Raw genomic sequence first — 71,241 nt, 5'->3', positions numbered from 1 at the left:
GGTGGTTCTCTTGTTGCTTGGAAGACGAAGAAACAGGTCGTAGTTTCCCGTTCGAGTGTTGAGGCTGAGTTGCGGGCTATGGCTTTGTTGATTGCTGAGGTGACTTGGTTACGGTGGTTGCTTGCAGATTTTGGGGTCTCGTTACGACACCCACTCCACTTTTGTCCGACGATACAGGTGCTATCAGTATTGCACGTGATCCGGTCAAGCATGAGCTGACCAAGCATATCGGTGTTGATGCTTTTTACACACGTGCATGATGACCCACAAGTATAGGGGGTGTATCGTAGTATTTTCGATAAATAAGAGTGTCGAACCCAACGAGGAGCAGAAGGTGTTGACAAGCAGTTTCGATGAAGGATTCACTGTAAATGCTCACAGACAAGTGTTCAGGGGGTTTTAATATAGCAGATGAATAAAGTACAAGTAAGTAAAATGCGAGAGTAATAATTGCAGCGAGTGGCCCAATCCTTTTTAGCACAAAGGACAAGCCGGTTTGTTTACTTATAATGACCAAACGTTCTTGAGGACACACGGGAATTTAGTCTAGTGCTTTCGCTTCATATAGCTGATTAATCTTCATTGTTTTGATAAGTGTTATGTGGGTGAACCTATGCTAATGCACCGCCCTTCCTAGGACTAATATATACTTGTGATTATACCCCTTGCAAGCATCCGCAAATACAAGAAAGTAATTAAGATAAATCTAACCACAGCCTTAAACTCGAGATCCTGCTATCCCTCCCGCATCGATATACCAACGGGGGTTCGGGTTTCGTCACTCCCGGCAACCCCGCAATTAGCAAACGAATACAAGATGTATTCCCCTAGGCCCATAAATGGTGAAGTATCATGTAGTCGACGTTCACATGACACCACTAGAAGAATAACACCACAACTTAAATATCATAACATTGAATACTAACCAACATAATTCACTACTAACATTTAGACTTCACCCATGTCCTCAAGAACTAAACGAACTACTCACGAGACATAATATGGAACATGATCAGAGGTGATATGATGATGAATAACAATCTGAACATAAACCTTGGTTCAATGGTTTCACTCAATAGCATCAATAACAAGTAGAAATCAATACCGGGAGAGTTTCCCGTATCAAACAATCAAGATCCAACCCTAATTGTTACAGCGGTGACGAGGTGCAGAGGTGGAGATGGCGGTGATGATGATGGAGATGATGGTGATGATGATCCCAATGATGTCCAGCTCGATGGCGGTGACGATGGTGTCGATTTCCCCCTCCGGGAGGGAATTTCCCCGGCGGATTTCAGCCTGCCGGAGAGCTCTTTTCTCTCTGGTGTTTTCCGCCCCGTGATGCGTGCAATCGACACGTCCGTTGGGAACCCCAAGAGGAAGGTGTGATGCGTACAGTAGCAAGTTTTCCCTCAGAAAGAAACCAAGGTTTATCGAACCAGGAGGAGCCAAGAAGCACGTCAAAGATTGATGGCGGCGGGATGTAGTGCGGCGCAACACCAGGGATTCCGGCGCCAACGTGGAACCTGCAAAACACAACCAAAGTACTTTGCCCCAACGTAACAGTGAGGTTGTCAATCTCACCGGCTTGCTGTAACAAAGGATTAGATGTATAGTGTGGATGATGATTGTTTGCAGAAAACAGTAGAACAAGTATTGCAGTAGATTGTATTCGATGTAAAAGAATAGACCGGGGTCCACAGTTCACTAGAGGTGTCTCTCCCATAAGATAAATAGCATGTTGGGTGAACAAATTACAGTCGGGCAATTGACAAATAGAGAGGGCATGACCATGCACATACATGATATGATGAGTATAGTGAGATTTAATTGGGCATTACGACAAAGTACATAGACCGCTATCCAGACATGCATCTATGCCTAAAAAGTCCACCTTCGAGGTTATCATCCGAACCCCTTCCAGTATTAAGTTGCAAACAACAGACAATTGCATTAAGTATGGTGCGTAATGTAATCAATAACTACATCCTCGGACATAGCATCAATGTTTTATCCCTAGTGGCAACAGCACATCCACAACCTTGAAACTTTCTGTCACTGTCCCAGATTTAATGGAGGCATGAACCCACTATCGAGCATAAATACTCCCTCTTGGAGTTAAGAGTAAAAACTTGGCCGAGCCTCTACTAATAACGGAGAGCATGCAAGATCATAAACAACACATAGGTAATAGATTGATAATCAACATAACATAATATTCTCTATCCATCGGATCCCGACAAACACAACATATAGCATTACAGATAGATGATCTTGATCATGTTAGGCAGCTCACAAGATCTGACAATGAAGCACATAAGGAGAAGACGACCATCTAGCTACTGCTATGGACCCATAGTCCAGGGGTGAACTACTCACTCATCACTCCGGAGGCGACCATGGCGGTGAAGAGTCCTCCGGGAGATGATTCCCCTCTCCGGCAGGGTGCCGGAGGCGATCTCCTGAATCCCCGAGATGGGATTGGCGGCGGCGGCGTCTGCGGAAGGTTTTCCGTATCGTGGCTCTCGGTACTGGGGGTTTCGCGACGAAGACTATATGTAGGCGGAAGGGCAAGTCAGGGGGCCACACGAGGGCCCCACACAACAGGCCGGCGCGGCCAAGGCTTGGGCCACGCCGCCCTAGTGTGGTGCCACCTCGTGGCCCCACTTCGTAAGTCCTCCGGTCTTCTGGAAGCTTCGTGGAAAAATAGGCCCCTGGGCGTTGATTTCGTCCAATTCCGAGAATATTTCCTTACTAGGATTTACTGAAACCAAAAACAGCAGAAAACAACGAATCGGCTCTTCGGCATCTCGTTAATAGGTTAGTGCCGGAAAATACATAAATATGACATAAAGTATGCATAAGACATGTAGATATCATCAATAATGTGGCATGGAACATAAGAAATTATCGATACGTCGGAGACGTATCAGCATCCCCAAGCTTAGTTCCTGCTCGTCCCGAGCAGGTGTAAACGATAACAAAGATAATTTCGGAGTGACATGCCATCATAACCTTGATCATACTATTGTAAGCATATATAATGAATGCAGCGATCAAAACAATGGTAATGACATGAGTAAACAAATGAATCATAAAGCAAAGACTTTTCATGAATAGTACTTTCAAGACAAGCATCAATAAGTCTTGCATAAGAGTTAACTCATAAAGCAATAAATCAAAGTAAAGGTATTGAAGCAACACAAAGGAAGATTAAGTTTCAGCGGTTGCTTTCAACTTATAACATGTATATCTCATGGATATTGTCAATGTAAAGTAATATAACAAGTGCAATATGCAAGTATGTAGGAATCAATGCACAGCTTCACACAAGTGTTTGCTTCTTGAGGTGGAAAGAGATAGGTGAACTGACTCAACATAAAAGTAAAAGAAAGGCCCTTCGCAGAGGAAGCATTGATTGCTATATTTGTGCTAGAGCTTTGGTTTTGAAAACAAGAAACAATTTTGTCAACGGTAGTAATAAAGCATATGTATCATGTAAATTATATCTTACAAGTTGTAAGCCTCATGCATAGTATACTAATAGTGCCCGCACCTTGTCCTAATTAGCTCGGATTACCGGGATTATCATCGCAATACACATGTTTTAACCAAGTGTCACAAAGGGGTACCTCTATGCCGCCTGTACAAAGGTCTAAGGAGAAAGCTCGCATTTGGATTTCTCGCTTTTGATTATTCTCAACTTAGACATCCATACCGGGACAACATAGACAACATATAATGGACTCCTCTTTAATGCATAAGCATTTAGCAACAATTAATGTTCTCATATGAGATTGAGGATATATGTCCAAAACTGAAACTTCCACCATGGATCATGGCTTTAGTTAGCGGCCCAATGTTCTTCTCTAACATTATGCATGCTCTAACCATTAAATGAGTGGTAAATCTCCCTTACTTCGGACAAGACGAACATGCATAGCAACTCACATGATATTCAACAAAGAGTAGTTGATGGCGTCCCCGAGGAACATGGTTATCGCACAACAAGCAACTTAATAAGAGATAAAGTGCATAAGTACATATTCAATACCACAATAGTTTTTAAGCTATTTGTCCCATGAGCTATATATTGCAAAGGTAAAGAATGGAAATTTTAAAGGTAGCACTCAAGCAATTTACTTTGGAATGGCGGAGAAATACCATGTAGTAGGTAGGTATGGTGGACACAAATGGCATAGTGGTTGGCTCAAGGATTTTGGATGCATGAGAAGTATTCCCTCTCGATACAAGGTTTAGGCTAGCAAGGTTATTTGAAACAAACACAAGGATGAACCGGTGCAGCAAAACTCACATAAAAGACATATTGTAAACATTATAAGACTCTACACCGTCTTCCTTATTGTTCAAACTCAATACTAGAAATTATCTAGACTTTAGAGAGACCAATTATGCAAACCAAATTTTAGCAAGCTCTATGCATTTTTTCATTAATGGGTGCAAAGTATATGATGCAAGAGCTTAAACATGAGCACAACAATTGCCAAGTATCAAATTATTCAAGACATTTTAGAATTACTACATGTAGCATTTCCCGATTCCAACCATATAACAATTTAACGAAGAAGATTCAACCTTCGCCATGAATACTATGAGTAAAGCCTAAGGACATATTTGTCCATATGCAACAGCGGAGCGTGTCTCTCTCCCACACAATAAATGCTAGAATCCATTTTATTCAAACAAAAACAAAAAACAAAAACAAACCGTCGCTCCAAGCAAAGCACATAAGATGTGATGGAATAAAAATATAGTTTCAGGGGAGGAACCTGATAATGTTGTCGATGAAGAAGGGGATGCCTTGGGCATCCCCAAGCTTAGACGCTTGAGTCTTCTTAAAATATGCAGGGGTGAACCACCGGGGCATCCCCAAGCTTAGAGCTTTCACTCTCCTTGATCATATCGTATCATCTCCCTCTCTTGATCCTTGAAAACTTCCTCCACACCAAACTCAAAACAACTCATTAGAGGGTTAGTGCACCATCAAAATTTACATGTTCAGAGGTGAAATAATCATTCTTAACACTTCTGGACATTGCACAAAGCTACTGAAAGTCAATGGAATAGAAAAATCCATCAAGCATATCAAAACAGGCAATGCGAAATAAAAGGCAGAATCTGTCAAAACAGAACAGTTCGTAAAGACGAATTTTATTGAGGCACCAAACTTGCTCAGATGAAAATGCTCAAATTGAATGAAATTTGCGTACATATCTGAAGATCACTCACGTAAATTGGCATAATTTTCTGAGTTACCTACAGAGAATTAGGCCCAGATTCGTGACAGCAAAGAAATCTGTTTCTGCGTAGTAATCCAAATCTAGTATGAACCTTACTATCAACGACTTTGCTTGGCACAACAATGCACAAAACTAAGATAAGGAGAGGTTGCTACAGTAGTAACAACTTCTAAGACTCAAAAATAAAATAAAAGTACTGTAGTAAAAACATGGGTTGTCTCCCATAAGCGCTTTTCTTTAACGCCTTTCAGCTAGGCGCAGAAAGTGTGTATCAAGTGTTATCAAGAGACGATGCATCGACAGCGGGGTTTGGAGTTTTCTCAACCATGCATAGTATTTTGGATACATAGGTTTCAGCGGCTCCCTTTTCATTAGTCTTGGGCTTGCTACTCTCATCAAACAAATTTTCGGGAACAAGCCAAGCATAATTATCATCTAGAGCTTCATGCATCGCTAGGAGCTTACATGGTATTGGTGCTTTAATCTCCCCACCATCATTACCACTATTAGTGTACTTAATTCTATCCATATCCATTTTTTCAAGTGTTCTTTTAAAATCGGTGATCGTACTCAAGCCTCTCATGCTTACTAAAAACTTTTCTAGCTTCTTTAGCTATATCCGCAAATTCTCGCACTAAGACTTTTAGAACAAAATCTCTCTTCTCTCCCCGCTCCATATCGGAAAGTGTAAGAAACATGTGTTGTATCATGGGGTTGAGACTAATAAATCTAGCTTCCATCATGCGTACCAAACAAACAGAGGCATCTTCATAAGTAGGGACAGCTTTTGCAAGGGGTATATCTTTAAGATCTTCATGCATACTAACATGGGTGAAAAATTCTTCTATATTATCTCTTCCAATTATAGACCCTTGTCCCATAGGTATATCTTTTACAGTAAAATTAAAAGGAAACATGTTGAAATAAGTAAAGCAAATGCAAGTAACTAATTTTTTGTGTTTTTGATATAGAGTGCAAGACAGTAAATAAAGTAAAGCTAGCAACTAATTTTTTTATGTTTTGATATAATGCAGCAAACAAAGTAGTAAATAAAATAAAGCAAGACAAAAACAAAGTAAAGAGATTGGATTGTGGAGACTCCCCTTGCAGCGTGTCTTGATCTCCCCGGCAACGGCGCCAGAAAAGTAGCTTGATGCGTGCAATCGACACGTCCGTTGGGAACCCCAAGAGGAAGGTGTGATGCGTACGGTAGCAAGTTTTCCCTCGAGAAAGAAACCAAGGTTTATCGAACCGGGAGGAGCCAAGAAGCACGTCGAAGGTTGATGGCGGCGGGATGTAGTGCGGCGCAACACCGGGGAGTCCGGCGCCAACGTGGAACGTGCACAACACAACCAAAGTACTTTGCCCCAACGTAACGGTGGAGGTTGTCAATCTCACCGGCTTGTCTGTAACAAAGGATTAGATGTATAGTGTGGATGATGATTGTTTGCGAGAAAACGAGTAGAACAAGTATTGCGGTAGATTGTATTCGATGTAAAAGAATAGACCGGGGTCCACGGTTCACTAGAGGTGTCTCTCCCATAAGATAAATAGCATGTTGGGTGAACAAATTACGGTCGGGCAATTGACAAATAGAGAGGGCATGACCATGCACATACATGATATGATGAGTATAGTGAGATTTAATTGGGCATTACGACAAAGTACATAGACCGCTATCCAGCATGCATCTATGCCTAAAAAGTCCACCTTCGGAGTTATCATCCGAACCCCTTCCAGTATTAAGTTGCAAACAACAGACAATTGCATTAAGTATGGTGCGTAATGTAATCAATAACTACATCCTCGGACATAGCATCAATGTTTTATCCCTAGTGGCAACAGCACATCCACAACCTTATAACTTTCTGTCACTGTCCCAGATTTAATGGAGGCATGAACCCACTATCGAGCATAAATACTCCCTCTTGGAGTTAAGAGTAAAAACTTGGCCAGAGCCTCTACTAATAACGGGGAGCATGCAAGATCATAAACAACACATAGGTAATAGATTGATAATCAACATAACATAATATTCTCTATCCATCGGATCCCGACAAACACAACATATAGCATTACAGATAGATGATCTTGATCATGTTAGGCAGCTCACAAGATCCGACAATGAAGCACATAAGGAGAAGACGACCATCTAGCTACTGCTATGGACCCATAGTCCAGGGGTGAACTACTCACTCATCACTCCGGAGGCGACCATGGCGGTGAAGAGTCCTCCGGGAGATGATTCCCCTCTCCGGCGAGGGTGCCGGAGGCGATCTCCCGAATCCCCCGAGATGGGATTGGCGGCGGCGGCGTCTGCGGAAGGTTTTCCGTATCGTGGCTCTCGGTACTGGGGGTTTCGCGACGAATACTATATGTAGGCGGAAGGGCAAGTCAGGGGGCCACACGAGGGCCCCACACAACAGGCTGGCGCAGCCAAGGCTTGGGCCGCGCCGCCCTAGTGTGGCGCCACCTCGTGGCCCCACTTCGTAAGTCCTCCGGTCTTCTGGAAGCTTCGTGGAAAAATAGGCCCCTGGGCGTTGATTTCGTCCAATTCCGAGAATATTTCCTTACTAGGATTTACGAAACCAAAAACAGCGAGAAAACGACAGAACGGCTCTTCGGCATCTCGTTAATAGGTTAGTGCCGGAAAATGCATAAATATGCCATAAAGTATGCATAAGACATGTAGATATCATCAATAATGTGGCATGGAACATAAGAAATTATCGATACGTCAGAGACGTATCACCCCGCAGAGGCGGCTGTGACTCTTCGCGATTATTCTCTGGAGCTTAGGTTTCCGGGACGAAGAAGTACGCGAAGGAGAGGAGGCTAGAGGGGGCTGTGGGCCCCCTCCCCACAAGGCGGCGCGGCCAGGGCAGGGCCCGCGCCGGCCTATGGGGGGCCCATGGCGGCCCTCCTCGGCTCCTCCTTTTGGCTCTCTCCGTCTTCTGGAAAAATAAGATTTTCCGTGTAATTTCCGTCAATTGCTGATCTTCCGAAATATTGCATTCTGACGGTGCTTTTTCCAGCAGAATCCTGACTCCGGTGCGCGATTCTCCAATAATCATGAAACATGCAAAATAGATGAAATAACATAAGTATCATCTCTAAATATGAAATATATCAATGAATAACAGTAAATTATGATACAAAATAGTGATGCAAAATGGACGTATCAACTCCCCCCAAGCTTAGACTTCGCTTGTCCCCAAGCGAAACTGAGCTCAGTAAACAAGACCACATGTTTATGGAGTGAAGAGTCGATAAATAAAATACGGACAAGAAGCTTCATATTAATTCACACAAGACATTCTAGTGAACAACTTCCCAATATGATTCAACTTGAAACAAGTAAAAGGAAATCACAAATAAAGGTGCATAGGAAATCATAATTGGTGATGGCAAACTTTGTTCTTGGTCAAAGAACAGTTAACAGATTGTACTTATCTATCAAGCAGCGCTCTTATATTAAAGCTTATATGGCAAAACTTGCATACTCAATCATAATAATCTCCTCATAATCATTGATAACCTTCAAAGCTATATTCATTCAGATAAAACTTGTACTGAACAAGGAAGAATAAAAGGCATGATTAAGTAGATCACAGTATAATTGGTTTGATCACAACAACTCAACTGCTTGCTTAAGATAAAGGGAAATAGGTTTACTGACTCAACATAAAGTAAAAGATAGGCCCTTCGCAGAGGGAAGCAGGGATTAAATCATGTGCTAGAGCCTTTTAAGTTTTGAAATCATATAGAGAGCATAAAAGTAAGGTTTTGAGAGGTGTTTGTTGTTGTCAACGAATGGTAGTGGGTACTCTAACCCCTTGCCAAACAGACTTCCAAAGAGCTGCTCCCATGAAGGACGTTATCTCTACCAGCAAGGTAGATCATCCCTTTTCTCTTTTGTTTACACATGTACTTTAGTTTATTTAAGGATGACACTCCTCCCAACCTTTGCTTTCTCAAGCCATGGCTAACTGATACGTCTCAAACGTATCTATAATTTCTTATGTTCCATGCTACTTTTATGATGATACTCACATGTTTTATACACATTATATGTCATTATTATGCATTTTCCGGCACTAACCTATTGACGAGATGCCGAAGAGCCGATTCGTTGTTTTCTCGCTATTTTTGGTTTCAGAAATCCTAGTAAGGAAATATTCTCGGAATTGGACGAAATCAACGCCCAGGGTCCTATTTTTCCACGAAGCTTTCAGAAGACCGGAGAAGTAACGAAGTGGGGCCACGAGGTGGCCATACAATAGGGCGGCGCGGCCTGGGCCTTGGCCGCGCGGCCCTGCTGTGTGGGCCCCTCGTGATGCCCCTTGACCTGCCCTTCCGCCTACTTAAAGCCTTCGTCGCGAAAACCCCAGTACCGAGAGCCACGATACGGAAAACCTTCCAGAGACACCGCCGCCGCCAATCCCATCTCGAGGGATTCAGGAGATCGCCTCCGGCACCCTGCCGGAGAGGGAATCATCTCCCGGAGGTCTCTTCATCGCCATGATCGCCTCCGGATCGATGTGTGAGTAGTTCACCCCTGGACTATGGGTCCATAGCAGTAGCTAGATGGTCGTCTTCTCCTCATTGTGCTATCATGTTAGATCTTGTGAGCTGCCTATCATGATCAAGATCATCTATTTGTAATGCTACATGTCGTGTTTGTTGGGATCCGATGAATATTGAATACTATGTCAAGTTGATTATCAATCTATCATATATGTTATTTATGTTCTTGCATGCTCTCCGTTGCTAGTAGAGGCTCTGGCCAAGTTGATACTTGTGACTCCAAGAGGGAGTATTTATGCTCGATAGTGGGTTCATGCCTCCATTAAATCTGGGACGATGGACGAAAAGTTCTAAGGTTGTGGATGTGCTTGTTGCTACTAGGAATAAAACATCGATGCTTTGTCTAAGGATATTTGTGTTGATTACATTACGCACCATACTTAATGCAATTGTCTCGTTGTTTACAACTTAATACCGGAGGGGGTTCGGATGATAACTCTGAAGGTGGACTTTTTAGGCATAGATGCATGCTTGGATAGCGGTCTATGTACTTTGTCGTAATGCCCTGATTAAATCTCATAGTACTCATCATGATATATGTATGTGCATTGTTATGCCTTCTTTATTTGTCAATTGCCCAACTGTAATTTGTTCACCCAACATCTGTTTATCTTATGGGAGAGACACCACTAGTGAACTGTGGACCCTGGTCCTATTCTTTACATCTGAAGTACAATCTACTGCAATTGTTCTTTAATGTTCTTCGCAAACAATCATCATCATCCACACTATACATCTAATCCTTTGTTTTCAGCAAGCCGGTGAGATTGACAACCTCACTGTTACGTTGGGGCAAAGTACTGTGATTGTGTTGTGCAGGTTTCATGTTGGCGCCGGAATCCCTGGTGTTGCGCCGCACTACACTCCGCCGCCATCAACCTTCAACGTGCTTCTTGGCTCCTACTGGTTCGATAACCTTGGTTTCTTAGTGAGGGAAAACTTGCTACTGTGCGCATCACACCTTCCTCTTGGGGTTCCCAACGGATGTGTCATCTACGCGCAATCACTAACCGAATCCTCGGGTGCCTTCCAACATTTCACATACCATGGAGGAGTGTCTATTGCAAAATTAAGTTGCTTACTGATGAATCAGAGCAAAACATGTGAAGAGGATTATTAATGAGAGTTAATTAATTGGGGCTGGGAATCCCGTTGCCAGCTCTTTTTGTAAAATTATAGGATAAGTGGATGAAGCCAGTAGTCCATTAGTGAAAGCTGCTCAACAAGATTGAAAGATAAAACACCACATACTTCCTCATGAGCTATAAAACATTGACACAGATAAGAGGTAATAACTTTTGAATTGTTTAAAGGTAGCACATGAAGTATTTACTTAGAATGGCAGAAAATACCACATAATAGGTAGTTATGGTGGACACTGATGGCATAGGTTTGGTCTAAGGGTTTGGATGCACGAGAAGCATTCCCTCTCAGTACAGGTCTTTGGCTAGCAAAGTTGATTAGCAAGCATAAGAGTTGAGGGAAACAAACAAATATACATGTGATAGAAACAATCATGCATCTTCCTTATAAGCACAAACAATTTTAACTTCAGAATACTAAGCTAGGAACTAACAAGAAAGATAATAACATATCTACATGTACTTCCTCTTTTCTACTTAAACTCAAAGTGTTGTTGCTATTGACCAATGCTAAGTTTGCCAAAACCAAATAGATTTACTCAATGCTCCCAAAGTGATACCAATACTAACAACAAGATCAATCATATAATAGAGATTGCAAACTAAAATAAGATGTGCAATATGTAAATGATAAGACTTCTCATTAATATTCCATATCGATAACTCACACCAAGGGATACATAGACAACCAACTAAAGGAGAGATACCTCCACACTGCAACCCATCTTATATGATAACTTCCCTTCTCATGATATGACACTACTTGATAGTAAAAAAAGTAAAAGATAGTGATGATGTGATACCGCGGCACCCCCCAAGCTTGGAACAAACCAAGGGGGTGCCAATACCGATGATGAATTACTCCTTTGGCGGCGATAAATTCTTCCCATCATCAGACTTCCAAGGAAGAGGCTCTCCATCAACAAACGACATCTTGGTCTCAGGAATCCTGAAACTAGCAGCATAGCTTATGTGTTTAAACTTGTTTTCATACTCACAGTTTTGATTTTGAACATCATAGAGTTGAGCTTGGAGTTTGTTGGTGGTGTCGTGAAGTGAGAGGATATCGTTCCACAGCTTTGCAGTCTCCTTCTCGTGTTCATCAATAAGTTCAGACACGATCTTGTGGAAGATGTCCACTTCACGCTCAGCTATCTTCTTATAGTTAAAGACCTCTTGTTCCACCTTCTCCATCCTGTCTTCCAAGCTTCCTTCTCCCTTAGGACCCCGGACATCTTCAATCTGCAACTCTCCATCTACGAGCAGCAATTCCTTGGGGTGCATCTTCAACTCGCTCATGTACGGGTTGACGACGTCCTCAAGGAAGCTGTCCTTCGGAGTTCCCGACGAAGACATGGTGTCTCGAGATCAAACAGATCCTGGCAGAAAACAGCTCGAAACAAAACGCGACGAGAAAACGATATACGGACCTCCAGGGGTCCGGGGGATTATATAGCAGAAATTTTCACGACAAAAGGAAAGTACCAGGTCAAACCAGAGTCGGAGCGGGAAAGCGAGGGGCCCTCCTCATAGGGTGGCGCGGCCAGGCTGGGGCCCGCGCCGGCCTATGGGGGCACGCCCTCGCGCGTCTCCTCCACTCCGTTTCGATCTCGTAATTTTTCATATTTTCCAAAAATAGCAAAAACATAGTTCGGAAAGTTAAACGCGGACTTTTTATTACCGATCATCGTTACCTATTCAAAGTCGAGCTCTGCAGAACTGTCAATTTGGCCTTTGATGAAAGCTTCCGGAGTTACCACTTGAATTACATTAACATCTTCATTATAAGAATCACCAGAGATATAATGCTTGAGTCTTTGTCCATTCACCACTTGTGTGGCATTGCCTTGCAGAGAACTAATTTTAATTGCTCCTGAATGATACACCTCCACAATGACATATGGTCCTTCCCATTTTGAGAGTAATTTCCCTGCAAAAAATCTGAGACGAGACCAATACAATAGGACTTTATCTCCAACATTAAATTCTCTTTTGATAATTCTTCTATCATGCCATTTCTTAACTTTCTCTTTAAAGAGTTTAGCATTTTCATATGCTTCACTTCTCCATTCATCTAGAGAACTCAATTGTAGCAATCTCTTCTTACCGGCAAGTTTAGGATCTTTATTTAGTTCTCTTACTGACCCGAGTAAGCTTTGTGCTCTAGTTCTAAAGGTAAATGACAAGCTTTCCCATAAACCATTTTATACGGTGACATACCCATGGGATTTTTATAAGCAGTTCTATAAGCCCATAGTGCTTCCTTCAATTTAATAGCCCAGTTCTTTCTAGATTTATTAACGAGTCTTTTGCAAGATAGATTTAATCTCTCTATTTGATAATTCTACTTGCCCACTAGTTTGAGGATGATAAGCGGAAGCAATTCTATGATTAATACCATATTTAGCAAGAGTTTTTCTAAAACCACCATGAATAAAATGAGAACCTCCATCAGTCATAAGATATCTAGGAACTCCAAATCTAGGAAAAATAATATCTAAAAGCATTCTTAAAGAGGTCTCACCATCAGCACTTTTTGTAGGTATGGCTTCCACCCATTTAGTAACATAATCAACAGCGACAAGAATATGAGTGTTACCTTCTGAAGAAGGGAAAGAACCCATGAAGTCAAATCCCCAACAATCAAATGGTTCAATAACAAGAGTATAATTCATAGGCATTTCATTGCGTCTGGAGATATTACCAACCCTTTGACATTCATCACAACATAAAATAAACTTTCTTGCATCTTTGAAGAGAGTTGGCCAATAGAAACCTGATTGTAGAACCTTTTGCGCGGTTCTATCTCCGGCGTGATGTCCTCCATAAACACTACCATGACACTTACTCAATATCTCTTGTTGTTCATATTCGGGAACACATCTTCGCAGAATACCATCCACTCCTTCTTTATATAAGTGTGGGTCATCCCAAAAATAATGCCTCCAATCATAAAAGAATTTCCTCCTTTGCTGAGCTGAAAAAGTTGGAGGCAAGTACTTGGAAACAATAAAGTTAGCATAATCAGCGTACCAAGGACTATCTCGCGAGCTCACCTTTATTACAGCCAATTGTTCATTTGGAAAACTATCATTAACAGGAACAGAATCATAAGTAATATTTTCCAATCTAGACAAATTATCAGCAACAGGATTATCAGCACCTTTCCTATCTATAATATGTAAATCAAATTCTTGTAAAAGAAGCACCCATCTAATAAGCCTTGGCTTAGCATCTTTCTTTGCCATATGGTATCTAATTGCAGCATGGTCAGTATGAATCGTAACTTTTGAATCAACAATATAGGATCTAAACTTGTCACAAGCAAAGACTACAGCTAATAATTCCTTTTCAGTTGTAGCATAATTTATTTGAGCAGCATCAAGAGTTTTGCTAGCATAATGAATAACATTCAATTTTTTATCTACTCGCTGTCCAAGAACAGCGCCTACAGCAAAATCACTAGCATCACACATAATCTCAAAAGGTAAATTCCAATCAGGAGGTAAAATAGTGATGCAAAATGGACGTATCAGTGCACAGGTACAGGATGATGTTGTTGCGGTTCATTATGTGCCTTCAGATTTGCAGTTGGCGGATTTCTTTACGAAGGCACAGACTCGAGCGCATCATGATTTCTTACTCTCCAAACTCAGTGTTGTTGATCCACCATGAGTTTGAGGGGGGGGGGGGGGGGGTGTTAGATGTCTATATCTGTATACTGTATTTTCCCATATGTTAGAGGGCTTTCTGCATATGTGCACCTGTACATGTACTATATATATATATATATATATGTGGCCTTTGGCCCTCATGGAATATAAGCTGTCTATTCCTAACAGTGCTTTGCTTCAAGTGGTGAAGAAATGCCTAGGGACTTCGCCTGAATGAAAACATCAGTGTGTCTTGAAATTTCACTGTGTAGTAGACTCATATCCCTGCTGTAGCGGAGGTTGCGCTTGTTCTCTTCTTCCAGGCCGCATCTGCATCAAGTTCTGTGTTTACGCAGGAATGCCCCAAAACGGCTGCCCGCAAAAACAGCTTATAATCCAGTTCCTTTGAGCTAGCTTATTTTCACCATTAAGCTGTCCAAAAGCTCCAAAAGAACTGGCCCATACTCCCGGGCGAGGCCAACTCCGGTAGCGTTGCCGGCCGGAGAGGAGATTGATTGATCGAAGAGGTGCCACCTTTCATGTACACAACTTGCCACTGCAAAAAAAAAAATCCCTTCTCCGATGGATTTTTCGCACGGTACAAGTTGTAGTTGCTTGCAAAAGTTTTTTGCTCTGTATATACTGCTTTCACGACTACTAGATAAGAAGACGGATAATTATGCGCCTTGACTGAGTCTATACCGACACATATTGGTGCCGTGGTTGGTATAAAAAAAGAGCGATGCTTATTAATTCCGGGCTGGGGAACGAAGGCATAAATATTTGGGCCGTGCATCATTAGCATTGTTAAAAGTTGGTCCACGCTAAAAGAAAGTCAACCACATCGTGTTTCCTTCCATACATTGCTCGCTGACTAGTGTGTCCAACCATTGGCGCACTCTATTACTATCGAATATTTATGGCAAAGTTATCAGTACTCATCCTCTTCGACAATGTTCATCTCGTCCGCCGGACCTACAGTCGCCGGCCATCAGCAGAGTCAGTGATCGAGCCATGCCGGTGGAGAGGCATATTGCAAGGAAAAAAAAATCTATTTTCAACTATTATGTTAAACCACCGAGTCTAACCAAGTTTTATAGGCTCCGAGACAAAATATGTTAACACCCTGCATCATCTCTGATTAATTATGTTACTTAATTTAATCTTTTAGGGTGTTTGTTATGTTTCGTGTTAGATTATTGTTTTGCTAACACATTTTAATGGTGATCAAACTATTTATGGAGCTTCACACTCATAGCACATTTATACTAAACACTTTTATCTCTTCACAATTGATATTGCCACTGAATGAATGTCTTTTTTTATTAATATACCTCGCAATAACACATTAAATACAAGTGTAAGCAACAAACCTAGCAATGTAATCATGCTCATGTGTACTAAGGTACACATTTGACATAAAATTCTATCATTAGGCATTACAAATAAATTTTGTTTTGCTAAAGCAAAGCTACATATCATACAAAAAATGTGTACTTTTCTGTTTAGTTTGTTTCGCGAAATCTTTTGGTTCTAAATTTAACATCGAATGTAGCAAACTTATAAGTATCACATTTTTCTACGAATTAATTCTTGTCCATGAATGCATTACAATGCATTTGTATACATATTTGTCCCTGCTTTGTTAAATATCTACAAACAAGTAAAGTGCTCTAGAGCGTATAATAAAACAAACAATGTGGTAAAATTTTGTAGGATGTAAGAGTGCCAAGTTGAATTGTAGCTGAATTGTGAATTCTTGAATTGAAAGTTCCAACAAGCATGTTGCCCTTTTAAAGTTCTTAATAGGTGAATTCTAAACTAGTTCATGAATATTCTAAATGGAAATATACAATTAAGATATTTCCAAGCGTTCTGGTTGGTTCCTGTGCCATGTGGAATTTCTGAAGTAATTACGGTGTCCGTAGTCAGTTTCGTCTTTGTAAGTGATTGGAATCGCACGTCATCGATCGCGGATTAGTGTTTCACACGCTAAGTGTTGTGAATTTAATTCATATTTAAACTAAAACCACGATAATTGTAGAAAGGAAGCCGATTCTGACTCTCATCTGAAGGCGGATCTCCCACTTTGGTCAGAAAAGTCTGATGTTCTGTGAAATGGAATAAACAGTTGAAAGGGATCCATGCTTCGAATTCGCGAGGAGGTTTAGTGTTTAGGGTTCTTTGTAAGTGATTGGAATCGCACGTCATCGATCGCGGCTTAGTGTTTCACACGCTAAGTGTTGTGAATTTAATTCATATTTAAACTAAAACCACGATAATTGTAGAAAGGAAGCCGATTCTGAATCTCATCTGAAGGCGGATCTCCCACTTTGGTCAGAAAAGTCTGATGTTATGTGAAATGGAATAAACAGTTGAAAGGGATCCATGGTACCTCAGGAACGATGTTTTCGCGTACGTAATCATTAGCGAGAGCAACAGTGACGGTGACGCCCAGGTAGCTGTGGTGTGGATCGCATCGACGATGCACTAGTGACTAGTGTCAGAGAAACGCCATGTAGTATATGTTGTCTCTGCCCGACTCCAAACTCCAAAGCGTCGCGGTGCTGTTCTCTACACGCCGCCGTCGCCGCCGCAACGCAAGCTGTGGCCTTGCTTGCCAGTTGCCACCTTTGTGGATGGAGCAGCGGTGCTGTCGCCGGAAGATGAACGCCCAGACGTCGGCGGCCGGAGAGGAGACCGATCGATCCAACGCAGGCGTGTCGCCGCCACCTTTCCTGAAATCGCAAGGACAGACGCAATCCTCATGTCGCCCCATATATCGCGCCTCCACCCACGCTCCAATCGTCCGTGGGCTCCACCTCGCGTTCCTGGCTCGCCACGTCCGCCGGCCCAGGTGGGACCGGCGTGCCACGTCGGAGCGCTCCTGTCCGTCCATGCCGGATCCGACGGGCCTCCGTAGCCGCCTGTGGAGACGATAACGATAGCTTCGACGGAGCTAGCCTTTCCTTTTCGATTTGTTTTCCCCTTGAGTGGCTGCCAACCTCTTGGTCATGCTTCCAAGCTTCGTCCTCCTCCAACTGATCGTCGAGTCAGAGTAGACGAGCAAGGAACATATCGGTGACTTGGCTTTCTTCCCAAGGATCCACGCACGGCGGTATCGATCTTCACCGCCGCATCCAGGCTATATAAGCTTAGCTTGTCTCCATCCATCCATTCATCCCAGACTAGCTCATCACTTGGACGGGAAGAAACAAACCCATTGTAGCCTAGCTAGCTTTCTCTACGTACATAGCCTCACCGATCGATCGCACGATCTAGCAGCTGGTACAACGATTTACCAGATTCATCGATCGACACATACACAGGCATGGGCGCCGCCGCGTACTACTTCAGGTGCTTTGGACGAGGCTGCGTGCACCCTGCTGCACTTAACCAGCGCAAAGGTACAATTAATGCTACTGCACCCTCTCAGTTTGTCATGTGTGTAGTTTTTTTTTTTTTGCGAACAATGGAGCTTCATTAATCAAGTAACAGAGTTACAATCCTTTGACAGGATATCAGCTAGAAAAGGTGGTATATAACTTTTCCTAATTTTGGGCTGCATGTTTTGTTAGTACCAGTTAGTAGTTACAGAATAACAATCACAACAAGTAGTTTAAGTGACAAATTAACTAACAATCCGAATGATACCAATGGCAAGTAACGTTACTTATCCTCATATCCTTGGTTTAATTTGCTTGTCAAATACGTATAAATTTAGATAGTTTAAGAACACTACTTTTGGTTCGAAATATTTGTCGCAGATTTAGGCAAAAATGTAGGCTACAATATGTCTAGATTCATTGAACATGCAATAATTATTTTAGGGCTTGGAGGGAGGCGAAGCTCAAAATGGAGGCAGAGTTACACGTAACCCTTTGTTTTCAAACACTTATAATTTGTATTTTCAATTTTCAAAAAATATGAAACAAAATTCTATAAGGTAGACAATGATGTATACTACAAATGTGCAAAATTCCAATGCGGAGTACTTTGTATTCTCGGCTACACTAAAATGAAAATATCTGATAAATTTTAAAGATGAACAGTGCACATTTCAACGCTATATAGTTTTTCACAATTTGTGTTTTTTCTTGTATATCCTAGAATATAAAGTAGTTCATTTTGAGATTTTACAGGTTCGTAGTATACATCATTGGCTACATATACCTCTAAGATTTGTGTAGATATTTTTGAAAATTTAAAATACAAATTTTATGTGTTTAAAAATAAAATGCTACGTGTAGCTTGATTACCATTTGTCCACTCTTTCTTTAAAAAAAGAAAGATACTATTCACTACCGTACCCGTACTGCCATACATACAATTTCATTCTGTACTCCCTCTGTCCCTTTTATTTGACTAGAATATTTAGTCAATTAAAAAGGACCGAAAGGAGTAGTGCCTGCCTATATGGGAAAACCAAACACATGCGGGTGTGCCTGTAGATGTCGGAGCCAGCAGCCAGCCAGAGCCAAACCGGTAGCGTATGCCGGCGCTTTTATGCGTGTCGGAGCACGGCAATATCTCGACAAAGCAAGCCGCAATTGACGAGGATAATCCATTTGCTGGGTGTCGCTTCGCTTCTTCGACACCTCTGCATGCGTGAATGATATACTTCAATCATCATTTCCCCGTTCCTTAGCTGGTTTAATTAACCATACGATACGTACTTATATAGACTTGCACGAGCGTACTTCGAATTGACGAAAGATTTGAACTTGTTCGCCGGCCGGCCGTGGTTAGATCAAGAGATGGCCGCTGGCAACATGCTCTCCAAGTGTTTCGGGGCATGCATGCGGTGTCTTCCTCAACCTCAAGGTAGCCGGCGATCGAGCTCGATCTCTTGCTCGCGTAGTGTCCCATGCATGTATACATCGTCGTGTCTTGATTTCCATTTGGTTCCCGATCGTGTATGCTCATCGTTTGGGATATGCAGGAGGCGCTCATCATGATAATCCCAAGAGGAGGACACAGCTCCAGAGCACGCCGTCGACGTCGTCGGCGTCGTCGTCGAGCCTGGACTTCCGGGAGGAGTACACCAGCGCGTTCCGCACCGAGTCCTACAACGACTTCTGGGCGCGCGTCCTCGACATCACGCTTGCGCACGGCGACGCCCTCGTCCCCAGACCAGCAACCCGGAGCGGCGGCGGCACCGCCTCCTCCAAGCGCCTTTCCTCCTACCGCCTCTTCGCCGAGCACCTCCTCGAGCCGGACCAGGCCGCGGCCGCGGCGGTGCTCGCGTCCGCGCGCAACCGCCCCGACGTGCACGGCCTCCTCGCCGCCTACTACCACGAGACGGCCGGCGCGTCCTTCCTCTGCAGCCACTTCCTCCGCGACATCGAGCAGATCCGCCTCCGCTACCGCCCGCTCAAGAACGCGCTCCGCGGCAGGCTCGGCGCCGGCCTCGCCGACGTCTCCGCCGCGCTCGGCAAGCCCTTCACCGCGCTCGCCGCCACGCAGGGCAGGCTCGGGGACGCGCGGCTCAGCTCCGCTGACCTTCTCAAAGGCCTCGACTCCGGCAGGAAGGCCGCGCGCCGCAGGATCAGGACCCTCGCGCGGCTCAGACAGGTGCTGTCGGTGTCCTTCGTCGCAGTCGTCGCCGCCGTGGCCGTCGTCGGCGCGTGCGTCGGCGTGCACGTCTTGGCCGCGTTCGCGGCGTTCCCGATGATGTCGCCGGCGTGGCTTGGGCTCTTCTCGGGGAGGTCAGCACGACGCGCCCTGGTGCAGCTGGAGGCGGCGGCCAAGGGCACCTATATCCTGAACCGGGACATGGACACCATCAGCCGGCTGGTGGAGCGGGTGCGGGACGAAGGGGAGTACATGCTGGCGCTGCTGCAGCTGTGCGTCGCCGAGGAGGACGCCGGCGGGAAGGGGAGGCTGGTGCAGGAGGTGCTCAGGCAGCTGTGCAAGAACGAGGAGAGCTTCAGGCAGCAGCTGGACGAGCTGGAGGAGCACCTCTTCCTCTGCTTCATGACCATCAACAAGGCCAGGACCATGGTCATCAAGTTCATGCCTACTGCCGCAGACCGGTGATCGCTGATCATGATTCAGGAAGAAGAACAAAGTTTCTTCTTCTTCTTCTAGGACACACATGACACATAGTCAAGTCTATGTACATAACACGTAGTGCTTTGCATTCTTTAGCCCGTGTACATAATACGTACCATTCTTTTTCGCAATACAGAAAAAAACAAAAAAAGGTAAATTAGGATTACTTGGCCTTTTTGATATAGATTTGTTATTGTACATACACACTGCATATTGCAGCATTTGATTGAATTAATAATCTAGTTTAATGATTTCGTCCATCTGCATCTTCTGAATCTTACTACAGGAAATATAAAAAAATATGATGGATTAGGATTTCAGCTGGCCTTTTGGTTGGTTTGTTTGTAGATACACGCTGCACATTGCAGAATCTGAAGTAATAATCTAGTTTTCAGTATATAATAATCTAGTTTTCAGTATATGTTCTGAAGCTAACACAACAGCCACTACTCCACCACAAAAAAAGTTCGGTACCAAGTTGTAAGCGGTTGCAGAACAAATGATTGAATGTGAAGAGCCTCGATTGAGGTTTTATAATTTTGACCAATTTGAGTACGAAGTTGGTAATACAAGTAAGCAACAACAACAATGGTGGATAAAAAAAAAATACATATTTCAGCAAAACTTGAACAACTGCTAGGAGAACATCTGGTTGCCAGGAATCAGGCAAAATTGAGTAATGGGCCATCATCCAGTGCAGTGAGGAGTCAAATTAAAACGGTGAAACTCTACCTTCAGGCCATTTTCTCTCCACCCGGCCCATCTTCGACGGCGGCCAGATGATGTGGGTCACCCTCCCCTTTATTAGACCTAAAGGGATCTGGAAGACACAAAAAACACCATCAAAAATAGAATAAGTAATATCGATGCAACAAACAACAGAACAAGATTAAAGAGAAGCCTGAGTGCAATAATTAAGCTTGCAAGAATACCATGTAATGTAAATATAACATCGGTTTTCCATATCTATCATAGTACTTTGTTTGACCAAATGCATCATCTGCTTACTGTAGAGCATCCAAAACTAGCAACCTTTCAAGAATGCAGCAACATACATAAGAAGACAATATAACAACTTAACATGTGTCTGCCCTCTAGTGCATTGATGTACTGGTGTGTTGGGATATAGTTTTTCATAACTACAAATTTTTTGCTTTAATCTTTTTTTCTTCTTCTCCTTGTTGTCTACTTCATTGCTGGTTCACTGTGTTCCAATAGGTAGACGCCGAGACTACCGAATCATGATACTATGGTGGGCTAATACTTATACTGTATTAATTGCACATACAAAACCATATTAATATCTTAGGCACTCATTTTACTTTTAAGGAATGACATACTATACCAATTTGTAAAAAAGGGTCAGGATGTTGGGACTTTAAACAAAATTTCAAATATTATACGAAAAAGGCAAGCCCCCAAATTGTTCGCTTCACTACCAGTATTGACACCTGACAAGTGGCCTCTTTAGTCCTCAGATTCATATGATAGTACTGAGAATACAGCAAAACCCCGTCTTGCAACAAGCTTCTACGTTCTATCCATCAATACTAGTCTATAACACTGGAGATATTGATATGTTTCATTCAGACAACCAGATTTGAACATTTATTAGTTTTTTTTTTTTTTGACAAAAGGCTAGCAGCAGCTTTCGATGATTGATAGGAAAAAAATACAAGAAAAAAAGGCAAAAGGAAATAATCACAAATAGAAGAAAATTTACAACATGGGGCATGTTAGGCCGGGGTCCTCAAGAGAAGGATAGTGGCTGCAGACCACCAAGCGATCATCTTGGACTTAGTCAGATTTTAGAGGTGTGTGAATCGGCCGATAAATGGAGGTCTTGCCAACCGCATACCAGTTTGAGGCCTCATCCATCAGACAATGAAAAACTGTCATGGCCGACATGTTCCCGCCATTAAAGATCCGATTGTTGCATTCTTTCCAGATACTCCACCAAACAAGCTGAGTGACGAGTTCCAAGCGCAGGGACGTTGCTTGGAAAAGGCGTTTCAGCCGGCCATCCACCAGTCCAGGAGCGATGAAGTGGAAGTAAGTGGTGGCATCACAGCTGGCAGGTTGGACCCTTGCAGTGCCCAGCTCCAAACTGAGGCAGCTACAGGACATGCAGCCAGAAGGTGCACATCGTCTTCAGCCGCAACGCCCATAGCGAGCAAACCAACTAGTGCGGTGCCCCTTGACCAGGTTTGTCCGCCGTGAGACATTTCCCCGTGACCATCGAACAAAGAGAAAATACAGCATTTAAGCGGATCATCTGATTTCCAGATGATCTTGTCGAAGCTGAAATGCTGGCATCCCTCGAATTGGATTGTTGCATAAGCCGACGCCACGGAGTATATGCTGGAAGTGGTCCACCTCCAAGTAACCGTGTCCAGCGTTGCTGGCACAAGGGTGATCGTTGAGACCGCCTCAAATAAAGCTGCAAACTGCTGGACAACCATGGGCGTGAGCGTGGAGCGGAAATGGCGCGTCCACCTCAAGACCTCCAAAGCATCCCTTAAACATATATTCTTCCACGTGCAGCAGCAAAACAGGACCGGGAAGGCGGTGTAAAAACTGAGCCCACACAGCCAAAGCTCCTTCCAGAAACTGATTCTAGCCCCGTCCCAGACGTCGAAGATCACCGATGCGTTGAAGAGGGCCCTTGATGCCATCACATGGCTTTCCAGAAACATATAAAGCAAGCAACACACGTTGTCCACTTCTTCCTTGAAGGGGTTTCATGAAGATGACCGCGTCGTCCGCAAACAGCGAGACACGAAACAGGAGGTGCAGGTCACCAATTGGCTGAAGAATGGCAGTTGATAGGAAAATGAAGATGGAGTAACTTACTGGGCCAAATGACCTTGAATCCCAGCTTCGATCAGCATTATCACCTTCAACCCAGCAATGCCCTGCTGGGACCTTAATAATTTTTTGAGACACAGGGATCCGTATCCACTCACCAGGCAAGGCAATCAATCTCTTCACGAAATCCTTCTTGTGATCACTAGGGCATCTACAAACAGAAGGGTCAAGGAATAACCAAACAAGTTTGAAGGCACAGTTGAGCTTTCCGTGTAATGCCAGGGGGGGCACTCACTTGAAGATAATGACATCACCCCGGGAGAATTTGTACTTGTCGAGGCAGCCTCGCTCCGCGAACACGACATCACCTGGTTCGAGCAACCTGGTCAGCACGAAATCGTTGGATACCGATTGCGGAGTAAAGTTCCAACAAGTCCAATCTGTACACGCATGCTTTTGTTGCTCTTATGCAGAAACTGAATCTGCAAAATACCTCGGAAGAAGCTATCGGCGGCGGTGAGGGTGGGGTGCATCGAATCCCCCTTTGTGGTGACTATGGTCAGGTAGCGATCGGAAATGGTGAGACCAATTACGGCCCCCGTCGCTAACGTCTTGGCAGTCGACCAAATCTGAATGCCTGTTCCCATATCCGATTTTTTTCTGATGTGCAAACACTGAAGAAATGCAGAAAAAAAAAGTGCAGAGATATATAATGCATCAGTACGGCAAAGATTTGCAGCTAATCCAGTGGACCCTGCAGGCAAGAACTAGTCTAAATGGAACCAAACCTAGGTTTCTCACGGCTCAGATTAGGGGAAACTGATACAGTCCATCGAGGCTTACCAGGAAATGCTTGCTCCTCCCGTCCGGCGGATTCGGAGGTCGTAGCGTAGAGGCTGGCGGCGGCGCTTAGGCCCAAAGAGAACGGCGGGATTTGGCGGCGGCGGAGGTTTTGAGTCGTCGGGCGTTGGAAAACCACAGAGGTAAATCTCATTAGGAAACCGGAGCCGGCAAAGGAGCGCTCATCGCCAGCCGTCAGATTGCGTAATCGACGGCCCAGATTGAACAGCGGGTCCGAGGACGCCTCTTCTGTAGTTGGTTTTAGGCAGGCCATCTCCGACACGCATCCAAACCCTCGCTGCCACTCCCACCGTCGGCGGCGGCTACAGACCACCCCGCCCCGCCGCCGCGCCGCGTTCGACGGCTCGCTGTTGTGCCGCGGCTGGACCCTGCCCTCCCGCTCCGGTAAGCCCCTCTCCCTCCTCCTCATCCCAATCCCCTCCTCTCCCGGGCTGCGCGCGTGCTCCGTCGCCCGCCCAAGCTGTAAGCTCCAATCCGACCCAATGCGACCACGAAATCTCCCCTGTAGTCCGCCCTCGTCGTGCCCTAGAGCTGCCGCCGTGCCGTAGCTTAGCGTCACCGCTGCCCCCGTCCAGTCCAGTCTTGGACATTGATTTTGGGGGCGCGAGCTCTTTAGACATCCGGTGAATTGTTACTTCACGAATTTGGGGGGCGTGCCTGGCAGGCACAGACATTTAGATCCGTCCCTGTCTGCTCTCCGCTCCGTGTTTCTGTTCCAGGAAATTTGTCGGGTTGAGTTATTGAAGAACACTATAGTAAGCTAATAAGCAATTTTCGATGACCACACTTGTTAATTAACACGATTTGGAGTATAACTAAATAAAAGCTCTTTCCTCCATTGACTCATGGCTTTAACTTTTGTTTTTGGTGGTATGTCATGCAATTGTTTCTTACCAATTTTGGTGCTACCCAGTTGATAACTGTACAAGGCTCTGATTTTAACAAACGTTTTACTCCAGTACTGCAATTCTAATTCATCTACTAGTTATGTTCAGTCTTGCTGAACTTGTTAGCGTAATTTAAGGATCACACCTTTGTTGTTGGACTTTCAAAGTGCGTTTTCAAAGCTTATTCTATGTACTACTGCTGAATGCCCGGCAAAACAAATATATGTATATATTTGCAATACCTTGTATCGTTTATTTTCTTGATCCTATGCTCCCTTGTCTGATATCATGTATGTTCCCTAAGGCTATCATGTACGCTAAATATGGCATGTTTGGCTATTTCTTGGTGCAGTGCAATCTGAAGTTTCAAACCAAAGTGTCTAGATTCAATTTGTATTATTAGGAAGAGAGGCAACAAAGGTTGCAGTTGCCTGATGGATGGGTCTAAGGGTAATGCTGAAGAAGACGCCTATCATGTGACAGGAGACTTACGATCGCCAAAAATCCCGAGGATAAGTCCTGATGGTTCCAAGGACAGGGAGTTTGATAGGAGGGGGAGAGAGGACAAGAATGATTGGGACTCTTCAAGAAGTGAAACTTCTGCAGATAGGGCTGATACAAGGAGCAGGAGGTCAGGTAGCACGGAGAATGTCAATGAGAGGAGAGGATCTGCTGTGGAAGAAAACATCGGCGAAGATAGGATTTCAGTGGATCAGAGTCATCAAACTGGATTACATTTGGTAAAGGATGGTGAAGCTGGACAGCATGACTTGAGGATGGTTGGTGTGGAAAACAAAGAGACACCACCCAAATTTGGTAATGATGGATGGGATTCATCAGGTGATAGAAGCAATAGAGAGGCTCAACCGTCGCAAATACCAGATAATGAAAGGAGCACTGGCACAAAAGATAAAACAAAAGTGGATGCCCATCGAGATACATCAGACAGAGGGAGGGACAGCAGCTGGAATGTGAAAACCCGAGATGCTGAAGGATCTGAGCAGTACCCGCGGAACCGTCAGTGGCGAGATCCTACGGAGGCAAATGTTTCGGAATGGAGGAGCCCCCAGGAAAGGTTAGATGGTACGAGTTCCCATGGTCGAGCTATGTACCGGCAGGATTCCAGGGGTAGATCGGAAAGTGGTAGAGGTTTTTCATCCTATGGAAGGTATGACAGATCTGATTCAATAGAGATCAGGCCAAATAGTAATTTTGATTTTGGTCAAGAGGGCTCTGTTTCTGCAAGAAAATCTGACGTGGGAGCTCATCGGGAGTTAATACCAGGAGCAACTGATGATAAAGGTACCAATCATCCTGAAGCAGATCAAAGTGGTAGCACCACAACGATTTCTTCACTTCCACAGCAAGGGCCTAAAGGTGATAGATCCTCTAGAGGAGGAAGGGGGAGGCCAAATGGAAGGGATTCTCAGAGAATCGGAGTTCCAGTGCCACTCATGCCGCCGCCTACATTTGGTGCGCACACTCTGCCACCAGGACAAATGCAACATATGGGGCCCAATATTCCCCATTCTCCAGGTCCTCTCATACAAGGTGTTTTCATGCCGCCATTTCCAGGACCTATGGTGTGGCCTGGAGCAGGAGGTGTTGATTTGAGCATGCTCTCTGTTCCACCTAATCTTCCCATCCCTCCTCCTGATCATAGGTTCACACCAAGTATGGGAGGTGGACCTGGTCATAATGTTCACTTAAATCAAATGGGTGCTCCAACGAATGTGTTGGGATTGGGTTTCAATCAAATGAACACACAAAGTCGGGAAATGCCACATGATAGAGTATCTGGAGGTTGGGTGCCACATAGGAATAGTGGGCCAAACAGAAAAGCTCCTTCAAGGGGTGAGCAAAATGATTACTCACAGAACTTTGTGGACACTGGCATGCGACCTCAAAACTTCATTAGAGAACTTGATCTTACAAGTGTAGCAGAGGACTATCCAAAATTGAGAGAACTCATACAGAGAAAGGATGAAATTGTTGCTAATGCTGCTTCACCGCCCATGTATTATAAGTGTGATCTCCGTGAACATGTTCTTTCTCCAGATTTTTTTGGTACAAAGTTTGATGTTATTCTTGTGGATCCACCGTGGGAAGAGTATGTTCATCGTGCACCAGGAATAACAGATCACATCGAACACTGGAATGTTGAGGACATTATGAATTTGAAGATTGAGGTTGTTGCCGTTAGCTGTTTGTTTTATCCTTTTTAAGTGTACATTTTATGCTACAGAATTATTAATATGCTTCGGTGAATTGTTTGAATCAACAGGCTATAGCTGATACTCCCTCTTTTCTCTTCCTTTGGGTTGGTGATGGTGTAGGCCTTGAACAGGGCCGCCAGTGTTTGAAGAAGGTGAACCAGCTTTCTCTTTCAGTAATCTACATGCAGTTACCCTTATTCTTTCTTCTTTGATGTTCGGACAGTGACATGATGTCAGTTTACAGAAAGCCTCCAGGTTCCACGCTCATGTGGTCCTCTCCAAAATGTTATAGCTGTGATATATTTATTCATGTTTATTTTGTTGCCATAACATTTAACTCCAATCTGTGTAAAGTATATATATATGTATCTATTTGTTCCTGAAAAAAATGCAGCGTTTTATTTAATTTAGATTGGTCTGATTTATGAAATATAATGGTGGAATAGATGAAGCTGGCTGAAACGTTTCTTTTGTGCAGTGGGGATTTCGTAGGTGTGAGGATGTTTGCTGGGTTAAAACCAACAAGAAAAATGCATCATCAGGTCTGCGGCATGATTCTCGTACATTGTTGCAGCATTCAAAGGTAATGCTACTTTTAAGTGTTATGTTTTGTAGCGTTAGTTTATTTTTTACCTTGCCATTCCCCCAATTTTTCTGGGTTTCTTGTGAAGTATTCATCTTTCCTTGTGCAGGAGCATTGCTTGATGGGTATAAAAGGAACGGTACGCCGTAGCACCGATGGCCATGTCATCCATGCGAATATTGACACTGATATAATAATAGCCGAAGAGCCCACTGATGGTATTTATCTCTTAGCGGCACGGATAATGCTTATTGTTGTTCTTCATTTATAATCTTTTTCTGCTAAATTGCTTTGAGACACAGTGCTTTGCTTTAGTCGATGCCACCGTCGTTGACACTTGACAGTTTGAGATGTCATCAACTATATGTCAATGTTGTCTTCTCCTTTCACGTCTTGTTCCTTATTAAACAAAATTCTCTGTTTCTTTGTTATTACGGTATGAATATTCTGGTTTGGCCTATAAAAAGTAGAGTATGGTTTGAAACAAGACTTAGTTCATAAAAGCATATTTTGTCTGGCATGTGGATTGATGTCTACTTACAACTATGCCTTTTAGGAATAGCCGGTCCCAATCCCGGGTAAAGGAGGAGGGTTGTGTTAGGCTTGGAGAGCCAACGTAAAAACCAGACATTCCTATGGATATTAGTTTCCGTTGGGTTTCATATCTAGCCTACCCACTTAACTGGCGAAAAATGCTTTGATGGTCTTGTTGCTGTTGTATGTGGATGGATTTGTTTACTGACAACTAGTATGAAGCAAATTTTATATCTTGTAACTGCTATTTTCTTATTGACCTGTCCATATGAAGTTTGAACTTCAATAAAATTCTTGTGACGCTAACTGAAATCAAACTAAACGCCTAAACCATATGGTGTTGATTATTCCGAAGCAGCTGTAGCAAGTATGCCACTATGAGTACATTTTCCGTGTAATAATATCATGACAAGTTGACAACCATCAATGTGTGCAACATTGGAAAATATTTATTCATGTAAAAAGTTTTTATGGTATTTTAATATGTACGATTGTACGCATGTGAAAGGAGATTTTATAGACTTTATTTATTGTAGTGTTGACGTATGTGACTTCGTGGCATAATGGAATGTAGAAGATGAGTATATTATTTAACTCTTGTGAAACACGGATCCCATATTTTGGCTAAGTAATTAAGTTATTTTACCTTCTGTGGTGACCCTTTGCAAATTTACCTTTTTCTCCATCAATTTCATTTTAGCATGATAAATGAAAACTTACTTTTGGTGAAATTACATGGGAAGATTTACTTATCATCTTCTATGTCTATTGTACAGAGCTACAGCTATCTAGTTGTCATCTGTCTTCACAACTTAGAAAGCATTTCAGAATTTCTTATTGTGTACAGTGTTTCGAAGCATAGTCTTGTTGACTGCATTCTTTTAAGTATATTATTCACTCGTGATGCCTAGAAGTACATGTCTTTTTTTACAGGTTCGACAAAAAAACCTGACGACATGTATAGGATCATTGAGCATTTTGCTCTTGGAAAGAGGCGTCTTGAACTCTTTGGTGAGGATCATAATATTCGGCCTGGTTGGCTTACTCTTGGGAAAGATTTATCTTACTCCAACTTCAACAAAGAGGTAGAAAACTTTTGAACATGCATCAACTGCACAATCATGTATTCCCATGAGCTCCATAGATTAATTCTCTCTTATTACAGGCATATAATAGGAGCTTTGCGGACAACGATGGGAAAGTATGGCTGGGAGGTGGCGGTCGCAACCCTCCTCCTGGGGCTCCACACCTAATCGTGACGACTCCAGAGATCGAAGGCCTCAGGCCGAAGTCACCCCCACCAAAGAACTGACAACAGTGGCCGTCTGAGGGCTCGCAACTGTACCGGGAAGTCCCAAGCGGCTCAGTGACTGATTTGTTCATAAGCCGAAACGCTTGCTACAGTTTTGTAGGCCTTGTAGGGAAGGTTGAGCTCATGTCGTGCGCAATGTCAAGTCTCGGTTTCAAATATGAAAGAAGAAATGTAGCAGTGTTCGTCTAAGATGGTTCAGTTTATAGAATGTTGCAGCGAGCAGTATAGCAACTGTTTTTTTTAAAGAGAAGCATTCTGTCGTGCTGCTTTGATTCGTTTAATAAAGCCGTTAAAGAAAATTGTTATCGATGTCGTATTCTTGTTCTGCCAATATTCTTTTTGTTCTGCCAATATTCATTCATTGGTCATCGTACTTGTGCTGTTGTTGTCGTTATTGGTATTGTAACAGTATTGAACCGAGATGGTTCATGCTGTAGCATGTTGCGCCTAGCAGTTTGGCAACTCTGTTTTGCATAGAAGCATTGGGTATTGCCGTCATGATGAGTTTAATTAAGCTGTTAAGGATATTGCTGGATAATTTTTGCTTGCCAGTATTCCATTGTCGTCTTGTTTCTATTGTTGCCTGAAGCGTTGAATAACGCAACCTGCATTCTCCTTGGCTGCTTCGAGCCATCCACTGTGTTATCATGTGGAAATTGTACAATTTCCAGAGTTTGTCTGTACCGTTTTCCTGCAAATGTGTAGCAATGATGTTTTACCTCCATGCCAGGATCGAATTGCAATCTTGCCTGTAGAATCCCAATTTTCCCCTGTCAGGCAGCTTCGCGTGCTAATCCAGTGTGTAGCTACAAATCAGCATACATTTTTCCAGGTAGGTATCAACAGAATTCTCTGGATACCATTGTTAGAGTTGTATAGTTCCTTCTCTGTTATTCCCCAGTGTATGAGGGGCTTACCTGCACATTGTCACACATGTACATGTACTGGCCTATGGCCCTCTGTCAATACTAGTTGCTCATTCACAACATGGTATCAGAGCTCTAGGTTTAGCTCTTTGCACGCTGCAACTCCGTGCTCGATCCACGCCGCCGCCGATGATCTTTCCGGCCGCCGCTGCTCCACTTTCTTCTTTCTTCCCCTTTTTCGTCGAATTCTGAGCTCAAAATCGAGCAGATCCGCTGTCTCCGGCCCAATTCCGGCCATCTCCGGTGTCATTCCCGGCCGTCGGCGCCGCCCCTCTGCTGGCCGTGCCGGCCATCTCCGGCTGCGCCCCGCTGCTGGCTGCTGGCTGCGGCGGCCATATCCGGCGCTGTCTGCCTCTGCCACGGGAGGCCATCCGGCTAGGCCCTCCTCTGTTCGGCCAGCTGCTGGCCACGAGCGGCTCTCCCGTGTGCTTCCAGGAAAAGTTGGATCTGGCCCGATCCAGATCTGAGTAAAAAAAAAAAAAATGGTGTCGTCTTCGTCCGGTTATGTCAGTATTCCTCGGTGTCCAGTGATCTTTGATGGTACCAACTATGGAGAATTTGCTGCCTTTATGCGCATTCACATGCGCGGTCTTCGGCTGTGGGGTGTTCTTACTGGCGAGGTCACCTGTCCGCCGCCCCCCACTGCTCCAGTGCCTCCTACTCCGCCGTCCGTTCCACAGGCTCTTGCTGAGGATGCTACTCGGGCTGATCGGGATGCGGCCAAGTCCGCCGAGGCTACTGCCGATGAGGCATATGAGGAGCGGGTACTTGCTTATTCGGAGGCTCTTGGCTCTTACCGTGACAGCTTAGCTACCTTTACTCGGTGGTGTGATGAGGATGCCGGGGCTGCCGCTCGTTCTTTCTCGCAGTGTTCAGCCACGGCTTGCTTCGAGTTTATGGGCCTCGCCACCGTTGCCGAGATGTGGTCTCACCTTCGTCGCGCTATCGACCTTCCGGGGATTCTCTCGTACTTATCCGTGTTGCGTCGGGAGCATGATCTTCAGCGAGGGTGACTCCACCGTTGATGAGTTTTACACCCGCAGTGCGGCGATCCGGCGCCGCCTGACTCACTTCGCAAGATCGTATGTGGTACTTGCCGGTGTTGCCGGACAAGTACGTTCGGATATGGACTTCCGCAGGATCCATGAGTTCCTGTCTCGACTTCGCCCGGAGTTTGAGCCTCGTCGTGCTCGGCTTGTTTGCTCGAGGCCGTGTTCCTATCTCGGAGGTGCTGACCGAGCTTCGTGCTGAGGAGACTCGTCCGCGTGGTGCTGGCCTCGCTTGGGACACCTTCTCGTTCTTGCTCGCTCGAGGTCCACCTCGCTCCTGTCCCGCCGCTTCTTCCTACACCGGTGCTCGCTGTTTCGGAGGAGCCCGCTCTTCTCGCGGTGGAGGTCGCTCTCGCCCTCCTCGGTTCCGCACTCACCGTCGGAGGCCCGGTCACCTTGAGTCCGACCGCTACCGGAGCAGCGGGGTGTGCCTCCTCGTGCTCCACCCTCGGCGCTCGTCACCCCCGGCTTCACCGAGCAGGATATAGTGAGACTTCGGCGTCTCCTTGCCTCCTCCGGCTCGCTCCGACGGGTACTCGCTGCCTCCGCGGCTGTTTCCTCTCCACAGTCGGTACATCTTCGTGGGTTCTGGATTCTGGAGCTTCTTTTCACATGTCTCCTGATTCTTCCTCTCTTTCTTCTCTTCGACCTCTTCCTCTTCCTGTTAGTGTTCTTACTGCCGATGGTACTTCTCTCCCTGTTGCTAGTCGTGGCACTCTTTCTACTTCCTCCTTTTCCGTTCCTAATGTCTCTCATGTTCCCCGTCTTACCATGAATTTGTTTTCCGCTGCTCAACTCACTGATTCTGGTTGTCGGGTCATTCTTGATGTTGATTCTTGTTCTGTTCAGGACACTCACACTCGGGCCCTGGTTGGGGCTGGCCCTCGGTGCCGTGACTCCCAGGGACTCTGGGAGCTTGACTGGCTTCATGTTCCTTCTTCCCACACTTCATCGACCGCTCCATGCGTGCTTGCTGCTTCCACCACCGCCTCCTTTCAGCAGTGGCACCACCGCCTTGGCCATCTATGTGGTTCTCGCTTGTCATCTTTACTTCGTCGAGGTCTTCTGGGGCCTGTCTCAGGAGATGTCTCTCTTCAGGGTTGTCAGGGTTGTAGGCTTGGTAAACAGAATCAGTTACCTTATCATACTAGTGCGTCTGTATCTCATCGTCCGTTTGATTTGGTCCATTCTGATGTATGGGGTCCGGCTCCTTTTGCTTCCAAGGGGGGCCACCGCTACTATGTTCTTTTTATCGATGACTTCTCTCGCCACACTTGGATTTATTTTATGACTTCTCGCAGCGAGGTTCTCTCGATATATAAGCGTTTTGCTGCCATGGTCCATACTCAGTTTTCCACACCTATTCGTGTCTTTCGGGCTGATTCTGCCGGTGAGTATATCTTCCAGCTGTTGCGTGGTTTTCTTGCTGAGCAGGGTACTCTTGCCCAGTTTTCCTGCCCTGGCGCCCATGCCCAAAATGGCGTGGCTGAGCGCAAGCACCGCCACCTGCTTGAGACGGCACGTGCGATGATGATCGCGCCTCTCTTCCTCCTCACTTCCGGGCTGAGGCCGTGTCTATTTCCACCTATCTTATCAACCTTCAGCCCTCCACGGCCTTGCGGGTGGTATTCCTCTTGAGCGTCTCACTGGTCGCACTCCTGATTACTCGACCCTTCGTCTTTTTGGTTGCATTTGCTATGTTCTTCTTGCTCCTCGTGAACGCACCAAACTAAGTGCTCAATCGGTTGAGTGTGTCTTCCTTGGCTATAGCCCTGAGCACAAAGGATATAAGTGTTGGGATCCTATTGGTCGTCGGATGCGCATCTCTCGGGATGTCACTTTTGATGAATCCCGTCCCTTCTACCCGCGTCCCTCCTCCTCTTCCTTCTCGGTGGATGATATCTCTTTTCTCATGTTTCCCGACTCGCCTACTCCTGTGCCTCCGGTCCCTACTCTGCCGAGTCTCTCACCACCTTCTCCTCCTTCACCCGCCAGACCCCCCTCTCCTCCCTCACCACCGTCCCCACCCTCCACATCTTCCCCTCCCATGTCACCTTCCTCGCCTACGGTCGTCCCTCCCTACCCTTTTCACTACTCTCGTCGTCCCCGTGAGGATGATGCTGCTTCTCCTGACATGCCCTCTACCTCTGATGCGATGTCCTCTCCGTCCGAGCCGACTCACCATCTTCGTGCTCGTTCTCGTCCTCCTCCTGACATGCACAATCATGCGTCCAGACAAGCTGCCGATTTTGACAAACCAGGAAACCGAATCGTCAGAAAGCTAATCCGTCAGATATGTGCAACAACAGACAGCGCCGCCTGCCTCGTCCTTTTGCTCGCCGGCCGGCCGGAACCAGACGGAGAACCGGATTTGCTCGTCGCCGGATGATTTCAACGCCGTACGGCCTGCCGGCCCCGTCTTAGCAGACACTAATCCATCGTGGACACGGTGTTTCGTATTTGACAAATGACCGTGACTTTCTCTGGAAAGCTAGCTACCTTTACACCTGTTGTTGTCTGTGCCTTGCGGAGGAGGATTGGGGAAGATTTCGCGCAATCATTCGCCTAATTAGTGTTGCGCGCCGATGTCCTTGACAGTAGTAATACGCGTGTCCCGTATCGATCGATGAATTGAAGTGGTCTCTCCATCTGAAAAACAGCAAACTTGTAGAATCGTTGTCAATCTTTTTCGCAGAATTACATGTGCCACACAAGTGCCTGGTCACCTTCCCGTATTGCTTAGGATCTTCGCAACATTGCTCCGCTTGGCTGCAGTCGACTGATGACAGTGTGAGAAAGGAAGACGCTCATTCATGGCGACAGAGATTGATAGATGGCGTGTAGAAAACCAGTGCTGGAACTCTGTCCACGGAATCGTTCCATCGATCAGTGCCATATGTATAATCCACTCTGACATCACCTCTTGCTACTTTGTAGTGATCCTTAATTTCCACGCACAGTCTTTGAGTTGAATATGTGTCCAGTCCGGCCCTTGGTGGTGATTCACATGTTCATTGTTCGGTTCCGTTCACCCTTCTGAACTGACGTACAAGGTTCATTATGTTCTCACTAAAATCAAAGATTTTTTGGGCTAGACATCGATCGATCAGAATCACTTTTAACCCCGGAAAAGAGAAGAACTGAAAATGACACTCAATCAGCACGTCTGGACTTCAGTTGGTCAAACCTGCTGAAGAATGGAACGGTTAATTTCTGCAGTATCTGAACCTGTTCGAAATAGTTGCGGTCGCTATTCAGACATGGACCTGGTGGCTGCCGGCCCATCTGTCATTGGGAATTGTTGTGCACGTTATCATTTGAGAGGCGATGTTCAAGCAACTAGCTAGCTAAGCACAACAATCCCATGAGCGAAAATAGAGCTATTATTCCCTAGCACAATCTTAGAGTTGAATCAAGACATTACCACTTGGTCGATGTATCTAGTCTGGCCCTTGGTGATTCGGTCACATGTTGGTTGGTTCCGTTCTGAAAGGCTACGCTACAAAGTTGAATAAATTCTAACTAACAAGTCAAGATTTTCCGGCAAGACGTCGCCACCGGAGACGAGAAGATTTACAACTGAAACTGACAGTCATTCGGTACGCCTCGGCATTATTCAGGCACTGGCTTCAGTTAGTTAAACCTGCAGGGAAATGAGAATGAGATGGTTGATTTGTGCAGTATCTGAACCTGATGACAAATTTGTCATTGCATTTCAGACAAGGAGGTGGTTGCTAGTTAGTCGGGCCCGTGTTCCATGCAATCATTTGAGCTTTGAGGCGATGCTAAAGCAACTAGCAGCTAGCTAAGCACAACAATCACATGAGAAAAATAGAGCTCTTATTCCCTAGCAGTAATAATCATGGAGCTATATATAGCACTATCAAAAATAGACACTGCTAAGGTATGCTAGGCAGCCTGTCGTTTGTCAAGAACACACTAATCATGGAATGCCGAGGAATTCACCTCCAAAAGGAGAACATGACCTGAGAAGTGAGAAGCTATGTTCTTGACTAACGATCGACTGGCTCCAGTTTCGTCAATGTGTGCTGTTACAGGTTGACTGCTCTTAATAATCTCGGAGCACTGCCTGATTAATCAACGCATGATAAACGAGCTACAGGTAGCTAAGCTAAGCTAGGTAGTGAGACCATTCGTCCATGCGTCATATACATCTGCATCACGAATCATCTGGTGCACATTTTATCCCGAAATTTGGAAAGATTTGCTATATCCTTCAGCTGTAGATCGTGGAATCGAGCATTTAAGCCCTCGTGTGAATGGGTGGGGATTTTGGTGTCCAAATCGCTGGACCGGCCTGGATTTCTCCATCTACAGTCACTCGCGCGAGCACATTGAATGCGCTGGGCACTATCTGTTCTGTTGAAGTGTCGACATGCATGGACACTGTGGCGCAGATCGCACCGGTCAGTCTTTAACAGTGACCGCTGGAACCACTCAATCTCTGGTCGCCACTAAGTTTTGTACTCCTTCTTCATAATTTTAAAATAAAATTAAGACAAGAATTATGGAACGGAGGAAATACATCTTCATCTTCAGCCCATGTCAATCGCTGTTGTCTTTACGTGTGTAAGATGTAGGCTCACTGGTGTTTAAGGTTGTTGTCATCTCCCAATTTGCTTGGCTAATGATCTTCACAACTTGTGGTATCTCTTCGCTTCATAGTGTCACCTACATCTTTGGTGTTCCTAGGTTAAGCGTATGAAACGTGTAACAGGATACTTGAACTAGTGACTTCTTCATAACCTCGGACGTGTGTATCTTTAATTAGATGCAAAGGCAGAAGTTCTTTCTTTCTTCATAAAAAAATGTTGTCTTATCGCATACGGATAGACTCAAATCGTGGCTGAAAACAGATGGATGCGTAGAGATCAAGCGTGTAATTAGCGTGCTGCCGTAGAACCGGACGACTGCGATGGACTGCAAATCGGTCTGCGGTTTCAGTCCTGTATCTGTACACTGGGCCTGGCGAACAGATGACAACTACACGTACGTGCAAGTAAAGTCAACTAGACAGAACCTAGAGACGGGAAACTGAGGAAAATGCAGTACACGACGGCAGAGTGTAGCTAGTGTAGACGACGACCCTACGTATGCACGTTTCTATCTGACTCCAATGCCAGCCCGTCGCTGCTGTTCGTGTGGACAAATCAGCTGGGAAATTAGAACTCGTGTGGACGGGTGGTGCGCTTAAATGTCGGATGGATCAACGTGGGAGTCGAGGAGCAACATGCCGTGTCGAGCATCGAATGGTGTAGACGAACTCACTTGATCGACCTAGCATTATTATGGGCACCAAAAAAGGGACAAAATAGGTGAAAAGGGCACGTTGTGACGTTAGATGACGGCATACATGTTTCATGTTTGAAACTTCAGAAGCGTGGGCATCCTTGCCTTTGAGAAGCCCAAACACAAAATACCTAACTTGAGCTTGGCCCGTTCTAAAACAGTAAAATAATGGCCCTGGCCTCGGGCTCCCCATGCCCAACCACATTGGCAAGGGATTGGTAGAGCAAACAAAGCAATATGTTCGAGCGCATACTATAGCATGTCAAACTAAGGAGAAACCATTTTTTTCTACCTGACGTCCTGGCGATAGGCGATCGCTGGGCGATTAGGGTTTCCTTCCTCCGCCGTCCCGATCTCATCAGGCCGGCCGGAGTTCTGCTGACATCTGCTAGAGCGTGGCTGGGTGAATCTTTCTCCGCGAAGATCTGATAGCTTCTGGTCTCCGTTGGCCCTCTCCCTTTTTGCAAGGGCTGGCCCTAGTCAGATCGGTTCTCGCCATGGCGACCCCGGCAAGCAGTTCTACGAACCATGCAAGTGGCTCGGGAGGGAAAAGCTCGGAAACTCTGGATGATATGCTTCTCCGCCTGGGGATCGAAGAAGATGAGTACGACGATCTCGTTCTGGAGGAGGAAGAGGAGGTACCGAAACTTGGCATTAAGTGGATGGCTTTGGCGAAGGTACATACTACAAAAAAGTTTAGTCCTCAAACTTTTGAGCATCACATGAGGATAGCTTGGAGTCCCGCGAAAGAGGTGATCTTCCAACAGCTCGAAGAGAATCTATTTACAGTTCAATGTAGTTGTTTGGGTGATTGGCTGAAAGTTTCTGAAGGAGGACCGTGGCTATTTAGACAGTTTGCTGTCTCCATTGAACCATATGATGGACTTGCTAATCCAGAGACAATTGACCTGAATTTCATCACAACTTGGATCCAAATCCACAAGATCCCAGTGGGGTATAGGAAGAAAAGTTTCATTACCAACCTTACTGAGAAAAAGGTTGGGAAGGTGATTGACTTACAACTTGAGTTACAAGGTGCTGGCAATTTCATCCGAGTTAAAGTTAAACTCGATGTGAGGAAACCGTTGGCCCGTTTTGTCTCTTTCTCCCGAGAAGGTGCCAGAGTAGCTTACCCGATCAAATTTGAAAAGATGCCCAGATTCTGTGAAGCTTGTGGTCTTATCGGTCACTCTCACCAGGAGTGTGGTACGGGAGAGCACGGAGAAGATAACCTGAAATGGGGAGATTTCCTCAAAGCCGATCTGGATACTTGGAACGGTAGATTTTATGGAGGAGGAAGAGGGGGTTTCCGCTCTGGTCGTGGTGCAAATGAGTTCAGGGGAGGCCGTGGTCGCAACCCTGGACGTGGGAGAGATGATAATTTGGAGGGTCGTGGTTTTGCCCCGGCTTGGAGGCACAACGCTCTCGCGATAGTTGGCGGTCTCGCCCAAACGGGTGGGGTGCTGCCTAATCCCCAAGGACGTGAGCCCTCTATAGAAACGCAGGCCCCGGAGGGGGATTTGCAAGACACGGGGTCTAGCCCGGTTAAAAATAGCCTGATGGATCTTGATAAACCCACCACCAGTAGGGATTCGGGGACGAAGAGGAGCTTGAATATGACCCTAGATGCTGCCAACACTGACAAGGGGTTCTCTGACATGAATATGTTGGCAATTCAGGCGTCAGACAAGGATGGGATGGCGCAAGAAGTGATAGAGGAAAATGATATGATTGATACGGACCAGCACAAAAGACAACGGAAGGACGGAGCAGTCTCCCCTTCACTTGGATCGGCGGGCTCTCACGAGGAGCCTGTCCGGTCACAATGAAACTACAATTTTCGAACTGTCGTGGTATGAATAAAACTACGGCAGTTCGTGCCCTCCTGATTGCTCAGGAGAAATGCAGGCCGGATGTTCTCTTTCTTTCAGAATCCCATCTCACACTAGTAAAAGCTCAGAATCTAAAACGAAGACTGAAATATGATGAAGTCAGGGTTTTTGCTAGTGATGGAAGAAGTGGTGGTCTTGTGATGTTCTTTCAGAAAGATCTAAATGTTACTTCCCATGAGGTAAATGCAAATTTTATTGATATTTGTATTAATGAAGACAGAGAAAATGCTTGGTGTTTTACAGGCTTCTATGGTGAACCAAGTGGTGAGAGGAAACATCTCTCCTGGGATTATATGCGGAATTTACACGCAAAATCTGGATTGCCGTGGCTCATTGCGGGGGACTTTAACGAAATTATGTATGGTCATGAAAAGGAAGGGGGAATATGAGACCTCAAAGATGCATGCAAGCTTTTCGGAGCACCGTGTCGGATTGCAATTTGCAGGATCTTGGTTATGCAGGTGATCCTTTCACCTGGCGACGTGGACGTATTCGGGAGAGACTCGATAGGACGTTGGCTACTCAAAGTTGGGTTGACCTTTTCCCGAACCATGGTGTGACCCATGAGGATTTTTGGGAAGTCTGACCACCGGCCGATCACAGTCGATACGGAATTACGTTCCATTCCTTATGTTTTTCAACGAGCTAGACCCAAGTTTGAAGCTCGATGGCTCTGTGAGGAATCTGTCGAGTCTATCATCCAGACAACTTGGGATCAAGCGAAACAGTTCCATGACTGGCCTCTGGCACAAAAAACTGAGAAGGTCCACAACACACTGCATTCTTGGGACAAATCCGAGCTCAGGGGTCCTAGACATAGACTGAAGAAGCTGCAGAAGGAGCTCAATGTTATCTTGGCTGGTCCACTATCTGAAGAATCCTTGGTACAACAGAGAGTGATCCAAGATCAAATTGAGGATCTGTTAGAACAAGAGGAATTATATTGGGTACAACGTGGGCGAGCAAATTGGCTCCGTCATGGCGACCAGAATTCTAGCTTCTTTCATGGCTTTGCTTCTCAGCGCAAACGGAAGAATTTCATTAAAAAGCTCAAAAGGGATAATGGTGCTTGGGAGGAGGATCAAGACAATTTCTGGCATCTGATTACTTCTCACATCTTTTCACTTATGGTGTACAGGAGGCAGATCCGTATGTCATTGACAAAGTTAAGTCGCAGGTTGATGCTGGCATGAATGAGGCCCTTACGGCCCCTTACACAAGAGAGGAGGTAAAGAAAGCCCTATTCAACATAGGTGATTTAAAAGCTCCCGGTCCAGACGGACTGCATGCTGTCTTCTATAAGCGGTTTTGGCATATTATCGGGGAAGATCTTACTGATGAAGTCCTGACTGCAATTAATTCAAGAATTATACCAGATGGTTGGAACGATACAACCATTGTCATGATACCAAAAGTTGAGAACCCAGAGACTATTACTCAATTTCGCCCTATTAGCCTTTGCAATGTGATATACAATGTTATCTCGAAGGTTATTGCTAATAGATTAAAAGGTTTACTGCCGGACATCATCTCTCCCACACAGAGTGCTTTTGTCCCCGGCAGACTTATAACGGATAATTTTCTGGTAGCCTATGAATCTTACCATGCTATTAAGAATAAGAGGACTGGGAAGTTTGGGTCTTGTGCAGTTAAGCTGGACATGCATAAGGCTTACGATCGAGTAGAGTGGTGCTTTTTGGAGAATATTATGATCAAGCTTGGATTTAATCCTGATTGGGTGAATCTTATTATGTCTTGCGGTTACTTCTGTTCGGTATAGGGTGAGGTTCAACAATGGTGAATCTGATCGGATCATTCCTACTAGGGGTCTTCGCCAGGGCGATCCCCTTTCACCCTACCTTTTTCTTATATGTGCTGAGGGACTTACTGCTATGATCAATGCGGAGGAAGAGGCTGGAAATATAATCGGCGTGAAAGTCTGTAGGGCTGCCCCGGCGATATCTCACCTTTTTGCTGACGACTCTTTGATCCTCATGAGAGCTGATTCTAGAAATGATGTTAGTCTTCGACATGCACTGGATAGATATTGCTTGGCGTCTGGCCAACTGGTTAGTGATGCAAAATCAAGTGTTTTCTTTAGCCCGTGCACTAGTGTGGAGGTGAAAGAGGAAATATGCACAACTCTGAATATTTTGACTGAGGCGATCACAGACAAATACCTTGGTCTACCACCAATTGTCGGGGTCGACCGAACAGATTGTTTTCAGCACCTTATTGACAAAATTTGTAAGAAGTTAATTGGTTGGATCGAGAAGATGTTATCTCTTGGAGGGAAAGAAGTTTTGATTAAGGCAGTCTGTCAGGCAATCCCATCCTATGCCATGTCGGTCTTCAAACTCCCTAAACAGGTCATCAATGGGATAATTACGGCTATGTCCCGATACTGGTGGGGAGATGATGAACAACAGAAGCATGTACATTGGTTTGCATGGTGGAAGATGTCGATTCCAAAATTCCAGGGAGGCATGGGTTTCAGAGACCTGCATTGCTTCAATTCAGCAATGTTATCTAAACAATGTTGGCGTCTGATTTCGGAACCTCAATCTCTCTGTGCGAGGGTTTTGCGGTCTAAGTACTTTCCAGATGGAGATATTCTCAATTGCCCTTTGAATAAAGGGAGCTCTTATACTTGGCAAAGCCTCTGGTCGAGAATTCAAACTTTCAAGAAGGGTCATATATGGCGTGTGGGCAATGGCTCTAATATCAGTATTTGGGATGACCCCTGGATCCCTAGTTCACTCTCAAGGAAAGTTAATACACACGGAGGGGAAATATTGTTTTAAGAAAAGTCTCGGAATTAATTGACCACAATACCAGACAGTGGGATGAGGAGTTGATTAGAGATATTTTTTGGCAAATTGACGCTGAGAGGATTCTTCAGATTCCTTTGGCTGTAGGTATGATGGAGGACTTTGTTGCCTGGCATTATAACAGGAATGGCTTGTTCTCCGTCAAATCCGCTTATCACTTGGAATGGAAGTATCAACATGGCAGAAAACTGGCCAGAACAAATATTATGGGCACGTCGGAAGCCCCTATCTGGAAGATTGTCTGGGGACTCAAAGTACCTTCGAAAATTAAAATCCATGTTTGGAGATCCCTTCATGGAGCTATCCCATGCAATGGTGTCCTGGCCAACAGACATGTCCCTCTTTCTGCCCAATGTCCCCTGTGCTCCACAGACTGTGAGAGCATTAGACATGTGTTCTTCCAGTGTCCGCGAGTTAAGAAAATTTGGCATGCTCTGGGGCTTTCAGATGTCATCAACGAAGCTTGTTACGTTGATCGACAGGGTCCTTCTGTCCTTGACTCTCTTCTCCTTGATAAAATCTCCCGCGCCCCTCTCTTTCAAGACATTTTTAGGAAGGATTTGATTGCAACTGCATGTTGGTACATCTGGTGGGAGCGGCGCAAGGCAACGCATGGGGAAGCTGTCCAAAACCCGTCTCGCTCGGCGCAGAGTATTTTGGCCCTTGCATCCAACTATGCGCGAGCAAAAAAACACGGATGTGGTGGTATTGTTCGTGGCAGCTGGTCGAAACCTCCAGAGAGTAAGGTGAAATTAAATGTTGATGCTAGTTTTGATCCTATTTCGGGTTTGGGAGGTACTGGTGCTATCATTCGCGACAGCCATGGTTCTTTTATCGCGGGATGCAATCGATCCCTACCCCACATCGCTGATGCTCCTACAGCGGAGGCCATGGCCTTGCGTGATGGTCTCCTGCTTGCTGGACAGATTGGGTGTAACAAAGTGATCGTCGAGTCCGACTGCATGGAGGTGGTGCAAACCATGCAAGAAGGAGGCTTCTCTAGTGGAGCAGCTGCGGCCATCTTTGAGGAGTGTGGGTTTCTTTGTCGTAGCTTCGCGTCTGTTACTTTTTGTCACTGTGCTAGGGAGGCAAATGAGGCTGCGCATACGTTAGCAGCTAGAGCGGAGGGGTTAGATAGCCGGGTCTCGCATGAAGACCCCCCTGATTTCCTCTTACCTGTAATCACCATGGATGTAACAATTTTGTGACTGCGGCAGCAGGTTTCTGACGCACTCTTTTCCTTCCAGGGTACCTAAGGGGGCTGGAAGGTTTTTAATCAGGCGGCCTGCTGTTTGCTTAATAAAGTGGAGATTACAGTTTCAAAAACTAAGGAGACCCCATTCCCCTCCGCTCCCTCTTAGCAAGCTCTACAGCTTGGTCCCTCGTAGCCCCAAGGCCGGACCCCCAATCCCCTCAAACTCTCTCTCGGGATCGGAGCTCTAGAGCCAAAAATATCCACTGCAAGAATGCTAGGCATATTCCGGCAGATTTCGTCGTATACGTTGTAAGGCGATAGCCAAAAGTCACTTCCTTCTGGCGCCGCCCCGCCTCATCCATGACCCAACTCTCTCCACACGGACACGTCGACGATTCAAATCATGTCCCTTCTTCAATTCACCAGTGCCCTACTTCACAGATGTTGTCGAGATCAAGGATAGGTCTCGCACGCGTACTCTGCTCTAATCCAATTGTTCTACATTGTGTATACTCCCTCCATCTATGTTTTAGACATGCCGCTCGATCCAAATTACATACAATTATATTAGTCAGACTTATGAGTAGATGGCAGGTAGACAAAAAAGAATGGAATCTTCGCAATGGATAGAATTTCCTAAGCTAAAAATGAATATGAACAAGGTTGGAACATCAGAGGAAATCAATGGTAGAATCAAGGAAAAAAGGAATTTTGCACATAGGTTCCTTATGTGTCCATACTCTCACAAACTTGTCGATCCGTTAGGATCACAACTCTAATAACCTTGTCAACGAGAGAAGACCATAACAAAAAAAAAGTGAAATGATCATGAAAGGTTTAAATTTATGCATCTTTTCATTTTCAATGAGTTGTAGGACACCCCCATAGGAAACAAGCGGGAATCGATTTGTGTTCCTTATCGTACCCACAAAATTACCATTGTGAAAAAAACTCCAAGGCCACTCTCATATCGATCATGTACCGGTACAGGCCATTGTGGAAAAAATTCATAGGTTAAGTTCTAGCAAATATTAGCATATTTCTTGTAGTATTGTACTCTCTCCGATTTAAATTAATTGACTCAATTTTATTTAGATACAAATGTATCTAGACGCGTTTGTTAACTAGATACGTTTGTATCTAGATAAAATTGAGTCAATTAATAAAAATCGGAGGGAGTAGTTAAAAGATATGGTACATAGACTTATAGGACCTGGACACAACTAGTTTCGGGCATGAAAATGATGATCAATAGGCTAGTGAGCATATAAGTACAAAAAATGCATATTGAGTTGGGTAAGACACTATAACTAGAAAACAAATCAATTTCCTATCCACATTAAGCATGGGAGATCGATCGATTCTTCCGGCAGTTCGGTATCGATCGTTTCATAGTCGAATAGTCGGGTCATTTTTGGCAATATTTCTGTCCCGGCCTGGTACTGAATTAACGGGGTTAAATGACCAAAGATAGAAGAAAACCTAAGCTATCTATCTATATACCTCGGGTAAGCCTCCCCTAAATCAATCAGGATTGGATAGATGAAGATGAGGTTAGGGTGCGTACGTAAAGAGCATCGGTGATGAATCACCATCTCAGCGGCTCTCGCGCGCCGTACGTCAAGTCTCTCTCATGGAGATGCATCCTTCGCATGCCGCTTTTCTAAGCTACTATTAATCCCTGTGTTGGTTCGAGCATGACCGCAGGTTGATTAGCTTCAGCACTTGCTAAGACATTGATCCTGGCGATGTCGATCGCATGTTCTACTCCGTCAAACATCTAATCCACATCGTCCATTTATGTCGTTAGCTCAGGATCGGGTTGATGGAGTCTCCACCAAACAATTAGGCAAAGGAACGGGAGCCCGCCTAGAGTTATTTTCAACTAATCATGATGCAGTTAGGTGAACAGTTTCTCTTAAGGCTTAATGAATTGCATGGACTTTGTTCTACCATGTCCACCTCTGTGTCTGACGACAGCCTGAGAAACACACACGATCGAACAGAAAGACGACCATGGCCGGACGGATGGATATGATGGGAGATGTGTGGATACGGTGGGAGGCGAGAGAGAGCGACGGGGTAACAATCTTCCGGGCGACAGGGATCGAGTTCATACTAGCTAGGAGGGGTTGCGGATGTGCAGAGGCAGGCAACCTTTTGCTGCGGCGTCGCCGTCGCCATTACAGGCCGGTGTCCGTACCTCGCGCTCACTCGCTGTGGGTAGCTTAGCTTCACGGTTAGTCTGAAAGTCGCAGCGCTGCAGAGTGGCCTCTGGATCAATCGATGGAGGCCGGCCTCACACGTCGCCCGTCCGGCCCCGCTTATTTATACCTTCCCGGCCGCCGTCTGCTTCACTACTTCACCATCCTGCCGTGTCTCCTCGATCATATATACACTGCCTATCTGAGCTGGGAGAGAGGCTGCGCCCCCTCACCACCACGCGCACGCGCATTGCACGGCCGGCCTGACCACACCAGCTCAGTTGGGCGGCGAATTTGGAGGCAGCATTCCGTTGAATATCTCTCGGAGCTGGGCCAGACCGGTGGTCGAGGAGCTGCCGGCGGGGAGCGAGCTGCCATCGTTGCGTGATCGAGCGAGCGACCACACCACCGGCATTGAGTAAGCTTCCTGCGGCATGAATCTTCTGTTTCGCTCCCGTTTCTTTGTTTTGCTGCTAGCTTCCGATCGAACAATATATCGCAACATATACAGCGCGCGATCGATCGGCTCAGCCATTCACCTGCGGCGTGCGTATTAATTTCCTTCGTCCATCTAAATTGTATTAATTCGTCGTTCAGAATACATCAATACTGATACTTCCGACGATGTTGTGGGCACTGGTGGCCGGCTTACGTCGTCGACAGCCACTGGACTAGGTTTTCTTTCCTCCATCGGACCACCGGGTTCTCCCTCGGGTACGGGTCCACTCCTTGTTGTCTAGGCCGACATGGGTTTTGGTCATGTCTGAAAGATAGGAGCCTGGACTGGGCCACCAAAATTTGGCCTGTTAGACATCGACACCTAAATCTGCAACCTACCTTCATCAAAGGCAGCATTTAGCCACGAACGATGTGAAGCAAACCGGGATGCACATCGCCTTGCCGGATCGGCGACTACTTCAGATATTGGTAGGCATGTGTGGTTTTTGAACCCCCCTAGTGATCTGGGACTTGGTGTAAACATTTTTTACAATTAATAAAGCTTCGGGTCGTTCCGCTCAAAAAATGAAGTAACTCGCCAATAAAAGGTCGTGCTCGTAGTCAGCTCACACCTTTTGACAAAATCAACCATTACGTCAATGATCCCTATTTGATGCATGTTCTGTGGTTGGCGCGTCGACGCATGCCCCTTTGATGCAACTAGGACGGGCCACCATGCATGGTTAGGATGCTCTGGCGATCTACCTGGAGATGATGAAGATAACGTGGCTGGTCGTGATGTCGTATGTGGAGGCATGAATGGGACTTAGGGTGAAGGGTGTGGGTGTGGGGAGTCACTGGCGACTTAGGGTTAGGAGTGTAGAGTGCCCATCGGCACCAAAGGCGGTGGGGGAGGGGGGTTCGAAGAGGGTTGTGTGGCAGGGCGACGCGGGAGCAACGCCGGCCACGGGTGGTGGGAGATGCAATGGCGATGGAGATGACGATCAGGAGATACCAAGGAGTGGGAATGATAGGCCTGGGCCCACATGTAGGATCGGCACACGTTTGCGCGATTTTAGCATCAAATACAAGCACCTAATTCCAAGCTAAACGTCTCCATTTTTCAAGAAGGTGGCAAAACACACGGGTACACCTACCAGCCCCAAAGACGACAGGTTCCGTTGGCATTGGCAGACACCAACCAAATACAGCCAAAACAACTTGAGTTTGCCATTGCCAACCACGAGAGGTTGGCAAATTTTTTGCCAGTTTCATGCTCCGAAGCAGGTGGAAAACGGACCACCTGGCCTGCTAGAATCTCGACAGGCAGACGCTAATCTCTCCAAGAAACTGAAAAAATAATCCTTTTTCTTCTTTTCAACTTTGGAGTCTTCCTTTTTTTTAAGACTCTTTGGAGTCTTCCTTGAAACTGCGTCGGGCGCTTCACGAGAGGTAAGCCTTTCTCCGCAAAGCGACGGCGAGGAGAGATCCAGCGTGATCTTGTCCTTGTAAACGGGTGCAAAAGGTGTCTCGTCTTTTTCAGTCTCTGTAATTGGACGGCTGGATATGTTTGCGTGGAGGAGATCCGACGGCGCCGCCCAGATGCATACACACACGGTGGATCGTCTCACAAAATTCAGAGGTGCAGTTTACAGGTTTGCTCTGTTTTGTCCGTACCAGGTGCTGTCGAAAACAGATTGCCGACACGTGGTGCAAAACGAATCACGCCAGGGGACTCGAGACAAATGAATCGCAATAACGAATTCTTTAATGATTTAATTATCTGGGAAGAATCACTTTTTTCTACTAATAAATGTTAGACAAGATCACAGCACACGTATCCAGGGCTGACCTTTTTTTAGATGATATTCAGAGCCGACCTGGTCTGATTTATAGCGAGCCGACCTGGACTAAAATCTTTGGTTAAAAATACAAACAAATTAATACATGCACTCTGCCAGAACATCAGCAAAACATTGTATGACTCACAATTACAAATATGATACTCTATTATATATGTGTAGTCATTTTTTGGGTACAAAGGATGAAAGGATTTTCTTTCGGGGCGATGAGCTCTGTTATCTTTCATCGGTTTTCTTAGGCAACTATGGTGGATATATTAGCCCGCTTCACCATTGTCATTGAAAAGACGAGCTGAGATGCAAACACAACACAATGGATACGAGCAATAGACATACTCAAATATGAAAAAGGAAAGACAGGAAAACACAGAAATCAACCAAACTCTTAGACAACAAATGCAAGCCTTATCTTTTGTACCCCAACACCACAAGGACAGACCCGAAAGTGCATGAAGATGTGTGGTTGGATCGGTTGAAGGGATTCTCGTGGCAGCCCGCTTGCCTTGCGACCACTTTACACCATGCAACACTAAAAGTCATTGGCATCGCCGAAGGCTTCCTACAATTAACCGACATGGCATGACAACACCGAGAGCCGCCAATGCTATTGAAGGGCAATATTCCACCAAGACAACTACCACTCCTCTTGGCCTCGAGCTCAAGAGCCATCACTAAAAGAGCAAACCAAGGCACTATGCGAGGCTACAAGAGTCTCATACGCCATCGAAGGACCAATCTACCAAGACTTCACTACAACACGAACATCTCTCTTGCCGGGAGAGATCAAAACCGACAAGAGCACATGTTACCCATTCTCGCAACGGTATATGCACGGGGAAGATGGCGCAGCGGCGCAGCCGAGCCAATCCAACTTAGAGGGCCTGCTGGTCGATGGAGGACGAGTGTGGCTCGGCCGCTCGAGTAGGGACTCAAGGGAACACTCATGCATCATCTCAATTGAAATTCGTACTTTGGGTGGGGCAACCACGAATTTGCATGGTCAGCACTTTCAACTCTCGTGCAAATGGAGGCAACACTTCCCCATAAACTACAATTTTCCCAAAGGCTGTACCATAATTACATGACTCAACTATTATTGGTCGGTTATTGGTTAGTAGGGTCATTGAACAGAAGGTGAGACTTTTATGTTCCATATCATCATATCTTAAAAGAAAACAAAACCATATGGGTGCCGATAAGTCCACATCTGATGCAGTACTACCGTTACAGTGAGTGTATGTTGATCCAAAGGCATTATTGACACCACAAAGAAAGCCTGACAAAAAGGTAAGCACTGGAGCAGGCCACATCTCAGGGAGCACTGTAGTGAGTCATTTTCTCTATTCTCATCTTTTTTTCCTGGGATTTCTTTTCTTTTGAAACTAGCTAGCCCTATAGTGGTTTCTTCTTTTAGGGCAAGCTAGCACTGTAGTGGTAGTACTTAGCAAGGAAAGCACCATGTTTAACGGCTATTTCCCAGAAACACAGCAAAATCAGTCGACAATATGCATGCATGATATCATCCCACGCGTTTTTGCATCTTTTTTGTTGCTGAAACATCATGCATACGCGTTTTGTGCTCCTGCTCTCCAAGCTCGCAAAAGTTTCTTGGATACGAAGAAACGGCACAGTCGCAGAATCACTCTCCATCAGTTGGCCGCCACACACGTCTCACGCGCAATTCAGATCGATCGACAGCATCCACCATCGGGGTCACGGTTTCGTCCGTGCCTACTTGGCAAATCACATGCACCACCGGATTGCCAAGCTAGGGGAATAACTGCTACAACCACCCTTTGGGACACCAGCCCGTGTATAGTAAGAGTATCTAGCCTGGTTGGAAAGTTGGCTGCCATGCCAGAGAGTGGCAAAATGTAGGACGGGCTACATGTAGTCTGATTTTTTGAAAATTCGAAATCAACAATTTTAAACTTCAAAAAATACGAACAAAAATTCTAGTTGTAGACAATGATTCGTTCTATCATTGTGCCAAAAACCAGTGTGAGATAATATGTATTCCGAGATGTGCAAAATTAACAAAATTGTAGATCTGAAATAGTGAATAGTGCAAACTTTTCAAATGTTCCAAGATTCTCAGATTTTGTTATTTTCGTGTAGCCTAAAATACTAAGTATTTTGCTTTGAGATTTTGCAGATTTGTAGAATATATCATTGATGACTATATCAAGAATTTTTCTCCAGATTTTTTTGAAACTTTAAATTGTTGTTTCCGATTTTTCTAATATATCAGGCTACATGTAGCCCGGGCACCATTTGTGGTTTCTTTGCCATGCATGCCTTGTTTTGTTTTGGAAAGATGCACTGTCCTGTCTTGTGTTTTGCATTCCATTGTTTTACATTGATTTTGCTATCAAAATTGCATGACTTGCTCTTGTATGTTTTAGCCAAGTTCTTAGGGTCTAAAGATGCTCGGCATTGAAAGGACTTTGACTACTACAATATGCATACAAGCATGATGGGGATTAGAGTAGAACATAAAAAAACATCTCATCATTGTGATGAAGGCTGGCACACTCGTTGGAACTTCCTAACATCATAGACCTTCTCGAAGGTGGCCGAGCCACATGGTATGCCACTTTTGTTTAACTTTGAGTGGAGTCCCTTGGAAGGTTAAAATACCACTCACTGCTTAACAAAAGCCTAACATAGATACTATTGTCCTTGCCCTATAATTGTTGGATGCTCGATCTAGTTGGCCATGGAAGCACGCCTCGCGTCGTGTTTCATGGAAAGGAGGGACCAGAGTACTCGACGTTAAGGTAATGGTGGACGTCCCAACCAGTGGCGGACACAGGAAACAAATAGAGGGTGGGCACACCTAAAATAAAATTACGCCCAAAAAAAATTCTTCATTTAATTTAGAGTATGAGGATATCGGAGTATCCGACTTTCTAGTATTGTGTTTCTTTGTTTTATAGCATCTTGTGTACCTTTCACAACAATTCAAAAGGATGAGTAAATTTTAATAACAAAAGGGATATTTGTTCAAGAGATAGGCTAAATTTTAATACATTTTGGCTTGTAGTTTCGCTCGTTTTTGAAGAAAAAAACTGCGACAATTAATTTGGAAAGGAGGGAATACTGCTTTTCATCCAAAATAATAAGTCACTAAAATCTCTATGTTGGTGACTAAAACAAGGGAACAGGGCCGGTGTGTGCCTAGTAAAAACTGGTATCCTCGGACCCTTATCGTCATCAGCAGCGGGACCCAGTACTCAAGTCATCTTCACCCATGAAAGAAAGCTGGGCGCCGCCCTCATGGTGGCAGCGGGCCCTTTATTTATAGCTGCCCCCACTCCCTCCTTCGCTTTATTCTCAACTCCACTCCATCAGACCACGGCTCTGCCTCCACCCTCCGCCTCTCCTCGCTCTCGCCCGCCGCAACAGTCATCACTGTCGACTACCCATCCAGGATCCGCGCCCCTACTCCGAGGTGAGCGATTTCCCGAACCAGGTTTCAGTTGATCACTTTTTGTCAAAAATCCAATCTACACCTAGAAACTTCCATTCGATCTCGCAGCCGCGTTAAGCCTTGCCCTTATCGATCAATTCCAAGAACCTTCCATTCGATCTTGCCACCATAGAACAGAGCTTGAGATCTAGTTTGGAATAGTATCTATGTAGGGTTTATCGGCATGTTTGAAGGAGTCCGTATTGACGAGGGTTTCGCTTGGATTGTTTGCAGGACACAACGTGAGTAGGCGCGGTGGTGCTCTGCTCTGCTTGCTTGATTGATTATGCGCTCTGCTGTGTCCTTCCCTCCCCTTTCCGTGGCCGTTTCCTCTTGATAATCTCTTTTTCTGTCCTTCCCGGATGGCCGGATCAGAATGAAGTTTATCCATAAGCGGATATTTTGCTTTCCTTTCTGTTGAATCCATACCTTATTTATCTTCGTTATCCGCGAAGAAAATCCTGCCATTTTTAGATTTCGAATTAACCTCTCTTTCTATTTTGCTCAACTTGTGCAGGGTCGATCGGTGTTCGAGCTGGGCATGGAGAGATTGCCGTCGATCGGTTCGTGCCCCTCTTGATATAAAGCTTTAGCCTGTCTGACCGATCGATCGATCAATCGGCCTTGGTTCTTGATTCGGAGCGCGACATTGGCACTAGCGTCTGAGCTCGGTAAGAGCAAGAGATTCGGCTCTGTTAAGAGGAGAGAAGATGGTGCTTGCAAGCACGTCCAAGGTGGTGCTGGGATGCGTGGCGTTCGGCATCTTCTGGGTGCTGGCCGTGTTCCCCAGCGTGCCGTTCATGCCGGTGGGCCGGACCGCCGGCTCCCTGCTGGGCGCCATGCTCATGGTGCTCTTCCGCGTGATCACGCCCGAGGACGCGTACGCGGCCATCGACCTCCCCATCATCGGCCTCCTCTTCGGCACCATGGTCGTCTCCATCTTCCTGGAGCGCGCCGACATGTTCAAGTACCTCGGCAACCTGCTCCAGTGGAAGAGCCGGGGCAGCAAGGACCTGCTCTTCCGTGTCTGCATCGTCTCCGCCATCGCCTCGGCGCTCTTCACCAACGACACCTGCTGCGTCGTCCTCACCGAGTTCATCCTCAAGGTCGCGCGCCAGAACAACCTGCCGCCGCAGCCCTTCCTCCTGGCGCTCGCCACCAGCTCCAACATCGGCTCCGCTGCCACGCCCATCGGCAACCCGCAGAACCTCGTCATCGCCGTCGAGAGCGGCATCTCCTTCGGCCAGTTCCTGCTGGGGGTGTTCCCGGCCATGATCGTGGGGGTGCTCACCAACGCGGCCATCCTCCTCTGCTACTTCTGGAGGTACCTGTCCGTGGAGCCGACGGACCAGCAGGAGCGCGGCGCGGCCAATGGGCCCGAGGTTGTCGCTGACGACGAGGTCACCTCGCACCGGTTCACGCCCGCCAGGATGTCCCACGTCTCCTCCCTCAACCCGGACGACTTCGACTGCGTCAGCGAGCCCATCATCCGGAGCGCCAGCGTCAACGCCAGCGTTAACGGCGACCTGAGGAGCCGGAGCATCAACTCCGAGGCCGACATGCAGTTCTCCATCAAGTCCCTCCGCTCCTCCAGCATGTCGCACGAGATGGTCGAGGTCTCCACTGTCCCCGCCGCCACCCTCGACGGCGCGTCGTCCAGGAAGTTCACCAGGACAGCCAGCCAGCAGAGGAGCGTCATCATCGAGGACGCGCCGCCATCGCCGCCAGACTCCGTTGCTGCCGACGGCGAGAAGGACAAGGAGCTGCCTGAAGTCGTGGAGAAGAGGTGGAGAGTTCTGGTGTGGAAGACGGCCGTGTACCTCATCACGCTCGGCATGCTCATCGCCCTGCTCATGGGGCTCAACATGTCCTGGACCGCCATCACCGCCGCTCTGGTTCTCCTCGCGCTCGACTTCACCGACGCCCAGGCCTGCCTCGAGAAGGTAGTAACTAAGATCGAGTATTTCTAATCACTTGACAGATCAGTCATCTTAATTGGACTCAATGGACAATGACCAATAATATTTGCATCACTTTCAGGTGTCCTACTCGTTGCTGATATTCTTCTGCGGGATGTTCATCACGGTCGACGGATTCAACAAAACCGGCATACCCAACACGATGTGGGAGCTGGTAGAACCCTACTCACGGATCGACAGCGCGAAAGGCGTCGCACTTCTCGGAGTTGTGATCCTCATCCTCTCGAACGTGGCATCAAATGTTCCGACAGGTAACATACCCGTCACCCAAGTCAATCTTCTTTTCACACTCTTTGTAATTGCAAATTGCAGAGTCTGAACTCTGAAGAACAATGCTTCTAAACTTTGGTTTTCAGTTCTGCTGCTGGGGACAAGGGTGGCTGCCTCGGCCGCGGCGATCTCGCCAGCGTCAGAGAGGAAGGCGTGGCTGATACTGGCGTATGTGAGCACCGTGGCCGGGAACCTGACACTGCTGGGGTCAGCTGCGAACCTGATCGTGTGCGAGCAGGCAAGGCGCGCACAGTTCTTCGGCTACAACCTCTCCTTCTGGAGCCACCTCAAGTTCGGGGTGCCCTCCACCATCGTGGTCACCGCTATCGGCCTGCTCATTGTCAGCAGCTACTAAACCAAGAAATCAGAGATGGTACCGCCAACTGTGCAAGAAGCAGAACTAAATCCATCCAATAAGGGAGTGCTACATGTAAAATCAGTAGGGTTCTCCGGGGTCTCGTGTTAACACTTGCGTGTATCAGCCTGTGTGCTCTGCTCTTGCTCACCTGTTGTCGCTAAGCAGACGACATGTGATCAGGATATAGATTGCAGCCTAAGTAACCTGCATTTTCCAGAGATAGGTTTTGTTGAATTAAAAATGCTATTGTACCTTTGTTTCCTTTTTGGCGTTCCAGAATCAACGTGGTCCTGCATCGTTCAGTACTTGTATAGCTTTTTCTAAATATTTTAGTGAAAATACCATGTAGATATCGTATGAAGTACATTTCATGTTGTATCTAATGATACTGATTTGGAAGTGTGGATGTTATAATCGTTTTTCTACAAACTTCTTCAAATTTTACATTGTTTGACCTTGAAAATATTTATAGCCTTCTTCAACAAGACCGGCATACCCAACACGATGTGGGAGCTGGCACAAATTACGGTCAAAAACCCTAATGACTTCAGTATATTATAAGACCAAATAGCATGTAAGTATATAACTAGATGAAAGGACAACCTGGACGCTTGGAATCGTATAGCGAGTTTGATCTTTACATCTCTGCGGCACAAATGCTTACTTCTGAAGACGTGTCGATCTCTGAAGAAAAAAATTAGAACCAACTTATCCTGCACTTGTTGATCTATACATCTCTGCAGCAAAGAGGGCCACTTAAGAGTTCTGATCGTGTGAGTTCTGAAAGAAAATAGTCGCATCTTGCACTTACTGATCGCCGGTAGCTGCTACTCGCGAAAAACTGTAAAAGAGCATAGGATCTAATATAACCTACGAAACCGCAGCAAAGGAACTTGTGGCCGTAAAAAAAGAACTGTGCTCGCAAGGTAAAAATACCTGAACCTGGAGTTCGTCTTGACTTATTCATCTTCTCCTTCCATAGCATCTCGATAACCAGTTCTAGGGATAGGTCTCCAGGTCACCGGATGACTTGGTCCCCAATCTTGAGCTAGTATGCCTCTGGCTGCGACTCCTTCAAAACTATAAAACACAGAGGAAAGAGCATCATACAAAGTTAGGACAACATGAATAGTACGATGTACAGTGGCTGGAGCTCTGAATATCAGATGTTACGCGCTAGGAAAAAAAACACAAGAAACCTTACTGTACTGCTATACAGGAGTTGTTGTCTTTTCTTATTGCAGAAAAGATAACATATGATCACGAGAATAGACGATACAAGGGATTGCAGATAAATAACATTTTTACTGGGATTTCATTACTCAACATTCACAATGGTTTTCAATACTCAACATTAGACAATAGTTATTAAATTTTGAACATTCAAATTTCAAACTTGACAATAGCCTTCAATCCAACATCACCAAAAGTATGAATCAAATGCCCCATGATAATCAAGCAACACCATCGCTACCACCACTAGCCAAAGCTCCACCTCGCATCACCCCGGGCCAAGATATTCTTGATCGCAAGATCTCCCCCCTTCTAGTCTCCCAATATTCCCTCGCCTTGTCGTCCATTCCACTTGGATCCATCATCATGAGCCGGCTCTCCTCGGCAATGATCTCTAGCCTCATCTTGTTCTCCTTGAGAAGGAGTCTACGCTCCTCAAAGTCCATCTTGCGCTTCTCCTCAGCTCTAATTTGTTGCCAAATCGTCATCTTATCTTGTTGCTTCTTCTCGGCCAACTCAACTTTTGCTTGCAAAGCTTCAACCACCATTGCTTGCCTTGACTTGGCCTTCTTCAAATTGTCCTTCCCCTTCCGCATTCCATCCGATCTCCCTTTGTTTCTTGCCGGCATCGGTTCATCATCATCGTCGTCGTCATCATCATCATCACCACCATCGTCATCATCATCATCATCGTCATCGCCATGGTCATGGTCATGGTCATGGTCATTGTCATTGTCATTGTCCTTGTCATTGTCTTTGTCATGGTCATGGTCATGGTCATTGTCATTGTCATGCTCATTGTCATTGTCATTGTCATTGTCTTTCAAGTCGATGGAGAGGCTATTTGATATCCCTTTCTCCGTTGGAGGAGCTTCTTTATCCCTCAAATTCCACTTCTCACTATGTTCAAGCAATTTCCAACAATGTTGGAGCATAAATGTTTTGCCTTTGGACGCGGCTATTTGCTTGTATCTTTCTTGTGCAATGCGATCCTACATTCACAAAATTGCAAGAAGAACAGTGTGATGAGCACATTCATAATGAACAATTTCACAAAATTAAGACCAAATGACATAGAGAATAAACTCACATAGTCAGTGCAACCACTTGGAGGAGCATTTTTCACTTCCTCCAAACAAGTACTCCACCGGCTACAAGATTGTTTTATGGTATCATATCGTCCTTGGAGAGATCTCAATGAGCGTGGCGATGGTTCCGGCATTAACTGATGAAACTTGTCCAAAATACGTTGCCAATATCCTTTTCCGGTTTGATCATTGCCAGTCACCGCATTGATTGTCACAGCCTCCCATGCCTTCACCAACGTAATGTCCTCAACTTTCGTGTAATTGACGGTCCTCTTTGATCTCCCATTTGTTAGATGCAATAATCTGCTATCTTCACCAATGTTCTGTGCCACCACAGATCCTCTCCTCTCATTGATATTCTCTGTGCTACTGAACCTCCTGCCCCTTGTATCGGCCCTAGCTGCAGAAGTTTCACTTCTTGAAGAGTCACAATCATTCTCATCCTCTCTCCCCGTCCTATCAAATTCCCTATCCTTGGAACCATCAGGACTTCTCCTTGGTATTTTTGGCGATCGTAAGTCTCCTATAACATGATAGACGTCTTCTTCGGCATTATCCTTAGACCCATCCATCAGCCAACTGTAACCGTTGTTACCTCTCTTCCTAGTAATACAACTGAGTTGAGAAACTTTGGCTGGGGACTTCAGATTCCACTGCATATAGAAATGGCCAAGCATATCATATTTAATATACATCATAGAATTAGGGAACATACATGATATCAGATAAGAGAACAGATAATCAAGTAAAAAATTAGAAGGCATTGGAAATAAAAAAAAATTGTCAGGCTTTCAGCAATACAGAGAATAAAGCATTGAAAGGGTACTTTGAAACTCCAATAACAAAGGAGTGATCCTTAAATCATGCTGGCAATTTTAGCAAGATTGAGCATGGAATAGATGAATTAGAAGTGTAGCACTGGAACAAAATTTAAACTGATATTCTGTTAAACCAGCACCCGTACATAGTGTAGTAACAATTGAGTAGCACCTAAACTAGCAACCAGCAATTGCATGATATACCACAAAATAGAAAATTTAAATCCTAGGAAATGAATTCGGAGGAAAGGGCTTATATTTATTTACCCCCCAGATCGTGTTAACTTATTAACAGTGTTAGTTATACAGAAGTTGTCCAATAGGTTACAGTTCTCCAAGGAGTGAACCCAACAAATTTCCGGGAACAAAAACACAGAACGGGGAGCATACAGATACAGGGACTGGCCAGCTTGCTGTGCCTGCCGGGTGTGCCTCCACACATTCGTAGAGTATCTAATCGCTCCATGACTGAAGCTCGCACCTCAAAAATCAATGTCCAAGATTCTGAACGGAGACAGCAGGGACGTAGGCAGTGCCACTACGCTAGGGCACGGCGGTCGCGCAGCACAGGGAAGATTTCACAGCCGCATTGGTTGGATTGGAGCTTAGAGCTTCGGTAGGCGAAAGAGCACGCGAGCATCTTTGGCAGAGGAAGGGAGTCAGGGACCGGGAGGAAGAGAGAGCGAGGGTTACCGGACCGAAATGGGACGGTTCGGCCGCGGACAGCGAGCCTTCGAACGCGGCGCGGCGGCTCAATCCCAGCGGCGGGGCGGCTCGATCACGGCGGCACGGTGGGGTGGTCGGTTGCCGCCGCCGACGATGGGAGAGGCAGCGAGGGTTTGGGTGCGGAGTAAATGACAAAAAAACCTATCACAATTGCCACACATGTCGAGCTACCAAATGGAACATAATTGTTACATGACTACCAGGTTTTGAGGCACGCTCGCGACGCGGAGCACTGATTCAATGAATCAGCCGTGTTAAACATGTTTTTGGCAGTCGTGGTGTGCAGTTGATGGACGGACGACAAAGTCGTTAGGGCAGCTGTTTAAATGGTTGGCTCGTTCGGTCGTCGTCTCCATCCTCGCTCTTCCTCTTTATTCCATCCCAGTGCAAGGACTCGCCGCCGACGCAGATCTCCGCCGACGCAGGGACTCACGGCCATGGTTTCGTGGGGTGACGGCGAGGAGTCCTCTTCAGAGATGAGCTCCCTCAGCAGTGATGTGAGTCCTCTCCCTTTTCTGTCATATTTTGGGGAAATTTGCAGGGTTAGGAATTGGGGGAATTTTGATTCTGAGCATGATTTGGGCTGATTATTTCTTGTTTTTTCGAACTGCTAGAGTGTGAACACTACGTACGACTCCGATTTATGAGGTTTAGCTGATGAGGGTGGCAGGACTGTCACTTGCAATCATGTGTTGTAGCTGCTCGATTTGTAGCTTTTGATGGTTGCTAGACAGGGAGGAGGTTCTTAGGGTGTGCAGGCCATGATGGAGAACCAGCTTGCGATTTTCTTCTTTGGGTAGATGGTGAGTGGCCACCTGCACTTCGGAAATCACTGTCAAAGTTGTGGGATATGTATGGACAAGAAAAGGAAGGCAGGGTTAATGATGCTCGGGACAACATGGAGAAGATGTTTAAGCTGAAAGATGACATTGAGAAGATGCACATTGACCTGACGAATGTCCAAGAAGAGATGAAGAAAATTGTGGAGCAGAAGCAGGTCATACTAGCCTTGAAGGCCCAAGCTTAGCAAGGTTTGATTGATGCCAGGGCTGAATTAGAGCAGAAGAAGGCCTTTGGATGCTTCAACTGTTGGAGATATGCCCAAGAGGCAATAATAAAAGTGGTTATTATATATCTTTGTGTTTATGATAAATATTTATATACCATGCTATAATTGTATTAACCGAAACATTGATACATGTGTGTTATGTAAACAACAATGAGTCCCTAGTAAGCCTCTTAACTAGCTTGTTGATTAATAGATGATCATAGTTTCATGATCATGAATATTGGATGTTATTAATAACAAGGTTATGTCATTATATGAATGATATAATGGAAACACCCAATTAAGCGTAGCATAAGATCACGTCATTAAGTTATTTGCTATAAGCTTTCGATACATAGTTACCTAGTCCTTTCGACCATGAGATCATGTAAATCACTTATGACGGAAAGGTACTTTGATTACATCAAACGCCACTGCGTAAATGGGTGGTTATAAAGGTGGGATTCAGTATCCGGAAAGTATGAGTTTAGGCATATGGATCAACAGTGGGATTTGTTCATCCCGATGATGGATAGATATACTTTGGGCCCTCTCGGTGGAATGTCGTCTATATTAGCTTGCAAGCATATGAATGGTTCATAAGAGACCACATACCACAGTACGAATAAAGAGTACTTGTCAGGAGACGAGGTTGAACAAGGTATAGAGATACCGATGATCAAACCTCGGACAAGTAAAATATCGCGTGACAAAGGGAATCGGTATCGTATGTGAATGGTTCATTCGATCACTAAGTCATCGTTGAATATGTGGGAGCCATTATGGATCTCCGGATCCCGCTATTGGTTATTGGTCGGAGAGAGGTCTCAACCATGTCTACATAGTTCGCGAACCAGTAGGGTGACACACTTAAGGTTTGATGCCGTATTAGTAGATATTGAATATGGAATGGAGTTCGAAGTTTTGTTCGGAGTCTCGGATGGGATCCGGGACATCACGAGGAGTTCGGAATGGTCCGGAGAATAAGATTTATATATAGGAAGTCATTTTATAAGTTTGAAAATGATCCGGTGCATTTATGGAAGGTTCTAGAAGGTTCTAGAAAAGTCCAGAAGAAATCACTTTGGAAGGCGGAGTCCCGGAGGGACTCCACCAAGCTTGGTCGGCCAACCCTAGAGGGGTGGAGTCCCAGGTGGACTCCACCAAGGTGGCCGGCCACCCCCCTCATGGAAAGGTGGGAATCCCACCTCAAGTGGGAATCCCACCTTGGGTAGGTTTCATGCCATATGGAAGGTTTTGGTTTGGGGTCTTATTCGAAGACTTGTAGACCAACTCTTGGGGGTTCCACCTATAAAAAGAGGGACAAGGGGAGGGGGCCGGCCACCTCAAGCCAAAGCCTTGGCCGCACCCCATAGTGGCCGGCCACCCCCTCTCCCAAACACTAGCCGCCCCACCTCCTCCACCTCTCCCTCAAACGCTTAGCGAAGCTCCGCCGGAGATCTCCATCAACACCGCCACCACGCCGTCGTCTTTGCCGGGATTCAAGGAGGAGCTACTACTTCCGCTGCCCGCTGGAATGGGGAGAAGGACATCGTCTTCATCAACACCGAACGTGTGACCGAGTACGGAGGTGCTGCCCGATTGTGGCACCGTCAAGATCTTCTATGCGCTTTTGAAAGCAGCAAGTGATCATCTTCTGCAACAACGAGAGCCTCCTCTCGTAGGCTTTGGAAATCTTCAAGGGTTAGTCTCGTTCATCCCCTCGTTGCTACCGTCTTCTAGATTGCATCTTGGCTTGGATTGCGTTCTCGCGGTAGGAAATTTTTTGTTTTCTATGCTACGAATCCCTACATCAACTAGCAATATGCACAAATGCATGAGAATTAAGGTAGAGAAGGAGAGAGATCAGTTGAAAGAAGAGAAGAGAAAGCTTGAGTACATTATTGGGCATTTATTTAAGCTGAAGGAATCCACCAGGGAAAAGCTGAAGATAAAGTAGATGTGTGAGGAGTAGCTAGCATGTGTATCAGTTTAATTTGATTTGAATGTTTGAATTTAATTCCCTCTGGTTTGAATGTTGAACTAAATTCTATCTGATGGTTGGTTTGTAATGTTGAATAATATCTATTGAATCAGTTTAATTTGATCCCTGATGTTGAAGTGAGTTCCTTTTTGTCAGTTTATTCATGAGTTTAAAATATGTGTTATGTGGAGAATCTGTTATGTGAGGAAAATTTTAGGGTTAGTTATAGTTGGAAAGGTCTCGACATCGAATCGTCGACATTGTCGAGACCTTTAGGGTTATTTTATATTTGGAAAGGTCTCGGCATCGACTCGTCAACATTGTCGAGACCTTTAGGGTTATTTTATAGTTGGAAAGGTCTCGGCATCGACTCGTCGGCTTTGTCGAGACCTTTAGGGTTATTTTATAGCTGGAAAGGTCTCGACATCGACTCGTTGGCTTTGTCGAGACCTTTAGCGTTATTTTATAGTTCGAAAGGTCTCGACAACGACTCGTCGATTTTGTCGAGACTGTAAGGGTATTTTACCCTTTTCCATTATTTTGGTAACAATGACACCGTAGAAAGAGTAATCGGACTAATACATGCCTACAAGATTATTCTCAGGTATTAGTCTAACAGGCATAATGGTGTAACAATGGAACAAGAAGGAAAAGGGAGACCCCCCCCACCCACTTCGATGAAAAAGGGGAACAACAGTTTCCCTCAGGCCGACGTATGGTCCGGCGACACCGGGTGCCACACCGGCTGGTCCGGCGTAGACCGGCAGTGGCACCGGTGCACACCGGTCGCATTCCAGGGAGTCAGCACCTCACGCCCAGCGCCAGCATCCGGTTTCTGCCGACTGGCCCGACGCACAGCCCGGCGACACCGGCTCCAGCACCGGACCACCCGGCGAATGCCGGCTCCAATGTCGGTGCACACCAGAGCGGATCCAGGAACTCGACGCGTATGCTCATCACTGGCCCGGTGCCTAGCCCGACGGCACCAGGCGGGCCACCGGCCAGTCCGGCGCCAGGCCCGGCAGACCGACCTCCTCGACATAACATGTGATGCCCCGGAGCCGGTACCATGAGGATTCCAGCAATCCCGCCAAAATTCGCACGATATCGATTCTGAGACGCCCTCTGACACGACGTGCGCAACGAATCACACACGTGATGCCAGAGGAATTAACACGAGCGGTAACATTACAACAGGATTACAATAGAGCCCACAAGAAACATATTATTACAACAACGACTCCAACGAGTCAAGATACAAATATACAATACAAAGATCCAAATCATACAGAAGATCCGAGTACGGACAAGATACAAATTGGACTAAGAGTCCTGAGGATAACCAGTGGCGTCCATAACCCTGCCCAGGCCAAGCCGGAAGGGTAAATTTGCTAACGCCGTCTTCATCGAACATATCTTCATACCTGCCCGGTCATGTCCCAAAGAAGCAATAAGTACATGTTCGTACTTAACAAGACTTCAAGACGTATAAGCATTCGTCAACCAGTCTTCCTTTGTACTTGAGGCACGCAGGGGACTTAGAGGACTCAAAAGGAACGTCATAGGCAATATGGTGGGGTTAAGCGGCAACGCGCAAGCACTAAAAACTTATAGAGACACTCTGCAACATTCGTCTATCAGAGAAGGTGAGAGAGCGCATAAACTAACAGTTCTATACTCCGCAAACATAACCCGACCGATGTGTCCCCCCCCCCCTTCGCAAAGGAAGTACTTACAAAGGCACTCACACGGTTGATACGTTTTATTAAGTAACCGTTGTAGTAATGCTAAATTACAAGTTATTAGCAAGTTATTAACATCAACATAAAGGTGTAAGTTGTTCTATAATCGAGCTATACAATTCCAAGTCGTCCATAACCGTGGACACGGCTTATCGATAAGATGTACACCCTACAGGGGTTGCCCAAATGCAACCATATGCATGCTCGACCACACCGAGCGATAGTGAAGTCTGATACGTCCCAAACGTATCTATAATTTCTTATGTTCCATGCTACTTTTATGATAATACTCACATGTTTTATACACATTATATGTCATTATTATGCATTTTCCGGTACTAACCTATTGACGAGATGCCGACGAGCCGATTCTTTGTTTTCTCGCTTGTTTTTGGTTTCAGAAATCCTAGTAAGGAAATATTCTCGGAATTGGACGAAATCAACGCCCAGGGTCCTATTTTTGCACGAAGCTTCCAGAAGTCCGAGGAGTAAACGAAGTGGGGCCACGAGGCGACGACACGCCAGGGCGGCGCGGCCCAGGCCCTGGCCGTGCAGCCCTGTTGTGTGGGTCCCTCGTGACGCCCCTTGACCTGCCCTTCCGCCTACCTAAAGCCTTCGTCGCGAAACCCCCAGTACCGAGAGCCACGATACGGAAAACCTTCCAGAGACGCCGCCGCCGCCAATCCCATCTCGGGGGATTCAGGAGATCGCCTTCGGCACCCTGCCGGAGAGGGGAATCATCTCCGGAGGTCTCTTCATCGCCATGATCGCCTCCGGATCGATGTGTGAGTAGTTCACCCTGGACTATGGGTCCATAGCGGTAGCTAGATGGTCGTCTTCTCCTCATTGTGCTATCATGTTAGATCTTGTGAGCTGCCTATCATGATCAAGATCATCTATTTGTAATCCTTCATGTTGTGTTTGTTGGGATCCGATGAATATTGAATACTATGTCAAGTTGATTATCAATCTATCATATATGTTATTTATGTTCTTGCATGCTCTCCGTTGCTAGTAGAGGCTCGGCCAAGTTGATACTTGTGACTCCAAGAGGGAGTATTTATGCTCGATAGTGGGTTCATGCCTCCATTAAATGCAGGACGAGTGACGAGAAAGTTCTAAGGTTGTGGATGTCTTGTTGCCACTAGGGATAAAACATCGATGCTTTGTCTAAGGATATTTGTGTTGATTACATTACGCACCATACTTAATGCAATTGTCATGTTGTTTACAACTTAATGCGAAGGGGTTCGGATGATAACTCTGAAAGTGGACTTTTTAGGCATAGATGCATGCTTGGATAGCGGTCTATGTACTTTGTCGTAATGCCACGATTAAATCTCATAGTACTCATCATGATATATGTATGTGCATTGTTATGCCTTCTTTATTTGTCAATTGCCCAAGCCGTAATTTGTTCACCCAACATCTGCTATCTTATGGGAGAGACACCACTAGTGATGCTGTGGACCCCGGTCCTATTCTTTACATCCGAAATACAATCTGCTGCAATTGTTCTTTCATTGTTCTTCGCAAACAATCATCATCATCCACACTATACATCTAATCCTTTGTTTACGACAAGCCGGTGAGATTGACAACCTCAGCGTCACGTTGGGGCAAAGTTACTGTGATTGTGTTGTGCGGGTTCCACGTTGGAGCCGGAATCCACGGTGTTGCGCCACTGCTGCACTCCTCCGCCATCAACCTTCAACGTGCTTCTTGGCTCCTCCTGGTTCGATAAACCTTGGTTTCTTTACGAGGAAAACTTGCTACTGTACGCATCACACCTTCCTCTTGGGGTTCCCAACGGACGTGTCGATTGCACGCATCAAGCTCTTTTTACGGCGCCGTTGCCGGGGAGATCAAGACACACTGCAAGGGGAGTCTCCACTTCCAATCTCTTTACTTTGTTTTTGTCTTGCTTTACTTTATTTACTGCTTTGTTTGCCTCTTATATCAAAAACACAAAAAAAATTAGTTGCTAGTTTTACTTTATTTACTGTCTTGTTCTCTATATTAAAAACACAAAAAAAATTAGTTACTTGCATTTACTTTATTTAGTTTGCTTTATTTACTACTGCTAAAATGGGTACTTGTTGAGAATACTAAGTTGTGTGACTTCACTAGCACAAATAATAATGATTTCCTATGCACACCGACATAGGCATCCCAAATGGGCACTGCCAAAGATAGTACCCGGGGTTTATCGAAGGCCCATTACCGAAGAATAGGAAGGTTCGAGAGCCCAAGATATGTTAAGGAAAGTAGAGTTGTAATAAGAAGTGTTGTTTGTAAATGCTGGCGGGATGAGTTAGAAACCGTCCCGAACTGCGTAACTTGTACAAAACGAAACCCTCGGCTCCACCTCTTATATAAAGGGGGAGTCGAGGGACGAGAGATCATCGAATCATTGTACGCAAACCCTAGTTTTCATATTCGTCGAGTACTTTTCGGCTGAAACCTTCGAGATCTACTTGCCCTCTACTTCTAACTAAACCCTAGCCTACAATCCATAGGCATTGATAAGTTAATCCCTTGTCAATTGGCGCCGTACGTGGGAATTAGAGGCGTAAGGATCGATCTCGATGGCACGTTCAAGATCTTCGACATCGTCAACCGGAAGCAACACTATGGATCGAGGTAAACGGATCGCTGCTTGGTCTTGTTGATTTTGTTCCTCACCCACCCTCCCGTTTGGATGCATATGCGTATACGGCGGAGCCCTTGGAGATGACGTTCGGAAGGTTCCACTTTCGCGTCGAGAAGGAAGGATCGTATCGTGTCGAAATTCCGATTTCGTCGGGATCGTCGGCGGTCGATTCCGATTTTTCAAGCTATGCATCGTCAAGCGAGTCGAGAAGAAGAAACTTCGGCAACACGTTACGTCGGCATCGAGCAAGAGAGAAACTCGCCAAGATCTTCGGCAACGCATCGTTTGAGTCATCTGCGGACTCATATATAAGCGATGGCTCAAGCGATGTCGACGATTACGACTTCATCGACAAATCTCATCACGGTGGGCAAGGTCTTCATCAATCTCAACAATGATGTCACCAAACCCAACATAGATACGAGTACAAAATATCATCGGATTTATGCTATCGAAAATCAAGAGGAAACATCGGAGGCTTTCGACGAGTTGGGAAATCCTTTTGTCGATCCCTCGGATCTAAGGAGAGGTATGGGCACTAAATATGTCGGGCCCACACCACGCGTCGAGTTCAACTTCCACGAGGCAGCTTGGGATAGAGCGGCAAAAGCCCTAGATGGTTCGGAGCCAATGACGACAACGGCTACGGCTCAAGAGCTGCAAGCTTATCAATATAGGCTCGCACGAGCTGCCAGAAATAGAAAAACGAGACGAGCTGAGTTGAACGGGAGAAAGGAGGCGGCACGCATCCGGCGGGAGAAGGGCGGATCTAAGTGGACAATCTAGAGTTTCGGGTGATAGCCACGGGGAGGCTCGGAACGAGAGGAAGATCAAGGTTACAACACATACCGAAGCGAGAAAGAGAGCACTTGGTTCAAAACCTCGACATGTCTTTTATGTCGATAGATACAAGAGGAAATATTATCCCTAAGACACCGGAAAGCTGGGTATATGGCGACACAAGCTTACATCCTTGCATCCGAGGCCACCCCCGGGAGATCCAAGGGAAACATTATACAACATGGCGTTGGCGAGGGTTGGAGCTATGGGGACGGCGTTCGTAGCAACGCCTCCCGAAGGAGCGGCAAGGCAAAATAGTCCACGACCTGCGGCGGCAACGGCGGCGGCTCCGGAAGGACCAAGTGGAGCAAGAGATACGGGAGCACAAGCAAGGGTCGATAGAGCGAGGCAAAGCGAGAAGAGATCATCGGCGGTCCCGGAGCTTAATGACGAGGATATGTGCGGTCTACCGTGCTTCACGAGAAGAGTCCGAAAAACTCGAGTCCCCTCGGGATTCAAGTTACCCGATCACTTCAAAAAGTTCGACGGCACTGCAAGATCCGGAGGAGCGGCTAATTGATTACCTCGAGACGGTGAAGCTAGCTGGAGGAACTAGAGCAACAGCCATGCAAAGTATTCAGGTGCACTTAAGTGGAGCCGCACGATCTTGGATCAAAAAACTTCCGCCAGGATCCATCGACAGTTGGGAAAGTTTCGAGGACGTATTCGTCAAGAACTTCAGGTCCACGTGCAAAAAACCTGCGTCGTTAGAAGAGCTGAGGGCATGTCGACAAAAGCCAGATGAGTCAATGAGAAAATATATCCAAAGGTGGAACATCATAAAAAACTCGGCGAGAAAATATATCGACGAGAGAGCAATAGATGCGTTTGTCGCGGGAATTAGGCGTGGAGATTTTGTCGAGGACTTGGGAAGGACCAATCCAAAAACGGTATCCGCGTTGATGGAGATAGCAAATAGATGGGCGGACGGAGAAGACGCTGTCCACAATAAACGACACGAGGTCGCCGAGAGGAGGACCGTGGTCGAAATTATCAATCGAGGCGACGATTTCCTCGGCGGTATCGGAACTACGACGCTCCGGGGCAAATTTCGGGCTGGATTCCGAGCCGGCGCGGGAGGAAATAATAGAGATGATTATCGGAGAAGTAATGAGCAGCGAAGCGACAACAGAGACGACTCCCGCAATAGACAAAATAGTGGGCCGAGGTTTCCAAGACCTTTCGTGTCCCCAGAAGAAATGCTGAACGGACCGTGCCGGATGCACTTCTTCCTCGACGACAACGGGAAAAGACGGTCGGGGCACTGCGAGAAAGAGCTGTCGAAATTTTCGAGGCAATGTTTAGATACGCGAGAAAATGCTCACGCTCGAGCAGCACGAGAGAAATCCTCGGGAGCCCGGGAGCGAAGTTCACCTACCGCCACCTCCCGCGATTACGGAAGACAATCGGCATCGGCTCGGAATAGCGGCAGCACCTCCACCACCACCTTACGTTGATCCTAACTCAAACGGAGCGGTGTCGATGATTCGAAGGGAAGGCCGTCCAACGAGAACTCAAAAAGTAATCTCGAGACAAGTGTTCATGGCGAGAGAAAATGCCTCCACCAACGGTTGAGTACCTCAATTGGTCGGGGCAAGACATTGGCTTCACCATAGCGGACCATCCGCGGCAAGTTCCTCGACCGGGGCGGTCGGCACTTATTCGCCGGCGGTTATTGCGGGTTTTGATGTTTCTCGAGTATTCATAGATGGTGGCGGCAGCTTAAACCTTATGTATGCGGATACATTGAGGAAGATGAACATATCCTTAGCAAACCTGAAGCCAACGGACACAAGGTTCCACGGCATCACACCGGAAAAACCAAGTTACCCATTGGGAAAGATCAACCTCGACGTTCGGTTTGGAACCGAGAAAATTATAGAATCGAGAAGCTGGAGTTTGAAGTCGTGGATTTTCCATCGCGGTACCACGCTTTGTTGGGACGACCGGCATATGCTAGATTTATGGCGGTACCACACTATACATACCTGTTATGGAGATTGCCTGGACCCAAGGGACCAATCACGGTCAAAGGGAGTTTCGCCTTAGGCGATAAGTGCGACAAGGATTTCCATCGGTTATCGAAACCTTCGGGATGCAAGCTGAATACTTGGCGTCGAAAAGCATGACTGATTACGACGTGCGCCGGACGTTGGAAGGCCAAACAAAGAATCAACTTTCAACACGAGAGAAAAATTCTAAGGAGGTGCGGATTCACCCGACGGATCCAAAAAGACGACATCCATTGCAAACAACATGGATATCGCATAGGAAAGCGCGCTCGTCGAGTTCCTCCGTGAGAGCTGGAAAATCTTCGCATGGTGTCCAGCTGACATGCCGGGAGTACCCGGGGAACTTGCCGAGCACCACCTAAATTTGGATCCAACGGCGAAACCAATCGAGACAACCTTTGCGGCGTTTTCGGAACCAAACCGCAAAGCCATGCTTTCAGAAATAAATCGACTAGAGGAAGCTGGTTTTATCGAGAGAGATATCTACGAAGCCACATGGGTAGCTAACCCGGTGATGGTGCCGAAGAAAAACACGACAGGTCCTTCGCATGTGCGTCGACTTTACGTGTCTCAACAAACATTGCCCTAAGGATCACTTTCCCCTCCCAAGGATCGATCAAATCATCGACTCCACGGCAGGTTGTGAACGTCTTTCCTTTTTGGATGCATACTGTGGTTATAACCAGATCAGATTAAAAGAAGATGATGAAGCCAAAACAGCGTTTATTACACCTTACGGCGTGTTTTGCTACAAGACAATGCCCTTCGGTCTAAAAAATGCGGGAGCAACATATCGAAGGATGATGCGAAGTGTTTAGCAACACGGATCGGGAAAAACGTGCAAGTATACATTGATGATGTCGTCATAACGTCAAAAAAGGGGCAACGCTGATCGAGGATCTCAAAGAAACTTTTGACAACCTCGACAAATTCTGCCTCAAGCTGAACCCGACGAAGTGTTCTTTTGGCGTCCCGGCGGGAGAACTTACGGGGTTTCTAGTTTCAGCAAGAGGGATTGAAGCAAATCCCGACAAAATACAAGCCATAGTAACAATGAGAAAGCCAACGAAGTTGAAAGAAATACGACGACTAGCTGGGCGAGTCGCGGCTTTGAGCGGATTCGTCGCCGGGTTAGGAGAAAAAGCGTTACCATTTTATGCGGCGATAAAACAAGGAGATAAATTCCGGTGGAACGAAGAGGCCGATAGAGCTTTCGAGGATGCGAAGCGAAAAATCTCGACACCACCAATCCTGGTGGCTCCAAAGGAAAAGGAACCTCTCTGTTGTATATTGCAGCCACACCCCAAGTGGTTAGCACGGTGTTAGTTGTCGAAAGAGAAGAAGAAGGGAAAATCCATGGAGTGCGGCGGCCGGTATACTTCGTGAGCGAAGTCTTGTCGCCCTCAAAACAAAGGTACCCTCGGTACCAAAAACTAGCATATGGAGTGTTCACGACGGCACGAAAATTGCGCCACTATTTTTCGGCACACCCGATCATAGTGGTCAACGAAGCTCCCTTGTCAAATATCTTGAACAATCCGGAAGCTACGGGTCGTGTCTCCCTTTGGGGAATAGAACTTTCCCCTCGGGACATCACGTACGAAAAAAGAAAAGCAATAAAGTCGCAAATACTGCCGGACTTCATCGCGAGTGGATGGAGTTGCAAAATACGGGACCTCCAGATTTGTCGAGAACCTGGACTATGAACTTTGATGGGTCCAAGAGACTAGAAGGGGCTGGCGCGGGAGTAGTACTCATATCACACGAAGGCGACAAGTTGAAGTACATCCTTCGGATGACGTTCCCTAACGCATCTAACAATGAAGCGAGAATATGAGGCTCTCATACACGGGATGAAGATGGCGAAAGCCTGCGGAGCAACTCGATTAAAAATCTTTGGCGATTCACGGTTGGTAGCTCGGCAAGTTATGAACCAATGTGACGCAATCAATGATAGCATGATGGCATACAAGGAGGTGTACAATGAGCTCGAGAAGTTATTCGATGGATGCGAAGTAAATCATATTAGTAGATTGAGCAACGACGAAGCCGACGTTCTTGCAAACATCGGGTCGCGGTGCCTTGCGGTCCCACCGGGTGTATTTTGGGAAGAGATAACGAGAGAGATCCACGAGTCGACAAAATCAAAAAAGAAGGAGAAGAAACCCTCGGGGGCTACCAAGGAGAAGCAAGAGGAAGAAGAAGAAGAGCAAGACCTGGTCATGGTAATACGGATACCGTGGATGCAGCCATACATATCATATATACTCGGGAAAGAAATACCCGACGATCCGGTCGAGGCAAGGCGAGTAATTCGACGCTCCAAAGCTTTCACGGTGGTTAAGGGAGAATTATATAAGAGAAGTATTTCGGGCGTCTTGCAAAGGTGCGTCACACCGAAGAAGGAAGAATAATTCTGAAGGATGTGCACGAAGGAATATGTGGCCACCACGCAAGTAGTCGAGCTATCGCGGCCAAGGTTTTTCGGGCGAGGATTCTGCTTGGTTGACGGCAATTGAGGACGCTAAGGACATAGTACGAACTTGCGACGCGTGTCAAAGGTTTGCCGCAAAACCTCACTCTCCGGCGAGCGAGCTAGCACCAATACCTTTGTCGTGGCCCTTTGCACAATGGGGACTCGATATGGTGGGCAAGTTACACAAATCGTGGCCGGGAGGAAAGGAATACATGCTAGTAGGCTGTCGACAAATTTACAAAGTGGATAGAAGCGAAGCCGATAAATTCACCGGACGGAGCATCTGCGGTAAAATTCATAAAAGGCCTCGTCTTCAGATTTGGAGTGCCCCACGGCATCGTCACGGACAACGGCGGCAATTTCACATCCAATGAATTCAAAGACTATTGCAAAGAGGTGGGTATCAAGCTGAACTTTGCGTCGGTTGCACATCCTCAAACCAATGGGCAAGTCGAGAAAGCCAATGGCATCATCTGCAATGGCATCAAGAAACGTACTGTTGGGACCTTTAGAAAAAGCTCGACATACCTGGCACGAAGAACTACCAAGTGTCTTGTGGAGCATCCGAACAACACCAAATACGGCGACACAAGAAACCCCGTTTTTCTAGTCCATGGCGCGGAAGCGATACTTCCAATAGAAATAGAGCACGACTCCCCTAGAGTCACGGCATATGATGAAGAAGCGTCAAAGACAGCATTGGAAGACGATGTAGATGCACTCGACGAAGCTCGAGACGAAGTATTATCAAGGGTCACCAAATATCAACGGGACTTGAAAAATTATCACGGTCGACGTTTGCGGCCAAGATCTTTTCAAGTGGGGGACTTAGTTCTTCGGCTCACGCAAAAAAGTCATGAAAAACTCGAGTCACCATGGCTTGGTCCCTATATCGTCACGGAAGTAATTGGAGGAGGAGCATACGGAATAAAGGACA

The 71,241-nt window shown here is 45.9% G+C and overlaps 4 protein-coding genes across 7 annotated transcripts; 3 read left to right on the top strand and 1 right to left on the bottom strand.

Annotated features, from left to right (window-relative positions):
- Nucleotides 1-17,866: 17,866 nt before the first annotated feature.
- On the top strand, nucleotides 17,867-20,682 carry LOC124694667 (UPF0496 protein 3-like). Its single transcript, XM_047227626.1, has 2 exons — nucleotides 17,867-18,050; nucleotides 19,586-20,682. Exons 1-2 carry the CDS (start codon nucleotides 17,975-17,977, stop codon nucleotides 20,680-20,682), a joined length of 1,173 nt encoding a protein of 390 aa, XP_047083582.1. The 5' UTR covers nucleotides 17,867-17,974.
- A 656-nt stretch (nucleotides 20,683-21,338) lies between these two features.
- On the bottom strand, nucleotides 21,339-24,173 carry LOC124694666 (mitochondrial inner membrane protease subunit 2-like). Its single transcript, XM_047227625.1, has 4 exons — nucleotides 23,999-24,173; nucleotides 23,797-23,887; nucleotides 23,551-23,716; nucleotides 21,339-21,517 (listed from the first exon to the last, which is right to left on the bottom strand). The coding sequence occupies exons 1-4, from the start codon at nucleotides 24,150-24,152 to the stop codon at nucleotides 21,410-21,412; spliced, it is 519 nt and encodes a 172-aa protein (XP_047083581.1). The 5' UTR covers nucleotides 24,153-24,173; the 3' UTR covers nucleotides 21,339-21,409.
- Nucleotides 24,174-24,697: 524 nt separating this feature from the next.
- On the top strand, nucleotides 24,698-30,201 carry LOC124701437 (N6-adenosine-methyltransferase non-catalytic subunit MTB). The gene is made up of 7 exons (XM_047233493.1): nucleotides 24,698-24,750; nucleotides 25,606-27,442; nucleotides 27,538-27,621; nucleotides 27,948-28,052; nucleotides 28,162-28,270; nucleotides 29,520-29,671; nucleotides 29,752-30,201. The coding sequence occupies exons 2-7, from the start codon at nucleotides 25,688-25,690 to the stop codon at nucleotides 29,896-29,898; spliced, it is 2,352 nt and encodes a 783-aa protein (XP_047089449.1). The 5' UTR covers nucleotides 24,698-24,750; nucleotides 25,606-25,687; the 3' UTR covers nucleotides 29,899-30,201.
- Nucleotides 30,202-45,516: 15,315 nt separating this feature from the next.
- On the top strand, nucleotides 45,517-54,113 carry LOC124701436 (silicon efflux transporter LSI2-like). Of its 4 annotated transcripts, XM_047233491.1 has the most exons (5): nucleotides 50,946-51,059; nucleotides 51,312-51,319; nucleotides 51,595-53,020; nucleotides 53,118-53,307; nucleotides 53,413-54,113. In XM_047233491.1, the coding sequence occupies exons 3-5, from the start codon at nucleotides 51,788-51,790 to the stop codon at nucleotides 53,679-53,681; spliced, it is 1,692 nt and encodes a 563-aa protein (XP_047089447.1). In that variant the 5' UTR covers nucleotides 50,946-51,059; nucleotides 51,312-51,319; nucleotides 51,595-51,787; the 3' UTR covers nucleotides 53,682-54,113. The 4 variants fall into 4 exon arrangements, with proteins under 4 accessions (XP_047089446.1, XP_047089445.1, XP_047089448.1 ...); XM_047233490.1 differs by lacking the exons at nucleotides 50,946-51,059; nucleotides 51,312-51,319 and adding an exon at nucleotides 45,517-45,723; XM_047233489.1 differs by having other exon boundaries at nucleotides 50,928-51,059; nucleotides 51,312-53,020.
- The last annotated feature ends 17,128 nt before the right edge of the window (nucleotides 54,114-71,241 follow it).

The sequence above is a fragment of the Lolium rigidum genome, chromosome 3 (genome assembly GCF_022539505.1).
Source record: "Lolium rigidum isolate FL_2022 chromosome 3, APGP_CSIRO_Lrig_0.1, whole genome shotgun sequence".
NCBI lineage: Eukaryota > Viridiplantae > Streptophyta > Magnoliopsida > Poales > Poaceae > Lolium > Lolium rigidum.
Note: the sequence above shows the minus strand (reverse complement) of the source record. Positions and strands in the feature narration are given on the sequence as shown.

Coding starts and splice junctions, on each gene's coding strand:
- LOC124701436 (XM_047233490.1), top strand. CDS start 51,788: ATGGTGCTTGCAAGCACGTCCAAGGTGGTGCTGGGATGCGTGGCGTTC. Junction 53,021..53,117: donor CCCAGGCCTGCCTCGAGAAG/GTAGTAACTAAG, acceptor CATCACTTTCAG/GTGTCCTACTCGTTGCTGAT. Junction 53,308..53,412: donor GGCATCAAATGTTCCGACAG/GTAACATACCCG, acceptor TTTGGTTTTCAG/TTCTGCTGCTGGGGACAAGG.
- LOC124694666 (XM_047227625.1), bottom strand. CDS start 24,152: ATGGGAACAGGCATTCAGATTTGGTCGACTGCCAAGACGTTAGCGACG. Junction 23,717..23,796: donor ATGTCATTATCTTCAAGTGA/GTGCCCCCCCTG, acceptor TTCTGTTTGTAG/ATGCCCTAGTGATCACAAGA. Junction 21,518..23,550: donor ATTCAAGGTCATTTGGCCCA/GTAAGTTACTCC, acceptor TGTGTCTTCCAG/ATCCCTTTAGGTCTAATAAA.
- LOC124694667 (XM_047227626.1), top strand. CDS start 17,975: ATGGGCGCCGCCGCGTACTACTTCAGGTGCTTTGGACGAGGCTGCGTG. Junction 18,051..19,585: donor TGCACTTAACCAGCGCAAAG/GTACAATTAATG, acceptor TGGGATATGCAG/GAGGCGCTCATCATGATAAT.
- LOC124701437 (XM_047233493.1), top strand. CDS start 25,688: ATGGATGGGTCTAAGGGTAATGCTGAAGAAGACGCCTATCATGTGACA. Junction 27,443..27,537: donor TTATGAATTTGAAGATTGAG/GTTGTTGCCGTT, acceptor TTGAATCAACAG/GCTATAGCTGATACTCCCTC. Junction 28,053..28,161: donor CATTGTTGCAGCATTCAAAG/GTAATGCTACTT, acceptor TTCCTTGTGCAG/GAGCATTGCTTGATGGGTAT.